The 72,089-nt window shown below is 37.6% G+C and overlaps 4 protein-coding genes and 1 pseudogene across 4 annotated transcripts in view; 2 read left to right on the forward strand and 3 right to left on the reverse strand.

Moving 5' to 3' along the window:
- Positions 1–33,940: 33,940 nt before the first annotated feature.
- On the reverse strand, positions 33,941–34,949 carry SGR9 (RING/U-box superfamily protein). Its single transcript, XM_078961527.1, has one exon. It carries the CDS (start codon positions 34,877–34,879, stop codon positions 34,040–34,042), a length of 840 nt encoding a protein of 279 aa, XP_078817653.1. The 5' UTR covers positions 34,880–34,949; the 3' UTR covers positions 33,941–34,039.
- A 2,082-nt stretch (positions 34,950–37,031) lies between these two features.
- Positions 37,032–39,148, reverse strand: LOC145003462 (pentatricopeptide repeat-containing protein At2g37310-like). The gene has a single exon (XM_078962593.1). It carries the CDS (start codon positions 39,105–39,107, stop codon positions 37,104–37,106), a length of 2,004 nt encoding a protein of 667 aa, XP_078818719.1. The 5' UTR covers positions 39,108–39,148; the 3' UTR covers positions 37,032–37,103.
- A 4,840-nt stretch (positions 39,149–43,988) lies between these two features.
- Positions 43,989–45,872, reverse strand: LOC145002426 (pentatricopeptide repeat-containing protein At2g37310 pseudogene; annotated as a pseudogene).
- Positions 45,873–46,962: 1,090 nt separating this feature from the next.
- LOC145002427 (uncharacterized) lies at positions 46,963–47,791 on the forward strand. Its single transcript, XM_078961705.1, has 2 exons — positions 46,963–47,554; positions 47,619–47,791. The coding sequence occupies exons 1-2, from the start codon at positions 46,963–46,965 to the stop codon at positions 47,789–47,791; spliced, it is 765 nt and encodes a 254-aa protein (XP_078817831.1).
- Positions 47,792–72,004: 24,213 nt separating this feature from the next.
- Positions 72,005–72,089, forward strand: part of TAFII15 (TBP-associated factor II 15) — a 1,978-nt gene continuing 1,893 nt past the window's right edge. Inside the window, exon 1 of the mRNA XM_078960545.1 lies at positions 72,005–72,089. This exon is cut by the window's right edge and continues 45 nt beyond it. The gene's annotated coding sequence lies outside the window, so the exon portion shown is untranslated.

Consider the following 72,089-nt stretch of genomic DNA (forward strand, 5'->3'; position numbering starts at 1 on the left):
CATTTACAAGAGAAAGACTTTTGTCAAATTTGAAAACAAAAGCTTATGAACTCACCAACCTTTGTGTTGACACTTTTTCAAACAACTTGTATTCTCACGATATCACTAAACAGGTACCAAAGTGCATTTTGAGGATGGGACGTTAAGGCGTCAACATATCTTGTTTTTGTTAACATATTGTAATTGATTTGGAAACATGTAACTCATACACTGATGTAACTGTTTCAATTATATATATATATATATATATATATATATATATATATATATATATATATATATATATATATATATATATATGTTGGTTGTGTTTGCTTAAACTACTATTGCAATTGTGGTTATGATACTATACATGAAGTTCTCCACCCCCGGACGTTTCCGCTATCCTTGGTTTGGGGGTGTGACAGATTGGTATCAAAGCACGGTTTATAGTTAATTAAGTATGTCAAACCACATAAGATATACAAACTATAAACACATTTGGGACTAAAAGACTCTGATTCTTAAAACATTTTAACGGGTTATACTTTTAGAAAATGAATAGTTTCTTATTTAAAAGTATACCTACATGCATTATATACTCGTGTAGTGTCATAAGTAACGAGAACATAAAGTGAAAGAGGAGGAGTTGAGCACTAAGAGTATGCCTTAGCATGTGTAATTAGTTATGGGAAGGATATAGCCTGATCAACTATATCCGTCCGAGAAGTGACTTACGCATACTGGGCGATAGTCGTAATGGGCGACAAATCTAATAACCTAACTTCACTCTACAAAGAATACTCTAAGAACCAAATATAAACATTTAAAATACTATAGGAGTATTCGTATATTGCTATAGCGCAATGTTATTATTATTATCCGATATGTGCTTCTTACCCCCCATTTCTTGTGCAGACGACATGGAAGGATTTCACATACCCGGGGACCTGTACTTTCCTAATCAGGGAAATGCTTGATGGATCAAGGAAGAGCCCGAGCAACAAATCGAAGAGGATCCTGAGGAGGAATCCGAGGAAGAACAAGAAGAAGAGGAGGAAGAAGAAGAAGAAGAAGAGGAAGACGATGATATAGTCATGGTTGAGAATGAAATTGAAGAAGAACCAGAAGTATTCAACCCTCCTTACATCGCAAGGGTACCCGCACACCGCTTTGGATACAACGGACCTGAGCCCCGTTGGGTAACGACGATCGAAAGGTGGAGCCGACAACAACGCCAGCGGTCACCATATGGCGACCAACGAGGTTATTATGACCTCATCCATAGTGGACCGACTGATAGAGCCCTCCCCGTCATGACTCAGCGGATAGCAAGTATGGATGATCGTGGTAGGACGACGACCGATCAGGTCAGGGAGCTGAGTGCCATTGTAGAGTCTACCACTGCTCGCACCAGAGATCTGGAACGAGACTCCCACTATAGAGACCAACTCATTCAGGACCTTCTCGCTGCTCAAGCAGAAGCAAGGGAGTACCGGGAAAGATACATGGCACTCGAAGAGAGAATGGTCGCAGCCAAACGGAGATTGGCAGAACTACAGGGCGCATCGACATCATCCCAGGTTCCATCAGGGAAGGATCTTCGTGATTAGAACTCATTACTATTCTCACATCTTTGTAGTAAAAGTTTATGAGTACGCGTTGGTGCTACTCTTTTGTATGTAGGTTGACCCTGCGACTAAGTGATTACACTATTCAAATGGCTTTTGTGCTGTCAAAACTATCTTTTGCATTGATGTAATGTAGACCCTTACGAGGTCAAATTTTCCCCAAAAAGTTATGTACTAAAAGTTTATCAATGAATTTGGCATGCATTTTATTTTATTGAATGTTTGGCACTGGACTTCATAAAATGATCACACAAATAGTTTACAAATAATAAACTCGTGATAAAATACAAATGAGATGAAACAAGTAACACTCGACTCGTTATTACTATTGAAGTCTTACCGACTGATCATTTTTTAAAAATTTTGACAGAACCATGCCACCAAGGAAAAGACCAAGTCATTTTTTTTAATTATGACAGAACCATGCCACCAAGGAAAAGACCAAGACCTTCCGGCAACACAACGCCTCCCCCTCCGCCACCACATCCGCAGTTTGATCTTGCGATGTTTCAGGCTGCAGTGACGCAGCCGTGGTGGTAGCAATGTCGCAAATGGGTACAAATGGTTCTGGCGGTTCTAGATCCGGAGCTACCAATTCAATTCATGGGGATAACACGGGGCGTACAAAGGAGTGCTCTTACAAAGACTTCATGAATGGCAAACCCGACCCCTTCAATGGAAGCGGGGGCGTCATCACACTGGTGCAATGGTTCGAAAGGACCGAGGCAGTCTTCAAAATCTGTGCTTGTCCCAAAGCGAGCAAGGTCAAGTATGTGGCATTCACTTTCACCGAAAAAGCTCTTACTTGGTGGAATGGCCGAGTTAAGTCACTTACTCTTGCAGTGGCTAACTCTATAAGTTGGGAGGATTTAAAAGCTTTGATGCTAAAGGAGTACTGCCCGAGGGGTGAAATACAAATACTCGAAGAAGAACTCTGGAACCTCAGAATGTCAGGCACAGATCTTGAAACTTATACTGCCCGCTTCAATGACCTAGCACTCCTCTGTCCAACAATGGTCACTCCAGAGGAGAAAAAGGTGGAGCGATACCTCTGGGGGTTGTCATCCCAGATCCACGATAGTGTATTGGCCTCGAAACCTACTACCTTTGGGAGTGCCAAGGAATTGGCACAACAACTTATCGATCACAGGGCTAGCCGTGGTACCGTGATAGCCACCACTGACCAAACAAAAGGGGGGAACAACAAGAGGAAGTTCTAGAACAATAAAAAGAAACAACCAGCGCAGGACCCCACCAAGAAGCAACAAACTGTTGCTATCCGTGCTGCCACCATTTCTACCTCTCCGACACCACCAAAGTAATATGCAGGGAGTCTCCCTAAGTGCAACAAGTTCCACTTCCACCACAATGGTGCTTGTCAGGAAATGCACTACAAAAACAGTGACAGAAAAGGGCACACTGCTCGTTTCTGTAAAGCGCCAGCACGACCGATCAACCAAGTTGCCAATGCAGGGGCAAGCTAAACCTGCTATGGATGTGGTGAAGCGGGGCACTTCAGGAGGAACTGCCCCAAGGCACAAGCCCCTAATCCTGGGGGTATAGGAAGAGTCCTAACTTTAGGGCATGGAGAAGCAGTCAAGGACCCCTCGGTGGTTACTGGTACGTTCCTCCTCAATAACTCTTATGCATGCGTACTTTTCGATAGTGGGGCAGAAAGAAGTTTCGTAAGTCACCAATTCAAACATATACTTAAGCAAAATTCCCAGTCATTAAAAGATTCTTACGTTGTAGAAATGGCAAACGGAAAGGTTGAGCGCGCTAACGATATTTACATAGAGTGTACTCTCACTCTAGACAACCATTCATTCAAAATTGATCTAATGTCAGTCACCATAAAAAGTTTCGACATAATCATTGATATGGATTGGTTAAGCTCTCATCGTGCCGACATCCTATGTTACGAAAGGGCCGTCCGCCTTAATCTGCCAAACGGTGAAACCCTTCTCATCTATGGAGATAAACCCAGTGCAAATTTGCAAATCATCTCTTGCGTCAAAGCCCAAAAGTACCTCCGAAAGGAATACCACGCATTCTTAGCCCACGTCGCAGACAAGAAACAAGAGGTGAAGGACATCAAAGAAATTCCAGAAGTATGCAACTTCCTTGACGTATTCCCAGACGACCTGCCAGGTGTAGCACTCGCACGACAAGTCGAATTCCGAATCGACTTAATTCCTGGAGCTACCCTCGTTGCCAAAGCTCCATACCGCCTAGCACCGGCAGAGATGCAAGAACTGTCCAGCCAGTTGAATGAACTGTTGAGCAAAGGGTTCATTAGACCGAGATTTTCACCCTGGGGTGCACCAGTCCTTTTTGTGAAAAAGAAGGATGGATCATTTCGCATGTGCATCGACTATCGGGAATTAAACAAACTTACCATCAAGAACCGATATCCCTTGCCCCGAATCGACGACCTTTTTGATCAACTTCAGGGAGCAAGTTATTTTTCAAAAATCGACTTGAGGTCGGGCTATCATCAGCTGCGAGTTCAAGAAGAAGATGTCCTTAAGACAACATTCATAATTCGCTATGGGCACTACGAGCTTGTAGTGATGCCATTCGGATTAACCAATGCGCCTGCGGTGTTCTTGGATTTGATGAACCGAGTGTGCCGACCCTTCCTAGATAAATTCGTGATTGTGTTCATCGACGATATCTTGGTCTATTCGAGAAGCGAAGAAGAGCACAGGCAACACCTACAACAAGTTTTGAAGACCCTAAGAGCTGAGAAGCTTTACGCTAAGTTTTCAAAGTGCAAATTCTAGCTCCGAGAAGTGGGATTCCTTGGCCACGTGGTAAGCAAGGAAGGAATACACGTGGACCCCTCAAAGATCAAGGCGATTGAAAATTGGTCAGCACCTACAACGCCAACAGAAATCCGACAATTTTTGGGACTCAGAGGCTACTCCCGAAGATTCATACAGAACTTCTCCAAGATTGCTAAGCCCCTCACCACCCTAACTCAGAAAGGTGTGGTGTTCAAATGGGAAGATAAAAAAGAAGCCGCCTTCCAGACACTAAAGCAAGCCCTATGCAGTGCACCAATCTTGTCTCTTCCAGAAGGAACTGATGATTTTGTGGTGTATTGCGATGCTTCGAATCAAGGTCTCGGTTGTGTGCTCATGCAAAGGGGGAAGGCTATCGCCTACGCATCAAGGCAACTTAAGACCCACGAAGTTAACTATAACACCCACGACCTCGAATTAGGAGCGATAGTGTTCACCTTGAAGATTTGGAGACACTACCTCTACGGCACAAAGTGCACCATCTTCACCGATCACAAAAGTCTTCAGTATATCCTCAACCAAAAAGAGCTCAACATGCAACAAAGAAGATGGGTAGAGCTACTAAACGATTATGAGTGCGAAATCCGTTATCATCCGGGCAAGGCTAATGTTGTAGCCGATGCCCTAAGCAGAAAAGAATACTCGGGTTGCCGAATGAAGTCACTAACGATGACGATCCATTCGCACCAGTTCACACAAATCAAGGAAGCTCAACGTGAAGCCTTGAAACTAGAAAACGTGACGGGTGAGGCATTAAGAGGGATGGATAAAAACCTAGAAGTCAAGGAGGATGGAGCTCGCTACCTCATGAACCGGATCTGGACACCGAAGTTCGGTGGGTTCCGAGACGTTGTCATGAACGAAGCACACAAGACACGATATTCCATCCATCCAGGTTCAGATAAGATGTATCTAGACCTCAAGAAGTTGTACTGGTGGCTGAACATGAAAGCTGAGATTGCTACCTATGTGGGCAAGTGTCTGACTTGCGCCAAGGTCAAGGTAGAATACCAGAAGCCATCAAGACTATTACAACAGCCGGATATACCCGAGTGGAAGTGGGAGCGGATAACCATGGATTTCATAGCCAAGCTACCTAAGACATTGAGTGGGCTTGACACCATATGGGTAATCGTAGACAGATTGACCAAGTCTGCGCACTTCCTACCAATAAAGGAAACCGACAAGATGGAGAAGTTAACCAGGACATACATCAAGGAGATTGTGTGATTGCATGGTGTACCAATATCCATTATCTCTGACCGAAATAGTAGATTCACCTCGCGATTTTGGCAGTCCTTACAGAAATCTCTGGGAACTAGGCTAGATATGAGTACGGCCTACCATCTGCAAACCGACGGGCAGAGCGAGCGCACCATACAGACGTTAGAAGACATGTTAAGAGCCTGTGTGATAGACTTTGGTAAGGCGTGGGATACTCATTTACCGCTTATCGAATTTTCCTATAATAACAACTATCACACTAGCATTGGAGTCGCTCCATTCGAAGCTCTCTACGGCCGAAGTGGGGGATACTCAGCTAGCTAGGGGGCAAGTCCCTGATAGCACCCTTATCGGGCCTGAAATCATAAGGGAGACCACATAAAATATTGTTCAAATTCGGGAAAGATAGAAGGCATCTCGTGATCGACAAAAGAGTTACGCAGACACGCGACGCAAACCCTTGGAATTCCAAGTCGGATATCGGGTACTATTAAAAGTTTCCCCTTGGAAAGGAATGATACGCTTCGGTAAGCGTGGGAAAATAAACCCGAGGTGCATCGGGTCATTTCAAATCCTTGCCAGGATTGGTCCTGTGGCGTACAAACTCCGATTACCACAAGAACTTAGTAACGTACACCCTACCTTCCACGTATCAAGCTTGCAAAAGTGCCTATCGGACGAGACACTTGTAATACCTCTCGATGAAATCAAAATTAATGAAAATCTCCACTTCGTGGAAGAACCAGTCGAAGTCATGGATCGAGAGATCAAGCGAAAAAAACAGAGTTGTATTCCCATTGTAAAGGTCAGCTGGAACGCTAAACGAGGACCTGAGTTCACCTGGGAACACGAAGATAAAATGAAACAAAAATACCCACATCTTTTTCCTAATTCTTGAAGTCCCAGTCAAAACGTAAATTTTGGAACGAAATTTCCTCTAACGGGGGGATGATGTGACAATAGTCAAATTCAGGTCAAGTTAAAGTCAAACAAAGTCAATAAGTCAAACCGGACGACTCAATTAGCTCTTGTGTATTAGGGTTTACGTTGTGTATTTACTAAACAATCCGTTATTTTAATGAGAAAGCAATCATTTGAAAAATCCATGTGATTGAATTTTTCCTAAGCCTTAAATGCGGTAAACAATGAACCAAAGCGATAAAACACAAATGCACACTCATCGGGAGTGTGTAAGACATTAAAACATGGCTTAATGGGGTTTACGGACCTTGCATTGCGAAGCCGGACACTCAAAAAGGGCACAAACGAAGCCTCTATCAATCATTTTCACTCTATCTCTTTCTATTTGAAATCTCTCCCAAATCTCTATCAATGGTTCTCGTAACTTTTTGAAGTCATTCGGGTCATTCCGATCCTTAACCGAGTCAAAATCGCTTAAAATGGAGTTAAAACGGGTAAAATACCCTAAAAGACCCGAAACTCTTTATATAGGGCCGAAGTCTCTTAGGGCCGAGAGTCCTCTAGGGGACCAAAACCAAGAGGACTGAAGACCTCTACTAAACCAAAATCCTTCTCGGAACCAAAACCCCTCTCTCAGGACCGAACCTCGTAGACCAAACCCCCCTTTCGCGCCCGAACCTCGCACAAGCCCGAACCCGAAGTTCCTGTTCAATTCGATCTATTTCGCTTCTGACGCTTTCGGACCGAACTGCTTCGCTTCTTGCTGTTTCACCTCTTGCTGTTTCGCTTCATTTCACCTCTCGCCCAGCCTCAGGAGGACCGAACCTCCGGCTAGGACCGAGAGGTCTCGCTGGAAGATCAATTATTTCCGGTTTTCGACTACGACTTCATTTTAGCTTCGTTTTTCATCATTTTAACGCGAGATTTTCACCCAAAACTTTATTTTAACATATAAGACCCCTTAATTAATGATTAATCACGTTTTTAAGGATAAAACCTTATCCAAGAAGAGTGGGTGAAGTACAAAGGTTGAGTGTTGACTTTTCTTTGTATTATGACGCAAACAATCACCATATCCACTCCATGACTAACCCACACTCATCCCCACCATACCTTGTCACTTCCTTGTCCTTTTTACCTCTCTCACAAGTCATTCCCACGTTTTTAGAGCTGGATATTCATCCTCTCTCCTTATATTCTTTCACTTGCTTTTATTTCACCAAAAATACAACACAACTTTTCTCTCAAACTTTTTCTCTCTATTTCAAGACTCCAAGGCTGATCTTCAAGCTTTATTCTTATCTTGGTAAGTATAATTCATCCTCCTTGTGATTATTGCACTTCATTATACTCAAATCATTGATTGCTTACACAAACTCCAACACTTTGATGTTAGATTCTCGAAAATCTTCAAGGCATCTTCAAGTGTTCTTGAGTTGATCACTTCCATTTTTCAACAATCATCTACTGAAACCACATAAGCTGAGTTCATACCCCTACATTTTCATATTTTCCTATGTTTTAAGGGGGGGAATGCAAGTTAAATCATCAAGAACACAACTAAATATTTCTAACAGTTTACATCAGAAAAGTTGGACTCCATTCACGGACTGTTTTGGGCAACTAAAACATTTTTGTTCTCAAAACTGTACAAGGTGAAAGTAATTCAAGTTCTTAGCTTTAAAATGGATACTTGCACATCTCCATACGATGTTTCTACAATTTATGGTGATTTTTGCAAAACTTCCTATCATTTCAAGGACCAAACCGGACCAGTCTATGTTTATGGACGTTTTCACCTAAGTTGGAGGTCACTAAAAATCGTGGAAATATTTATGAACAAACTAAACTCATTAACCAAACTCTCAAAATTTACGGATTCTGATTTGGATCTTTTATGAAGTTTTTATAAATTTTCTAATAAAAGTGATCGAAGTTGTTCCCAACAGAAAAATGCTAACATATTATTATCACCTTGTATCATGTTGAGCAAGGTGTATAACTGTATATCCTTATGTGAATGTATGTTATTACAAAAGAACGATATGTTATCTTGGTATATGAACATGCAACAGTTAATAAATGGATTTTGATATAGATATACATAAGAAATATAAAGGATAACACGGTTGTTATAATCAAAGTACATCCATTTTACTCAAACAATTGAACAAACTACGTTGAATATAGATTACGTACGTTACCATTACTACCCTTGTTTTTGATAAACTATAATAGGTATGGTTTATGATACACTACATAAAACACTCATAGAAAGATTGTACATTTATACAATAAGGGATTTTCATTACGTTACATGTAAATTCGTTAAAGACTTTGTGAGACATTCGCTTCACACTTACCATTAAGTCCTGTATTGTAACCAGAGTCTCCTGGAGGGAGAGCGTGATAGTTGTATATAGATCTATATTGGGTTTGACACACCCACACCTTAACTGCATGCAACAGTTAGACCGGCAGGTCTGGGGTGACAGATGTCATAAACATTTCCGACGCCTGAAGAACGTCGTTTCAGGCCAACTAGGTCATAGCATGGTTATAATAAACTCACAGAAAGTATTAACAAACATAAGAATTTACGGGAATTTCATGTAATTCAAACGCGTTTATGTCGATTTAAACACATATCATTTTCTATTAGTAAGAGAGGTTACTTATACATTTTGGTCTTCAGTTATAAGACTACATTACACAAATGTTAAGAAAAATATCGGATTTTTCTGAAATAAACGTGACATTTACAAGAGAAAGACTTTTATCAAGTTTGAAAACAAAAGCTTATGAACTCACCAACCTTTGTGTTGACACTTGTTGGGCTTTGTAGATTGCGTCTTTTGGGCTCGACTGATTATGCTATTTTGTATTCCGGTTTGGGCCTGTCCAACCGTGAACCTTTTATGTTTTGTATATAAGTTTACGCTTGCATGCATATTAGGTTAAGGTTTTTAGAGATCTGGGTATCGCGATACATCTAGACAACAACAGGTTTCTTTGATCGTTCTTGTAACCTTCCAATCCTCTACAGTTGATGTTCTTAATCGAGCTCTTCTAAGGATTTTGTTTAATCATTCGACACATTTGATTCCATCTTGTCGTGTTCTTATTTTTGTGTTTATATCGTCGTTGTTTACTTACTTGTTCAAGATCTAATCGATCTTTATAGATTAAAAGATTGTTTAATCACATCAATTGGTATCAGAGCGGGAGGCTGTGTAATTGATACACATCTTTTCTGTGAAAAAGATTTCCATTAGGGTTTTTCCGCAATCATCAATATTTATTGAGCCGTCATCTCTTTATTGACGTATCTTGATATTTATTATTTTGCCCTAATCTGCTTTATTACAAGTCTGATCTTTGAACAGGTTTTTACGATCATAATGGACGCGACACAATCAAACCTTATTAATATTTCCAACAACATTGGTTCGACGACAAAGATTCCGATCTTATATACCCATGACTATGAAGTATGGGCACATCACTTCGAAGACTACGTTATTGGATCGGAGGATAATGGGTATCTCATTTGGGAAGCCATCACCAATGGACCGTTTTCTCATTCTGCAACGTCAAGAATCATCAAGACACAAAAAGAGTACAATGATCTGCTAAAGGACGTGAAAGATATTGCACAAGATGAAAAGGATAAGTTCCAGTGCAATATCAAGGCATTAAGGTTGATCAGGTTCGCCCTTCAGTCCGATACATTCAGATTGGTTAGCTCATGCACGACGGTAAAGGATGTTTGGGATAGACTTCGCGAACTGTATTCTACAGACGAGGATCTTGAACATTCTATTCAAACTTTGCTCCTATCTGAGTTTGGAGAATTCAGGCAAGGGGTTGAAGAAACTGTGACCCAGACGTTCGATCGCTTCAATCATCTTCTTAGCAAGATGATCAAACACGATATTGAAAGGAAGCTTATCGAACAGAAGGTTACTTTCCTGAATGGTCTGAGGTCTGAATGGAGAGCAGTGGTTTCCACAGTTAAAGCCCATGAGCAGTTTAAATCATATTCTTTGGCGAAACTGGTGGGTATTCTCAAGTCCCAAGAGAAGATTGTGCTGCAAGAAAAGAACGTCGTTTCCAATCTCGGTTCGTTGGCCCTCCTGTCAAAAAGTAAAGTTGTTATGGAGGATGAAGACCTCAACCTAGAGGAATATGATCTCACATCAGAGGATTATGCCATGATGGTGTCCAATCCCAAGAGGTTCATAAAGAAGAGATTCCCCAGCAACAAAAACCGAAACTGGCAGGGGAGTTACAGCTCTGAAAAAGTGATTAATGAACCGAAAGCTGAGGAGCACAAGAAGGAACCGAAGGTGGATGGTGATTCTGGAGTAAGCTGTTTCTACTGTGGTGGGAAAAATCATTATGCTAAGGACTGTGTCCATAAGAAAATGGCTGAAAAAGATGATGGGAACGACGAGGAAGCCGTGTTGCAGAAAAGACTGGACGAGTTGAGAAAGAAGAAGTCTACCGCTAACCCTCCTGTTAATACTCTTATTGTGCAGGGTTCGGTTCAAGGTGATGAGTTCGGTAGCACGGAAGTTTGGTCTACTGACTCAGAAGACGAAGAAGTGAGGCAGCCTACCCATGGAAAGGCCTACATGTCTAGGGAAGAAAGCAGTGGTGGAAGATGCTTCATGGTAACTGACGTATCTCATATGAGGGGATACAACACCGATGGAGGCAGTGATGGACCGAAGGCAAAGGAGGACATGTGCTTTACGGCCAAACCGCTCAGCCAGCAGTTCAATGAGCTCGATGAACTGATAAAGAAGGTACAATCTGTTTTTATTTCATGCAAAGTACCATCATACTCTTATGAGAAAGAACTAAAAAATGTCAATACAAGAATTTCTCATCTAGATAGTAGCTTAACTCAAACTCGAGTCACAAATTCTAACCTAACTGATCAATTGAGCAGGGCGACGTCGAAGAGTGAGGAGCGGAGAATGTGGACAGAATTAAAGGAGTCAGAATTAGTCAAAGTTAAAGATGAAAACATTTATTTGCAAAGAGACAATTTAAAATTGTTAAAACAACGAAATGTTTTTTGTTTAATTGCTAAACGTCTGTATTCTAATATTACTCAGCTTCATTTGGATTGTGAAATAGGCCAAAAGATCCACCGCATGATCTTGCCCTTCCTAGAGTTTAAGGAAGATGAAATCGATGTTGAAGCCTATAATTGTGAGAGTGTGATATCGTCTGATGATGTCAATCCAACCTACATGTATGGACTGGACAAAATTGAGTCCTTCATTAAATCCAAAGACCACAAGAACATGCTTAAAAATCTTTTGGATGAAAATGACAGACTTAAACTGAGAACCGAAACCATGCAAAAATTTGACTCTTTAAACGCCAACGTAAGCTCAGAAAACAAAATTGATGTTGAAAATGCATCTGAGGTTAATGAGGACGATAACATGAGCGAAATTTCTGTAGAGGACGCGGTTGACTGCTCAGAATTTATTAAAACCGAACCTGAAAACCACAAGAATCTTATATCTGAAAATTCTGTGGAGTTCGCTCGGTTGTCCCATCAAAAGTCCCCAAAATTAGTTGAGAAAGCTGTTGTGTATCAAAAGGTCAGGACCACTCCAAATCAAGTATACAAGGTAACAGGAGTAACCGAACATCAAACAGCTGAACTTGTAGCCATTGTAAACGAAGACAATGCTGATGGCTGTGATGAGTACTTCTGGGAAGCTCCAATTGATAATGTAGACAAAACCATTGGTTTATCTGAAAGAACTTCCTGGAAGAGCAAAGGAAGATACATACCTGAACCCTTGAATAAGCCGAACAACTTCGATGAGCCGAGCACCAGTGGTACAAAAGATATCCCTTAGAAGAATGATCACTCTGCAAAAGAAGACATTTCCTCGGCTCCTTCGGCTCAAAGTAAAACTACTGCAGTTCAAAAGGAACCAGCCAAGGAGTCACCAAAAACGAAAGCAAATGTTCATCATCAACCTTCTTAGATGAGGAATAGGAAAATAGAAAGGAACAATAGATACAGGAAGAACCTTTCTGAAAGGAAACAATTCTGGCATTCCCAGAATGCATATTTCTCTCATCAAGACAAGAATCTGAAGCATGAAAACAATCCTGTAGGAAAGCCTGAAAGTCACAAAAACCAAAAGCCAAGATTCGGTTCACAAGAAGATATCAACCGAAAACCAAGGTTCGGTTCACAAGAAGATTTCAACCGAAAGCCAAGGTTCGGTTCACAAGAAAAGGACTTCAACCGAAACCAAAGGTTCGGTTCCAAAGACAGTTCCAACCGAACGCAAAGGTTCGGTTCTGAAGTCAAAAGAGAACAAAACTCTAAGGTCATTCCCTCCAATGATCAAAAGCAAAAGGGTCACCTAGAGTCTCAAGCTCGGAACTTCTCTCAATCCAAACCCTCTTGTTCAAATTCTTCTCGTTCTTCTAATTCCTCTTCACGGTCTCCTAATTCTTCTACTCCCACCGATTCGTCTCCGTCTTACTCTAAAGCTGATTTCTCTTGCTTTCAAAAATCTCATTCGTCAACTGAGCAAAAGTGGAAGAAAAAGGTCAATGAATCCCAACCAGAATCCAAACCTAACTCACCCAATCCTAACAAAATAAAAGTTTTTACCATTAAAAGGAAAGATGCAACAACTCTTATAAAAAGAAATTATCTTGTTGATGTCTCTCTTATTGTTCCCGTTCCCATGCAAAGCTCACGTGGGCCCAAGAAATTTTGGGTTCCTAAATCTGTCTAATTTTTGCAGGTTATAAGTGACGAGCAGTTCGACGAAGAATGGTACATCGATAGTGGCTGCTCACGTCACATGACAGGGAGGAAAGAGGAGCTTAGGGAATACAGATCTCTTGCAAATGGTAGCAACGTCAAGTTTGGAAATAATTCTTTCGGCACTATAATGGGATACGAGATGATAACAAATGGGGACTTTACTATAAGGAAGGTGGCTTATGTGGAAGGACTCCAACACAACCTAATTAGTGTATCTCAGCTTGTTGGATGTACAGGTCTCAAAGTCTCGTTCGATGATGAAGGTTCTGAAATCATAGAGAAAAAGTCAAAGAAAGTGATTCTCAAGTCAGAGCGAAAGGGTGAAATGTTTCCCTTAAACCTTAAACCCATCAAAGGAAACCCAGCTATATGCTTGTTGTCAAAAGCTCAATCTGACGAAAGCTGGTTGTGGCACCGAAGATTATCTCATGTTAATTTTAAAGATATCAACCGTCTTGTTACTGGAGGTCATGTTAGGGGCCTTCCATTGCTCAAGTTCGACAGGGATCATCTGTGTGCTGCATGCGAAATGGGGAAGCAGAGTCGTCAAAGTCACCCATCTATAATCAACACAAAAGTTGTTGAACCACTCGAATTACTTCATATCGATTTGTGTGGTCCTTCATCTATCGAAAACATCGGTGGTAGTAAGTATATTCTTGTTATTGTTGATGACTTTTCACGATTTACATGGGTGTTCTTTCTAAAGCTCAAATCTGAAGCGACTCAAAAGCTGAAAGTGTTTATCAAGCAAATTGAAGTACAACTCAAGGAGGTTGTTCGCAACATCAGAAGCGATAATGGTCTCGAATTCAAGAATAGGGATTTTGAAGAGTTTCTTGCAGAAAAGGGAATAAGTCACAATTTCTCAGCTCCCTACACACCGCAACAGAACGGAATAGTCGAAAGACAAAACCGATCTTTGTGTGAAGCTGCCCGAACCATGCTAAGTTTCGCTTCCTTACCTCTTTATTTTTGGGCTGACGCTATTTCGGCTGCTTGTTTTACACAGAACAGGTCCTATCTCAACAAGAGGTTCAAGCTCACTCCATATGAGATACTGAACAACAGAAAGCCAAATGTGAAATTTTTCCATGTGTTCGGCTCAAGGTGTTTCATCTTTAATTCTAAAGAACACCGCAACAAGTTTGATGTCAAAGCCGACGAGGGAATTTTTCTGGGTTACTCTCTCACATCCAAGGCATACAGGGTCCTAAACAAGCGTTCGAGAAAGATTGAAGAGACATACTATGTGACCTTTGACGACAACTATGTCAAGAAGCTACAGGCTAAAGAAGACACCGCTGGGGAAATCTTTCCTCTAACTGGCCAGGTCACAGTCTCGGTCGCCAACTTATATGACACATTTCTGGAGCTCTTTGACGAACTGGAGAATGCTTAACTCTCTGAAGCAGGTGCAGCAGACAACAAAGTTGATCACATGAAGCAGATTGTCGAAGCTGCTGCAAGAAGAATGCATGAAGAAACATCAACCTCTAACGACTCTCCTTCCAACAACGCTCAAGTCGAGGGGGAGCCAAGAGCTCAAGTCCAGGGGGAGCCAAATTCTACAACTTCAACCGAAGAGGTCTCAACACCAGGAAGCTCAGAACCACAAGAAACACCTGAACCTCATATCTTACAAAGCTCATCAACTGAGGGGGAACATAATGATATGACACTCGGTTACAATAGCCAATCTGAGCTAGATGAAATAATTAATGCTGAACTAGACCCAACCATTGATCCAAATTACCCTCCTCTTATCAAATGGACCAGAGATCATCCCGTCTCTCAAGTACTTGGAGATGTCTCTGAAAAGGTTTTGACCCGATCACAACTGAAGGCAAAACAGACTTCCTTATTTTCAAAGGTTGAGTTTTGTATGTTCAACTCCTTCGTATCAAAAGTTGAACCGAAGACAGTTAATACTGCCCTCGATCACTCTGATTGGGTTCAAGCAATGCAAGACGAGCTGAACGAATTTGAAAGGAACAAAGTCTGGCGCCTAATTCCAACTCCTCCTGATGCTTCGGTTGTTGGTCTCAAATGGGTATTTAGGAACAAAATGGACAAGGAAGGTAATGTTATACGAAACAAGGCTCGACTGGTGGTAAAGGGATACTGTCAGGAGGAAGGAATAGACTATGAAGAGACTTTCGCTCCAGTAGCTCGGCTAGAATCTGTTAGAATATTTCTGGCTTATGCTGCTCACAAGAACTTTGAGGTTTTCCAAATGGACGTCAAGTGTGCATTTCTCAATGGAGAACTCGAAGAAACGGTGTATGTGGAGCAACCTCCTGGGTTCGTGAACGAAAGGCATCCAAATCATTGTTATATTCTGGATAAAGCTGTGTACGGCCTTAAGCAAGCTCCGAGAGCCTGGTATGAAACGCTTACAAAATTTTTAAAGATGTCTAAATTCAAACAAGGTTCGGTTGACCCAACCTTCTTTCGCAAAAAGGAAGGTAACCACCTTATGATAGTTCAAATTTATGTCGATGACATCATCTTTGGCTCCACGAATCCTAGCTTAACAGCTGAATTCAGAAAGCTGATGGAGACTAAGTTTGAAATGAGCTCAATGGGTCCTATTAATTTTTTCCTTGGTTTAAACATAAGACAGGGACCCGAAGGCATCTTTATTAATCAGGAAGCTTACACAAAGACTCTCCTAGCAAAGTTTGGAATGATGGGAGACTTAAAAGTCAAAGTCCCAATGGCATTCGGCACCAAGCTTACCCCATCCCTAGACAAACCGGCTGTCGATATCACGCTCTATCGTCAAATGATTGGCTCATTAATGTATCTTACTGCTAGCAGACCAGATATCATGTTTTCTGTGTTTTATTGTGCTCGATTTCAGGCAAACCCACGTGAACCTCATATGCTTGCAGTGAAGAACATCTTACGATATCTCAAGCGAACCACTTCCTTCGGTCTATGGTATCTATCCAACTCAGGCTTCTTTGTTCAAGCCTATTCTGATGCTGACCTCGGAGGATGTGGACTCGACCGTAAAAGCACAACTGGTGGTTGTCAATTTCTTGACGGGAAGTTAGTCAGCTGGCAATCCAAGAAACAAACGTGCGTGTCGTTGTCTACCGCCGAAGCGGAATATATTGCAGCTGCATCCTGTACATCACAAGTGATTTGGATCCAAAGTCAACTTCGAGACTACGGACTCAATATGAAGAAGATCCCACTATATTGTGACTCTGAAAGTGCAATTAGGATCTGTCATAACCCAGTGCAACACTCCAAAACCAAACACATAGCACTGAGGTATCACTTCATCAAAGATCACGTGGAAGAAGGAAACGTCGAAGTTCACTTCGTAAGAACCACTGATCAACTGGCTGACGTTTGTAAGCTCTTCCTGAAGCATCATTCAATAAAATATTGCAAGGCTTAGGAATGATGGTTGCAGAATCGGTCCCAAATCCTCAAGTCTCTATTTAAAATTTAAAGGAACCGAAGCGACCAGACCGCTCGGTCACTCTATGCTCTGGTAAAATAAAGGCACCGAAACAACCAGACCGCTCGGTCACTCTCTGCTCTGGTAAAATAAAGGCACCGAAACAACCAGACCGCTCGGTCACTCTCTGCTCTGGTAAAATAAAGGCACCGAAACAACCAGACCGCTCGGTCACTCTCTGCTCTGGTAAAATAAAGGCACCGAAACAACCAGACCGCTCGGTCACTCTCTGCTCTGGTAAAATAAAGGCACCGAAACAACCAGACCGCTCGGTCACTCTCTGCTCTGGTAAAATAAAGGAACCGAAACAACCAGACCGCTCGGTCCCTCTCTGTTCCAGTAATTTAAAGGCGCTCAAGCAAACAGCACACTCGGTCTCTCTCTGTTCTAAAAGATTTACACAGACCGCTCGGTTCTTCTCGATTTTGATACTATCATCGAAATACACAGATCGATCGGTCTATCTCTGCTTCTTATTTTATATATATTTTATCTTTCTGTTTTATTTACTTTTCAGAAAATTCCAAAATAACAAAAATATTTTATCTTTCTGTTTTTATTTATTTTTCAGAAAATTCCAAAATAACAAAAATATTTTATCTTTCTGTTTTATTTTTTTTCAGAAAATTCTAAAATTACAAAAATATTTTGTCTTTCAGTTTTATTTTTATATCTCTCAGAAAATTCCAAAATTACAAAAATATTTTGTCTTTCAGTTTTATTTTTATATCTCTCAGTAAATTCCAAAATTACAAAAACATTTTATCTTTCTAGTAGGTGTACGTTTTGCACAGGTGAATACTAGCATCTCCTTCTATATTGTTCACCCAGGTTTGTTTTATCTTTATCAGACTAGTTAGACGTCCCTAGAAGCATGCTGCTGTATGTTGTCGCAAGCCTCTATGACCTCGAGCATGCCTTAATGATTCAATCAATACCTATTGTTTCTTCCCAATCAGGCTATTCTCTCATACTCGGTCTAGAGCTACCTTCTTTTACTCATATGAAACATGAGTTGCTCTGCTTTGTCCCATTTCTGTAGTAGAAGGTACGTTCGGTCTCTTAACTCTCTCTTCATCTTCTTCATTTGCCTTCGATTCCCCAAAGTAACCCTTGATGCTCTCGGTCTTTACCATTGAGGCTTATGGTTGCACAACATCTGTGTTTATGATCTTAGATTCGTTTACCACGTTCTAAGTGAAACCCAAAATCCAACACCTAAAATGAATTGACGGTGAGTTATTAACTCAAGCTATTACTTGGAAATCTCTTTTTCCTTGTGCGTGATCTTTTATGACATTGTCTCGTCCTAAGACATTTCTTCCCAAAGAGGTCCAGTTTTTTTTTTTTTTGATATTTCTGTATATATCATTATGGTCACGAAATACTTCCCACCTACCTGTTCAACAGATCTCATCGGTCTCACAGGTAACTCTACCAACACTCAGTTTTATGTCAAGACTTAATGCTTGGTTTGAGTTCAGCCACCCTTCAGCCATTATCAAAAGATGCCGTTCATTGTTTCTTTAAAGACAACTGATCGTATTTCTCGGGAAACCACACAAGCACTTCAGGTCTCTCTTGGCTTTGAAGGAAGCGATTCTTGCCCGGAATCTTCCGCTTTCTGTCTTCTTTCTAGACAACACCCACTTCCATACACATTTGATTTATTTCTTTGTCTTTCACACTCTTATGCACGAATTTTTTTTTCATTCTGATTGCTGTTTGGTACATAGTTCTCAGTTTTAGTTGTAACCAAACAAGTGCACAAGGAATTTCAAACGGTACGAAAAAGATTTAGGCGCGTGCAAATGATTCGTTTCAAACCCACGTGTGCTGACGTATTCATGGGATACACCATAACTTTCAATCGCGCTTTTTTAGGCGACGTTTTGGTTTCTTCATCATCACGATTTTCTCTCTCCTGTGAACGGTATATATAAGACGTGATCGTGTTCTTTGGCAGTTACCTCTCAAGCATTCTCTCTCTGAAAAAGTTACCACTGTTCATCTTCTTCCACAACTCAACAATGGCGACTTCTTCTTCCGCTCAAGATCAATCTGCATCTTCTTCTTTGCTCTCAATCAAACCAAATTAGAATTTGATCATAGAGATGTCCCCATTCCTCTATGACTCATACATGCTATACGTGGTGGAATGCCTCAAATATTCCCCACTGTTGTTGGCACTTACGCAAGTGGAGGCCGTTCCCATGTCCCTGCTCTCCCAAGTCTACACCACGGCCAGCTACGACAAACATAAAGACCGCATCTTCTTCACCATTCACGACAAGAAGACTTCAGTGTCCAAAACACGGTTTTGCTCTCTTCTAGGGCTTGCCGTCGACTCCTCTGTCATCTCACCGGACTTCATCACCACCGCACAACTATTTACGATGATGTATGAGATGGGGTATACAGATGTTCTTACCTCCATTGCCAAAGTCAAGAAATCCTGTCTTCCATCTCAATGGAACGGATTGCTTACCCTTCTGATTAAGGGTTTAGCGGAGAGATGTGGTGGTTCCGACACCACAAGCAAAGGGTTTCTAACAATCATGTACGGTCTTTACAATGGCATTAATCTTGATTATGGGTCCATCATCTGGGCTCAAGTTGTTCAGAGTCTCAACACTACTGCCAGGCACTCCGAGATTTCCTGCGGCAGGTTTTGGACCCTTATCACCAGAAGGGCTATTATTTCTCTTGACATCCCGATAATGAAGGATGTTCTTACGGCTTCAATTTCCACTTACCACACCAAGAAGATCATAGTATCCGATCCAACTAAGTTTTTTCACTATGGACTAATCCCTGAGTCCATGTATAGGTGCGTCACGCCCCACAGCACGATCATGGCGGAATACAGCACCAGAACCCCCTTGCCTCCTAGGGTTCTTTCTGAGGAACAACGTGCTGCTCTTGAGGCCTTGGATCAGCCTGCCATCCGAGGCAAGAGGGTGAGCAAAAAGGAGAAGGCGGAGAAGAAAGAAACCGCACCACAAAAGGAGAGAAAGAGAAGGTCCTCCAAACGCAAATCCAAGGCAGAGGCAACTTCTCAGTCTAAATTGAAAAAGGTAAAGAAGATGGCTAAAAGAGCCAAAGGGTCTACTTCTTCTGAATCAGAACCGAATGCACCATCAGAAACAGAAGCTGCTGATCCTCAAACCGAAACTACACCCGTTCAGTCTCCACAACAACCATCCTCACCAGTATCTCCTCATATTCCCAAATCACCCTCCCCACTTAAATCTCCCCAAATTACCAAATCACCTTCTCCTCCTAATTCCCCAAAACTTCCAACCCAAACCCAATCGCCTAAACAGAAGGTCACACTTTCTGTTCCAATATCTATCCCCCAAACCACAACAGAACCTAATATTCCCTTCTCTGTTTCTCAACCTTCATCCTCTATCTCTACGCCCATTATCACCGAATCTGTTATCATCACCACTTCCCAACCACCAGTAATGGTTAATGTATCTGATACGGGGGCTGCTACTATGGTTGAAACCCCGGTCATCAACCTTCCCTCATCTCCTTCTCCATCCTCCAACTCCGGTGCTACCTTAGGGGTGATGATGAAGACTTCGATTCCATCTATTATAGCCCATACCGGATTCCTACAGACACCAATGCAGATACCCCTGTGTCAAATCAGCAGCTTCAGGAAATTCACGCCAAACTTGACAGTCTGCTAGCTGATAGTAAAGCTTATGGGGGTGATGTGCTGAAAGCTTTCATAGAGTCTGCGATCCAGACTTACACTGAAGCCTTGGATCGTTCAACTGACGCCGTAAATAATTCAGCAGCTTCATGCTCCAAAGCCACTCAGGAAGTTTCTAAGGCTGTTCATACAACTCAGATCTTTCTTGATTCCCTCAAGGCTCATGCTGACACTAATGCGTCCAAATTTCAAGCGTCAGTAGACTCTTTTTCAGCTACCCTTCAGGGAGAAACCACCAAATTTGAGGCTCTGCGTGCTGACCTCAAAACTAAATCCACCTCATTCCTCAAATCTTTGGATTCACGTTTTGCCTCTCTGGCAGCCGAGAGCACCCTGAAGGAAGATCTTGTAAAACACCAGGCAACCATTGACTTACAAAAGATCCAACTGGCCCAGGCACAACAGGAAATAACTTTGCTACAAACTCAGCGGGCAGTTCTTCAAAGTTGCGCTGGTGACGTTAAGAATATGTTAACAAGTGTTCTTGACACCCATGATCCCTTCCTGACCCTCACTATTCATCAGCATCTCCAGGCAAAACTCCTTCCTGCAATTAATATCTTAAGTGAAATGAAGGGTGTCTCGGAGAAACTTGTTCTTCCGAGACAAGGGGGAGAGGAAGGTGTGTCCAAGACAGAACCGAAGGGTAATGTAGCTTCGGGTTCTGGTAAACAAGTCCTAGTTGAGAGTGAATCAGAATCAGACGAAACTATCACTGAAGCTCTTCAACGCAAGAAAAGGGACAAAGAGCTTGATGAAACTTTAAGGATAGCTCGTGAGGCCGAGGCCAAGGAAAGAAAAATCAGGGAGGATGAGGAGGCCATTCAAGCCAAAAAGACTCTGTTCCCAGATTGGGACAGAGACACACTCATCACTCAAGCGATTGAGTTTCCTTCTATTTATTGGTTGGAACCGATTGCATCTTTTGAATGTGAAAATTCAAAAGACTCGCAGTTCGACATGCCCATAACACGCAAAGCTTTCACATTTCATTGCTTTGATGTCACTGCCAATGTCCCTCATCCGAACCTGAAGGTTGACAGAGAGCTCATCGATTTCTATCTGAAATACGGTCAACCGCAGTACTTGACATGGAGTGCTCAGAAAATTGTTAAAGTCAAGGTACTGAAACCGACACAGACTGGGAAATTTGTAAACGTTCATTTCAAAATCAACAGAGGAACGGCCAACACCGAACATCTTATTTCTCTGGCAGATCTTCCCAGTCTGAACCCGCATGATTGGATTTTGCTATACAACATTCTTCTCTCCAACCAGAGAGAATATGAACCAATTCTTTCACATCTTAAAAGAATGTTGGCTTCCTACGTCCATGAGCTCGCCACTATGGATCAGGAAATAGCAAAAGTAATGAACAAGAAACCGACTGTCAAGCCCACTTCCAAGACCGGAGATGTTCATAAAATGAAGTTAGGGCAAATTGATTCTTCCAATCTGACGGTTATGTTCACCAGGGGCGACAAGCATAAGTTTCTGTTTGCTTTGGTAGACAAGCATCTGTTTTCTACAGAGTGTCTGGAGTATATCATCAATATCATTCACCGATGCAAACAGAACTCAACGGCAGACAAGAAGAACTTTACTGACATGCTTCGTTGGTATATTACCTTCAAGCATCATATTCTGGCTTTAATACCAAATATTTTTGAAACGGTAAAGAAGCCCTCTGCTGTGAAAAGAGAGTGAAGGTCTCGCTCCAAATTGACGCAAAGGGGGAGATTGTTGGGCTTTGTAGATTGCGTCTTTTGGGCTTGACTGATTATGCTATTTTGTATTCCGGTTTGGGCCTGTCCAACCGAGAACCTTTTATGTTTTGTATATAAGTTTACGCTTGCATGCATATTAGGTTAAGGTTTTTAGAGATCTGGGTATCGCGATACATCTAGACAACAACAGGTTTCTTTGATCGTTCTTGTAACCTTCCAATCCTCTACAGTTGATGTTCTTAATCGAGCTCTTCTGAGGATTTTGTTTAATCATTCGACACATTTGATTCCATCTTGTCTTGTTCTTATTATTGTGTTTATATCGTCGTTGTTTACTTACTTGTTCAAGATCTAATTGATCTTTATAGATTAAAAGATTGTTTAATCACATCAACACTTTTTCAAACAACTTGTATTCTCAGGAAATCACTAAACAGGTACCAAAGTGCATTTTGAGGATGGGATGTTAAGGCGTCAACATATCATGTTTTTGTTAACATATTGTAATTGATTTGGAAACATGTAACTCATACATTGATGTAACTCTTTCAATTATATATATGTTGGTTGTGTTTGCTTAAATTACTATTGCAATTGTGGTTATGATACTATACATGAAGTCCTCCACCCCGGACATTTCCGCTATCCTTGGTTTGGGGGTGTGACAGATTGGTATCAGAGCACGGTTTATAGTTAATTAAGTATGTCAAACCACATAAGATATACAAACTATAAACACATTTGGGACTAAAAGACTCTGATTCCTAAAACATTTTAACGGGTTATACTTTTAGAAAATGAATAGTTTCTTATTTAAAAGTATACCTACATGCATTATATATTCGCGTAGTGTCATAACTAAGGAGAACATAAAGTGAAAGAGGAGGAGTTGAGCACTACAAGTATGCCTTAGCATGTGTAATCAGTTATGGGAAGGATATAGCCTGATCAACGAGTATGCCCTAGTATAGTTGTATATGTTCTCATAGTAATATGTAATGTCTCATGAATGAACTGACTCTTGTATGCTTCATTGGACTAGAAGTAGTAAGTAGTATAACCCTAAACTATACCTATTATAGCTTATTAGTAGACTTGTTTGTATGAATGAATGTACTCAACTGAGATAAAAGTCTTTATGTCTATACATATATACATAATATATAACTAAGGATTCTACGACACTCGGACAAACAACCGGGTACTTTAAGACCACAACCAAACAAGGACAGGAAGTAAAGTGGGTTATCTCTCCTAACTCCTTCAAACCTTATTTATATAACTATATATGTAGTAGACATGGTTTTAACAATATATAAGTTTGAAAACTGTAAAAGAAAGGTTTAGTATACAAAAGTAAATTTGATAAAGAGTTTGACATGTAAAATAGTTTGATAAACAGTTTGAAGTCATTTGTTTGGTAAAATAGTTTAAAGTATGATACATACATTTGTATGATAGTTATTAATCACATGTGATTGATCTAATAACTAACATGATTCAACTTGTATCCCCCCTATAAAGCATTTAAAAGCATTTCAAAGGTTAATTAAGGGGTATGAACTCACCTGTCGATGAATAAGTCAAATGTAATATCGATATAGGAAGTTGAGTGTCAATTGAAGACTTGAGCACAAACGAATCCTATTAACCATATAATGACATGTATATATATATATATATATATATATATATATATATATACAATTAGTGTATGAAATAACCAATTATTGATTTGGAACCACCTTAAGGACTAGTAAACACTTATTATGAAGTGTTACCACCATATAAGATTGTATATGAGTGGTATGTGACTATACAAGGGAGTGTATGGTCAAAATGCACAACAAATGTGTGTGTGCGGCCGCACACTCCTTATGGAATGTGTCAAAACGTGATTTTAAGCTATAAGGGACATCTAGGAAGGCTTCATTCTTCATGCCTTAGCCTTAAATGAAGTTTGTTGCCATTTTGGGACCTAAAAAGGGTGTGTGCGGCCGTACACAATTGAAGATCATACGAAAAGATGTTTTCATGTATAATTTCAAGTGTTCGTAGCATATAACTAGTTGTGATAAGTGTATACACGTTATAGAGGCTTAAAAGGTGTGATTATGGTCCAAAACTTAGTGTGCATTCTTGGTGTTCTTAATGATTTAACACCAAAATGTGTTTTTCATGGATCATAGTAGGGAAGAAGACTAGATAATTTAAAGTATCCACTATTCAAAGGAAGAATTACTTACTTTTATGAAGATCAAGATGAAGATGTGGATGGTACTTGAGAGAATCTCGAGTTCTAGCCTTAAAGGAGTGGAAAAGTGATCAAAATTGGCTAAGTGTTCTATTTATATGAATGAGCGTGGCTGAAATGGGTGTGTGGCCGCACACTCATGTGTGTGGCGGCACACTCCATATGTTGGAGTGTTTGGCCCGATTTTGATTGATATGCATCGAGTTAACCCATTTCTAAGCTCCTACTTTGATTGTATTACGTTTAGAACACTCCAATAGACCCTAATTAGTGCTACAAGATAGCAAAATGAGTCTAACTTTGATAGAACTGATATATTGAACATGAAAATTCCGGGTTGTTACAAAGGACTAGGATATTGAGTTCACAATGTTGTGCACTGGTGAAGTCCACCATAAATAACAATAACATTATTCATCATGATTTACTAAAAGTCTAGTAAATGTGGTTATACTTACAAGATTAAGTGTAATTCTGAATCATTGAAAAGTTTCAATGAATGACAGAACGAATAAGTAGAATCAATGAAGGCAGAAAGATAAAAAGTTTCTCTAATCTAAGAAGAAGGGATAATACTTTTATATTGTGTTTTATGATCGTCTTGGTAATCATAGAAACCATATTACAATTCATCCTCTAAGGACACCTTAGTGTACTAGTTTGGCTAAGAAGAGGAATCGAGAATTGTTGTAGTGGTTAAGTCAATAAGATGTATCGTACTTCGTTCCAAAATCAAGTCTTAGAGTCATACTCCAAGATTCTGACTTGAGTGACATAATCTTAATTAGGAATGTTCTTACACTTACACATTTTGGTAAGTTGTGATGTCTTGAATAAGACAAAGACCAACTAGTACCAAATTGCGTGTAGGTTTTGTCATGATATAGACACACACTAACTCTTGAATATTTGTTTTCTCAAGAAATGTTTCTTGATAAGAGAAGCTAATAGGTCAAGAGGTTAGCGGGAGTCTAAATATCTTGAAAAGTTTCAAGAACTAATCAAGAGTAAATCTGTTATTAATTACTAGCACACGACTTGAGGTTTCTAACCTATCGTGTTGACATATTCTTGTTTCTGTGCCATTCTAGTTTGGTCAACTATGTATGTGAGTTCTATGAGTTCTCAATAGGTTGCATAGGGGCAAGGCATCTTAATCAATGGAAAGTACATTGAAAGGTAGGGGTGAGTTGCTCAATAACTTGGAAGCAATGGTAGGACCCTTGATGGCAAGAAATTAAGAATGGACAAGTTCGATCCATAAGAGTTTGGATTTGTCACAATTATTGTCTTATGATTATGGTTATGATAAATTCACATGGATAGGAACACATACGCCATAAATCTGAGTGTCATAAGGTTTTCCTCCTTCATGAAAATGATTGTGAGGAAACGCTTTCACTAAGAGAGATTTTGAAGATAGCATTATGAAATTTGCATTTCTCAAATTCGATTATGATTACGACATCCCTCTTTATAGTTCGAATTGTGGGAAATGGAAAATGGGTCTGAAAATTTTAGACTTATTGTTATAAGTTCAAAAATAGTTTTAAAACACATATAGGTTATCTAAGGAAATGTGTATGAATTTGAGAAGCTTAGATAAAGGCTTATCGAAGCGCCTCGGTTTCAGAAATTTGAATTTTTGTAAATAAAGTCAATAAGTATTGGTTTAAAAGTCCAACTAATTTTTGAATACGTGTCAAAGCTAGTGGGAGAATAGGTGTTATGCTTGGAAAATATATAATCATCATGTGAGTGGGAGCATGATAATTATGGTAAGTATTACTAGATAGCAATATTAGTTATAGAAAACAAAAGGTTTAATTTGCAAAGTTGCAAGGGTTGAAAAGTTGTTTTGCTATAATTAAAGGAGAGAATTTTATACTTTATTTTAGTTCTAAAAGCTTGGATTGTTTTTTTTATCTAGTTTAGTCATATAAAATTAAGATTGTGTTCTTAAATTCGATTATGATTACGACATCCCTCTTCATAGTTCGAATTGTGAGAACATAGCAAATAGAGATATTGTAGCAAAAGACTGGTCAAGTATCACATCTTTATGTAAAACATTATGAATTGTATCCCATATTCTTTGGGCATAGGATCGATTGCATATGCTATAATATTCGTGTGGTCTAAAATTTTCCAAATGCCTAAGGCATTAAGAGGGAAAAGGATTGGAACCAGATATGACTAAAGGCGATTAATCAACTGTCAAGAGGACAATCTAATGTTCGCTAAGGGATTGGTTGCTTATGAGCAGTTGGAAGTATTGTAATGGAAAGACCATACTGATGTTATTATTATTATATATGATTCTATTAATAATGAGTTGTCATATGGTAAATATGGAATTGTTTCCATATTGGGAGTTGGGCTTTAAGAATCTCTATGTAGATTAGAAACTTTAATGCAAGAAGGATGTTCAAAGATATGTACTTTGAATGTGAGACTTCATGTCTATGGAATTGTCTTATAACAATCTCCAATAGATGACTTTGTAATTTCTTTAGCAAAGTCTTTGTGACTTTGGAGCTATGACATTACGAAAGAATCGTTGCATAAAATGTTAAAATCTAATATATTCTATAAGTGGCAAGAATTTGGCATTCTCACACTTATGGTAAGGATTGGGAATTGTGAAATGAGTGTGATTGAAAATGTTATTCAATTATACTATTTCACAAAGTAAGGACCATAGGTAAACATAGTGTGCATGCTAAGAGCATGGGACAATTGTTGTTATAATTCAAGTAATAAGTTGATTACCCGAAACATTATACAATGAATAATGTGTAATCAATTTGGTGATTAAATAAAAGGGGTTTTATTTATACTCAAAATTTTGGGCCATATTGGATTCGATTATTCTTGTGTTTCACTTTGCATGTTTTGACTTCCTGAATAATAAGATTATTCGAATGTCCCACAGTCGATCATACTTTGGGAGTAGGTATGAAAGAAGATTGTCATGAATTGGTTTGTAGATTGCCTAAAGTGTATTAGATATAGCACGCAGCCCTGCAACGTTCATGAGTGCTTATGAATATGATTTGAGCATTGGATTAAACCCACGCTCACTTGGATCGCTTCATGGATTTTATCACGAGTGATTGGTGAGATGATAATATCTTGTCTTCTTGAAATCGAGATGTGTGAGTTGTATCTTGTGAGTCGGTTACACATTGATAATATGTAAACACACCAGTAACTTGGTGTTATAAAACATATTATTGTGTTTGATCCAGTGAGTGGGTACAAGCGAGCATTGAGTCGAATTTTATCCATTCCTTTTACCCAAAATGGTATAAAAGCGATATATGTGGGCCCCTCGATGATTTAGTGATGACACCTAAGCGCTTGGCCAAGCCGAGACTAAGTTGATGTGTTCAATTGTAGTCTGTTGTCAGTCGTTATAAATCGGAAATCAGGAAACAACACATGAACAGAGAGTATGACTTAAATCCATGTCTCAATTCATAGGATATCTAGAATGGAGGAATATATGATCCCTTATCTGAAGGACACACTTTTGATAAGATCAGAGTTGACAGCGGCTTTTGAAAGCTATAATTGATGATCAGGTTTGAAGTCATACACAGAATAGTTGTTAGACTTATCCAAGTGAGAGACTGTTGAATTAGTGTCTAAGTCCATAACTATTTTGGTATGTACTTGACCCGATTGTGAGCATGGTCCTTTTAGGTTGCCTTCACCAAAGCAACTTGATAGGAATAATTTGTGGAGAAAGAGATTAATTATGATTTATTAATATATTATATGAATAATATGTTAAAAGATAAATCATATTGTTTAATTAATATTAGTCAAGAATTAATAAGAATTAATTTTGTGCTTAAAGACATTAATTAAATAAAGGGGGTTAGAACTGTCAATTGTGTGATAGTTAGATATTGGGCTAATGGACTCCATAGAGGTTGGAGTGGACGAAATCTATGGGGAAACCCATCAGAATTCATCCAAGGCCTCTAAGGAGGGAGTCCATGGGCTGCTTAGGGCCTAAGCAGTCATATTAGGGTTTCCTAGTTCAAAACCCTAATAGTCTCACTATATAAAGATCCCTAGGGCACCCAAAAACGTGGCTAAGCATTCCTAGGAGTTTCTTGGACGTTTTTGGTGCCTTATTCTCCTATCCTAAGTCATCCTCTTGCTCTTGGTGTTTGTGAGCCATTAGAGGTGTGACACTTATGACACTAAGCTTTCCGAAGCCAATTACATGAAGAAATAGATTGTTATTTCTACATAACAATCAAAGGTAAGATCTAAACCCTATATTATGATAATATTGGTTATTGTATGCTAGATCTAGGGTTTATGGCTTTGGATGATTATTGCATGTTTATTAGACAAACTAGATCCAAAGCTTTAGGGTTTGCATGTACACCATAGGAATGATGTAGTGCTCAAAACCCATCAGAATTCACCTTATGTAGGTGATTCAGTTAAAGATTCGTGTAAGGATGAGATTTCCACGAATGAATTCTCGAGACACGAACGAGTCCTAAATGACATATAATGGCATATATAGGCATGTAATTAGTATTTAAAACAACTAACATGCAAGGAAACAACCTTAGGGACTAGGAAACACTCGAAATGAAGTGTTACAATCACATGTGATTGTATGAAAGGGAGTTTACGGCCACACACTTGATTTTATGACCTCAAGAAGTGTTTACAAGTGTAAACACTTGAATATGATGCATTTTGGATCTTGATTCATGCTTATAGGGTGTTTTTCTTATGAGGATACAAGAGATTCTAATGGATAACAAGATGATATTGGATCTTGATTCACAGCCCAAGAACAAGTGGATGTTCTTGGTGTTCTTGGTGCTATTGGTGAGAAGGTTGGTGATTTGAAGATCTAACCTAAAAGAGTTGAATTCATGGATGAAATCAAAGGGTTTTACAAGATCAAGAAGGATATTAAGAAACAATGGAAGAATCACTTACAAAAATGAAGATAAATCGGAGTTTTCTTGATGATACTTGAGAGAGAATGACTTTTCTTGACTTGAATATGTGAGAAATGAAGAACAAATGAAGGAAATCTACACTTATCATAGAGATTTCACGGCCACCAAGAGTTTACGGTCGTAAACTCTAGTTTGCAGTCGTAAACTCCTTGTGATGGAGATTTCGGCTCTTTTGCAACCCAATGAACTTAAGCTGACGCACCCATACACACAATCCTTAAGTGTACTAGGCTTAGAACACTCAAACAGACCCTTAACAATGCTAAAAGATAGCATAAACAAGTCTAACATTTGATTGGATTGATTGGCTTTATCGAATAGAAATTTTCAGGTTGTCACAATAACTTAGGCAATAGTATATTTCATATTGATTCGTCTAATGGTGTACACAAAGCATGTTTGTGGCATTGTTGATTTAGGCACATTAACAAGAAATGCATCACCCAACTCCCAAAGGATGGAGTGTTGTTATCAATTGACTTAAGGACAGATGATGAATGTGAGACTTGTCTTTTGGGTAAGATGACAAAATCACCATTCAATAGAACATGTGAAAGTGGTGAAGGATTGTTGGATCTTATGCATATTGATGTATGTGGACCCTTCAAATCTACTACAAGGGATGCAAATCGATACTACATGACGTTTAAGAATGATTATAGTAGATATGGATATATCTACTCTACTTGATCTATCATAAATCTGAAACCTTTGAAAAGTTCAAAGAGTTTAGACACGAGGTTAAGAATCAATTGGGGAGGAAGATAAAGATGCTCCTATCTAATGGAGGCTGAGAGTATCTTAGTATTGATTTCCACGACTACCTCAAGGAATGTGGAATAGTTTCATAATTGACTCCTCCTAGGAAACCACAACTTAATGGTGTGGCTAAGAGGAGAAATCGAACCTTGTTAGACATGGTTCGTTCCATGACAAGTCGAGCTTCACTTCCTATTTCTTTATAGGGGTATGCCTTAGATACAATCGCCCATATCCTAAGTCTTTTTCCTACTAAGAAGGTTTCCAAAACTCCTCACGAGGTGTGAATACGAAAAATTCCCTCGTTGGCACATATCAAGGTCTGGAGTTGTGAGGCTCTCGTGACACGAGAAACTCATGAGAAAATAGAACCCATAGCCGATACATGTATTTTCATTTGCTACCCATAGAAGTCTCTTGGATACTTATTCAACAGACCTAGTGAGAACGTGGTCTTTGTAGCTCGAAGGGGAGTCCTTAGCGCAATAGAGAGCTCATATTCAAAGAGAACATTGGGAGTTCAATTGAACTTGAAGATATTTAAGAGCCAACCAATAAAAGGAACCATAAAAGATACGAGCTCTCAACTAGAGGATGAGACTCCTGTTGAGCCCATTGACAATTCATTACCTCTTCTTTGATCCAGCAGGGTTAACATGCCACCTTCATTATATGGTTTCCATATAACATTAGATGGTCACATGTTTATCAGTGATGACACACTAATAAATTTAGATGAGCCAACCAAATACAAGGAAGTGATGGCGAGACCTAAGGCTGCCAAGTGGATAAAGGCAATGGATAGAGAGATCCAACCTATATATGATAACCAATTTTGGAAGTTGGTTGATCACGTACCAGGTCGAAAGATAGTAAGGTGCAAATAGTTCTTTAAGAAGAAGACCATAATGGATGGAAATGTGCACACATTCAAGGCACGACTGGTTGTAATGGGATTTACTCAAACCCATGGGTTTGGTTATGATGAGACCTTCTCACCAGTGGCTAAGATAAAGTCTATCAGGATTATGCTAGCAATAACAACGTTTCATGATTATGAAATATGGAAAATGGATGTTAAGACCACTATCCTAATTCCTAAATGAGAATTTCACTGAGGATGTTTACATGAGTCAGCCATAGGGTTTTGTACATGACAAGTTTCCTGAAAAAGTGTGTAAGTTTGAGAAATCCATTTATGGATTGAAACAAGCATCTCGCAGCTGGAATATTTCATGAGAATGTTAAAGAGTTTGGTTTTTCTAGTAGTAACGATGACTCATGTGTGTATGTCAAGGCTAGTGGGACAATAGTGACTTTCTTGGTGTTGTATCTTGATGACATACTTCCATGAGAAAGTCACAACGTCGCACCCAAAACCCTATGATCGTTATTGATATATATATATATATATATATATATATATATATATATATATATATATATATATATATATATGATTGCTTATGAGAGGGTGAGGCATCAGTTTTCATAAGGGTTGTGATTGTTTACATAGTTGTCAAATAACCCCGAAATCTCATATTTAAATATAAAAATAATAGTATTTTAATTTGATTCAAATATAGTTTCCTTATTTGATTCCGGAGACTTCCGAAATCCTTCTGGACACTCCTTAAAACCGTCCAGGCAAGGAAGGATCTACAATTGCATTTCTTGCTCAACTATTGAATAATTGCAATTCACCCATTGCACATTTTAATCAGTTCTACTTAACCTAAAATTATTTCTAATTAATTCGGATTAATTTTTAGTTAATTATTAACTATTTCTAATTAATATGTTAATCATATAATATATTAATAAATTATTTATCTCTCTTTTAATTAATATATCAAGGTATTTCCTGGTTATGAGGGCAACCCAACTAAAAATGACTTTATTTTATTCACTAAAACTATATTAATTTAGTTAAGACATTAGACAGTTAATCTAACAGCTTTTAGAGTGACACATGTTTCGAAAAACTACCGTTTAGAAAAGAAACTTTGATGCCATATAAGATTATGGTTTCCTCGTCAATTATATCTTCATGTTAATTAGGTATAAATACAAAATGAATGGATAGATTGTTGTGGATAAAGATCTAAAAAAATGGTAAATCGCTTAATATAAAACCCTCCTCACTTGCCATCACGTGGGGATAAATCGCACAACACCAATAATATTTAGGTATTCAAGTTTTGAACTTTGAACCTCCTATATGAAATTTTGCACCACAACCGCAAGACTCTTAATTATCATGATTCATGACGACAATATCATGATATGTGGTCTCATTTAAGTGGTTAATTTCAATGAGAAAATCTAGTTAAACAATTTTTAGAGTGGCATATGCAAGTTGAATCATGAACATTGAGTTCATTGAAGTCACAACCTTTGCATGCTTATCGGGGTCTATGATGGACATGGTGGACCAAATACATCAAGAAAAATTGTTCCAAACACCTTAAGAGTAAACTTCCATGATGGGTTCAAGGACTTGATTTAGTTATGATCTCATAAAGTATTTAATGTACGTTGATTTTGATCATTTTGTTATAATCTATTAAAGTAATTAATGTAAGTTGATTTTGATCATTTTGTATCCAATGTTCTTAAACTCAAATCAATGAGCATGAAACTTCTTGTCTAAATATAATCATAGATTCATAGTATATTTTATATGCTTATATGGAACCAAGTCATGTTAACTAACGATTTCAAACCTAAAATATACACATATTTCAATTAGTTTCAACAAAAACAATAACACTAGCTATTCGTAGTAGAAATTAGACATAAAATATGAAGTAAAAAAAATAATAATTTGAAATATGATTTATAAATGGTTTGAAGCTCCAAAACAAAAGAGACTTGCCATTCTATGTATTTTACCCGTTTAAGTGCATAAAAATGCCTACCACATGATACTCTCTACACACAAGCCGCTAACAGCCAAACGCTCATCCATTGGTGTGCTATATGCCATGTAATATAAACAAGATATGTCAACATTTTAGTGTCACCACGTAGACTATGTTCTGGTTTTGTGTACGACTTTTTAAGCATAACGTACAATTTGCTAATCACATCATTGTATTTAATATAAGATGTAACATTCCAATCAACATACTCGATCACCATTGTGCATTAAAATCTCTACAAGTACCACATATATGTTGATAATGATATTCAATAATCACCCATCCCCTACCTTTTAAGTTATACAAAATTTGTGGATATTAAAGAATAATAAGACCCTTCTTAGAATGTTGTTTTTCTCTTTTTCCATATTAATTTTAATTTGACGTCGGCATGGATAAACTCTTATCTGTATAAAGTTTCCTTAAATATTTCACAAAAAAAAGTCAGATGACAATTTTATACTAAATTTTAATTGTTTTCACACAATACTAACAGTCTAACACCGATCATCAATTTTAACGTTAAGAAGAAAAATATGGTTGACGTCTTAATACATGTTTTTTTGACTTAATCTATTAAGTCAACATGTCCATATTAAATAGAAAGAAAAGTAAGAAACACATTACAGTTGTTCAGACTAAATACTTAACTCATTAAGCTCTTAAATATTAAAAAAAACAAGCAATTAACAAAATCAACGAGTAGTATTATGCTTAACATGCAACACATTGTTAGATGTCTAAGGAAGAAAAATTATAATTCTTAATTTTCATATAAAAAAAATCTAATAATAACCATCACTTATTTTCACAAGAACCGCCCACTGCCGCTCAAGCTCGCCGTACACATCATCAGTCGGCAGCTGATGGCGGCAGCAAGGACACGTGTTCCTCTTAATCAACCATGGCAATATACACATCCAATGAAACCGATGTTCACAAGGCAATTCACACACATCTCTCCCTTCCCTCATCTCTTCTTTACACACAACACACTCTTTTCCTCCTTGCTCCACCTCCACCGACGGCAGTGCCACCACCGCCGCCACAGACGCCGCCACCTCTCTCCCTTCCTTCCCATCTCCACCACCACCCATCACCTCCACAAACTTCCGGCACCTTGTCACCACTTCAACATATTTCCTCAACGTTTCACTGTCGGAGAACCCAATGCCGGAGAGAGTCAACATGGTGGTGGAGACATAACCGGAAAGCGACTCCCGCCACTTTTCCGGCGACAATGTCTTGAGTGATTCCGGATCATGTTGATGGAGTTCACATAGAAGGAGTAACAGGAGAACAGAGTCAAGGTCACGGTGGTTGACGTTGACCATGGTGGTGTTGTTTGGTGGTGATCCGGCGGTTTTGGGGTGGAGGAAGTGGGAGAGGTGGGAGAGGATTGATAAGAGGTGGCGGGCAATGAGGAGGGATTTTTGGTTGAGGGAGAGGGTGTGGAGGTGGTGGAGGGAGAGGGAGAAGAGGGTGTGGGAGGAGAGGAGGGAGGAGAGACGACGGTGGTGGAGGTGGAAGAGGGCGGAGATGGTGGTGGTCAGGGAGGAGATTTGTGGCGGGGTGAGGGTGGAGAGTGCTGCCATGATTGTACTTCCGGTGGTCTTCTCTTCCATTACGGGATCATGTGCCAAAAGAAGAAAAAGAGATAAGGGGTTTTATTCAAGTAGTTACGTGTGTGGGGAAGAGTGTTTGTTAAATTTATGGTGGGCTCTAATTGATTAGTTCTATAAAAAAAAAATCTAGAATTTTAGGGAATTAGGATCATTTGTTGTCTTGCATTACAAACTTGTGTTCTACGCATTAAAACATGTACTATACTACCTTGTTTTTTAGAGCAACTAATGTAAATATATGTAATGATCTGTCATTGGATACCATTTTGCATTAAAAGTAAGGTTTCATTATTTGTGAAAAGTAAAAGAGGTGAAATAATAATATGTACTGATATAGTACACCAATATGCTTTTGAGAATGTAGTGGGAGGACTATATGTGGTCATAAATTCATAAATTTACTCCATGTTCATGTGAAAGTTTTGCATCAAACTGTTAAAATGAAATTTTGATTTATATGTATATGAAATGTTATTCTCGGAGGAATTTTCGAATTTCGTATAAAATCATTAATTGAACGATCACATAAAGGTAATTATGTGCTCAAGATGTGAAGTCGTGAGATTTGAATAGTTTTAACATTGGAACGATTTCTTGTTGAAGATTTTCTAAAAAATAGAGTAAATTATATTTTTTGTCCCTGAATATAGTTGATTTTCTCAGTTTTGGTGCTAAAAGTTTTTTTTAAGGGTCTTTTTTTTTTTTTTTTTTTTTTTTTTTTTTTTTTTTTTGGAAATTTTGGTCTTATTTGAGGTTGTGTAACATTTTTACTCCATAATCTAAGTAATAACTATATATTTTGGACCAAATTGAAAAAGTAGGACAAAATAATCCTTTTACAGGACCAAAAGTTTTACGATAATCTCAATTGAAAACTCAGCAAAAATATAATTTACTCTAAAAATAATAATAATATATTTAAGAGTAAATAACATATTGGTTCTAAGTATAGCCGATTTTTTTTTTTTTCAATTTTAGTCTCAATTTTTTAATTTTATTTTATTATTTTTTTTAATTTTTGAGGTTGTGTAACATTTTTACTCCAGTAATAACTATGTATTTTGGACCAAATTGAAAAAATGAGTTATACTCGGGGACAAAATAATCTTTTACAGGATCAAAAGTGTTACAATAACCTCAATTGATATTCAAGTAGCAAAAATATAAATTACTCTAATAATAATAATAACATATTTAAGAGAAAATAAAATTTTGGTTCTAAGTATAGCCTATTTTTTAAATTTTGGTCTCAAATATATATATATATATATATATATATATATATATATATATATATATATATATATATATATATATATATATATATATATATATATATATCATTTTGATCATTGTTTGAGGTTTTTGTAACTTTTGATCTCCATTCCAAATAAAATGAGTATTTTTTGCACCAAAAATAGCAATAAATAGTGACCAAAACCGTTACAAAAACCTCCAATAAGGACTAAAATTGCAAAACAAAAAAAACAAAAATGGGATTCAATTTGCAAAAATCAGAAATACTCAGAACCGAATTTGTAATTTACTACATACATCGATACATATATGTTTGTGTGTGTGTGTGTAAAGGAAGACTTTTGAGAGTGTGAAGTGATGGAGTAGAATGGAAGGGAGTGGCTGGAAATGTTGAAATTTTGTCGACAAGTGTTTGTCTAAAAGTAGCATGTTTGGCAATTGGCAATGTATGTTCTTTTCATTCTCTTATTTTACTAATAAAACAATCACAAGTGAATAAAATACAATTTGGCCCATGCATACATCCTATTGTCCCTACATTAAAAGCATTAATAATGGATAAATGTTGTAAACTAGTGACAACTTATATGGGAATATGTGTGATTGTTAGTTGAAAAATTACTAAATTACGCATCGGTATTTGCAGCCTACACATCCCAAAAAATCATGTGTGATTCTAAATTTTAATATTTTGGGTTGCAAAATCAATAATTACAACTAAATGTAAGAAATAACAATCCATTTTTTATTTTATTTTTCCTTTGTTATAACGTTGTACGTTTATTTTTTCTTGCTTTTCAAATAATTTTTATAGCAATAAGTAACCTCTTGATAATGATTTGAATTATGATGACATGTCACTTTCCACATACATGCGATTTTTATGATGACAAGATCATGATATAACTTAACTCCACAAGGTAACATATTATATATATATAATAGCAAAAATATAAAAACTTTATCTCTATACTATGATCAAATGATTTGATTCCAAACAACAATCACTTCCCTCATAAAAATCTTCACTTTCTTCTTTCATCAAGTTAAATAATCCATCCAAAATCACATACATTTCATCACTTCTTTCATTCGATAAATCTTTAGCTATAAAACTTTGCATGCCACCTGGCGTTTCAATCCAACTACAACCCGCAATCTTTTTCAACCCAAATTTATTCAACATCACCCTAACATTTTCAGCCTCTTCAAATCTCCCAGCTTGTGAATATAAATTTGCCATTATTACATAATTTCCTGTATTTTCAGGCTCAATTTCAAACAAATGATCAAAAGCAAGTTTCCCAATTTCAACATCACCACAAACCGAAGCCCCATGAAGCAATGCACCCCAAACTTTTTCACTACCTTCAAAAGGCATTTTCTTTATGAACTCCACAGCTTCATGTAGCTTCAAAGCCCTAGTTAAAACACCTACTATACATGCATAATGCTCCATGGATGGATGAATATTGTATTTAGGTAACATGCTTTCAAATACCCTAAAAGCTTCATTTACATATCCAGAATGAGCACAAGCTGATAATACAGATGTGAATGTCACAGGATCTGGATATATGCCTTCTTTTATCATTTGATTGAATAGATCAAGTGTTGAGTTTACATCACCATGTGAAGAATATGCTGAGATTATTGATGTCCAGATGATTACACTTCTCTTTTCTGATTGGTTAAAAGCTATGTGGGCCCCATTGAGAAAACCTAATTTAGCATAGGTGTCGATAATCCCTGTTGCTACATAGATGTTTGTGTCATAACTGTTTCTGATTGCGTATGCGTGTGTTTCTTTTGATCCTTTTAGATTTGATAAATGTGAAAGTGTAGGAAAAATGTTTGAGAGTGTTACAGTGTTTGGTTTGAATCTGTTTTCTTGCATCTCATGGAGTAAATCGATTACCTTTTCATACTGATTGTTCTGAAAATGACCTGAGATTACAGCATTCCATGTACTCAAACCTGGTGTTTTCATTTCCCTGAAAAGCTTCATGGCTTTGTCTACAAAGCCATGTAGCATGTACCCTGATATTATAGAGCCATAGCTAATCTCATCTTTCTCAGACATTTCATCGAACAGTTGGTGAGCGTAGTCCAAACTGCCACATTTGGCAAACATTGTGATGAACGCATTGCAAACTGGAAGATCTGTTTGGATTTGATTGTCTATCACAAATTTATGAACTTTCATACCTAAATTTAGATCGTTCGACTGTGCACATGCTTGGAGGATGCTGATTACTGTGAACTCATTTGGTGTTATGTCTTCCAAGCTTAAAATCTTTGAATATAATTCTTTGCATTTTTCGTAGAATCCTCCTTGTGAATACCCTGCCATCATTGAATTCCAGGAGACGAGATCTTTATCAGGTGTAAGATCAAACAACGTTCTTGCTGTATCAATCTCATCACACCTACAGTAGAAAGTTATCAAAGCATTTACCACAAAGATATCGGAATCTAACCCGTTCCGGATGATATAACAGTGAAATGTTTTAGCGAAGCTTGATTCATAACCCAACGAGGACAAAGCTTTTAACACACATGTAACAGTGTAATTATCTGGTTTTACAGACATCGAAGAGGCAGATAAGAAACTCCGGAAAAGCTTCAGTGTATCTGGGTGCTTGTTGTTCATTGAGTAGCCCATGAGCAATGCGTTCCAAGAGAAAGTGTTCTTGTTGAGAATTTGGTCGAACACCTTGTGGGCTTCGAAAAGGTTGTTGGTTTTAGAGTAAAAAGTGATGAGTTTTGAAGCCAAGAAGTTATCGAGGGTGACGGAGGAGAGAATGAGTTTGCCATGGAGGAGCTTAGCTTGGCGGATGAGACGGTGGTTGGTGCAGTGTTGGATGAGGCGGCCGTATGCGGCGTAGTTGAGTCCATTCGGGAGGTGGTGGTGAATGGTTTGCGCAGTGGCGGGTGGAATTTGAATTTGCAGAAATTTTGTGAATCTCATTAGTTTGGGCCTATGCTCCCATCAAGTTTCTGAAAATATAATGATACTGCTAGTTAGAAGAGTAATGTTAAGTCATGGTAAATTATTTTATTCTTATTTTGACCTTCATTTTTTTCGTTATCTTTTTTATTAGAACTGTTTTTTTAAAATATTTTCTCATTACGCGTCTAAAATGATTGCGCACGACCACCTAAGACAGTCGTCCACCACCACAACCAACTAAAAATGCCAACACCACCACCGCATTCAAATATCTATCTTAAAATCAAAAACCAAATTGAAATTACTAACTTTAATCTAGGGCTGTGCAAAAAACCGCATAAACCGCACAAACCGCTCGCACCGCACCAAACCGCACCGCATAATGCGGTTTAGAATTTCGTGGTGCGGTTTGCGGTTCATCATTTTATCAAACCGCACTATGCGGTGTATTTTGCGGTTTGTATTTATAAAACTGCGGTTCAAACCGCACCGCATGTTATATATATATATATATATATATATATATATATATATATATATATATATATATATATATATATATATATATATACATACTTTTTTTTCTTTACTTTTTTATAACTTCAAATCACGATTTAGAAATTATGTATATATTTTTCTTACAATAATCAAATATCTATAATATAACATTAAATCACTATTAGATTAAGATCTCATGTTTACAAGAATATAGCAACTATAACGGCAATATAAAACAATAACAATGATACATACAAAACTATAGTAGCATGAGTCACAATTTATTAAAAACGATTTAACTCGAAAATTGTATTTGTTTTTATAAAATGAAAGCAATCAATTTTTTTAACCCGGTCGGGTTTTTGGTTTTTTGATAGATATAATGTTGAACAACTCATCAAACCGCACAAACCGCAACTAAACCGCATAAACCGCCCGCATCAAACCGCACCGCATCACACGGTTTTGAACATCTGTGGTGCGGTTTGCGGTTTCTAAAATATTCAAACCGCATATGCGGTGCGGTTTGCGGTTTTGACTCGAAACCGCACCAAACCGCACTGCGCACACCCCTACTTTAATCTAACAATTTTTGAGAATTAATTCCCACCGATTAAATTCATGCTTCATAATTAGTTTACAAAAATGCTAAGGTTGGACGGGCGTGGTCTTAACCGCATCACGCAGTTTGGCGAATCTTGTCCACGAATACCACATTCTAGGTGTGGTTTAAGGTAAAAGAAAATGGAGTGTAGGCATCTTATCCCGTTCTCTCTCTTGTTTCTATTAGTCCATGGCGGTTTTTGTAATTTTTTTTTCTAGTTTTTATTAAATTATATATATATATATATATATATATATATATATATATATATATATATATATATAAAATTAGAAAATTACAAAAGAAAAAGTATATTAAAATTTATGGTTTTTAATTGCCTGAAAAAAAGTATAATATTAGTATAAAAATATATATTTTTTTAAAAATAAAAAGGTGAAAGGAAGTGAAAAATGAATGGGTTTTGAAGATCGAAGGGATACACGAGGGAAAATGAGGTGGCGATAATGTACGCAAAAAAAAGTGAAAGGTGAAAGTGTATGTACATCTTGGGTCTAAGGGGCAAGAATGAACTCCATAATCGATCTTCATTTCAAATTCTTGGTACCAAAGTCGGTTGAAATTTTTAGCACAATATTGATGCCGATCTTAATTTCAGACTGTAATCCAACACATTAATGACGAAATAAGACAGTGGAAGTGAAGGAGGGCCAAATATGACGAAGAAAGAGGAGGGAAGTCGTAGTCGGTCTTGAAGCGACATGAGAGGAAGAAGTAGATGAAGGAGATGGGGGTGACGATGCTATTATGGGTGCGAGCATGACCACCAACATCATCATTGGAGTTTCATGTTAAAGGAAAAGGGGTTGGGGATTCGCGTATCTACATCCACATGAGAGAGAGAGAGAGAGAGGTGCTTGGGTGAGATGGTGGCGACGTCATAGTGTAATGGTAGATGTGAGGCAATAGTGGTGGCTCATGTGTAGTGACACCAGTGGTGGAGGCAGCCACTTCAAGTGGGGTGCATGGCCCCACTTGGAGGTGGGTCCCACCACATTTAGTACTATAAAACCCTTTAAAAAAATCTGATTTTTACTAAAAAGCTCCTCTTAGGTCCCCACTTTTACATCAAATACCCCTATTGATATTTTTTTTATGAAAATAACCCAATTTTTTAAAATTTTTCACAATTTTATACTGGTATGTATTTTTTTTAATCAATAATGGACCGCAGTTAGATTTCGTTCTGGATCCGCCACTGAATGAATATCAGGGAACCAATAGGTGGGGGCAAAGAGGTGGCGGTAATGGAAGAGAAAGAGAAGAAGACGAAGGGAGTCGAGGTGGTGGCATATGATGGAGGTGAGGGTAATGATGGTAAGAGAGGCACCAAAGGTGGGTGGCATTAGAGTTATCAGAAGCGGATGAGGACATTGTCTAAGGCGTTGGGGAGAAAATGCTCCTTGAAGTATATAAGTTTTATTAAATTTGGTCCAAGGACAAAAATGTTTTTTTACATTAGGAGTAAATAGAAAATTCTAATGATGTAAGACAAAAGGACCAACCATGATGCATTTTGAAACTATGAGGACCATTCATATTTCATATCAATTTCTTAAAACTTTAAACCAAAAATGCAAATGAGTGCCAACCGTGGGGACCAAAATTGTGATTAACTCTTTTATTTGGAACGACAAACTTACATACATTCCATGGAATGCACCACCCTTAAAGTTAAACTATTCGTTTTGTTGCAACAAGGCTTGAACGCTTAATATTTTTTAAGACTTTTCCACCGACACTACAAGTTTTTTGGGAAAATGATTTATTAAGGTAATTAATTTTTTGATATGTTCACATATAGGTAGTTATTTTATTTTTTATTTTTACATATCTAGGTAACAAACTTGTTGGAAGTGTTCACATATGATCATTATGATCTGCTATAGCAGGTTAAATCCTAGATATGAACACTTTCAACAAGTTCGTTACCTATACGTGTACAAAAAAATAGTTAGCCAAATATGAAAAAAACGAAAAGTAAAAGTAAATTACACGAATGGTCCCTGTGGTTTGGGGCAATTTATGTTTTTTGTCTCTAATTTATTTTTTAACTTGGATGGCCCTTAGTGTTTATTTTTATTGCGTGTTTAGTCCCTATTTTATCTAAAAAGACTATTGTGTCCTTATTAATTTATTTTTTAATTAATTTTCTTATTTCTGTATTTATTTTTTACATGTTAAAAAAAATAATAGACCCCACATATTTGTATCTCCTCGGATGATCTTTACTGTTTATTTTTTAATTAATGTATTTTTTAACTCGGAGGATCCCTACTGTTTAATTTTGTTACGAGTTTGATCCTTGTCTTACCTAAAAAGACTATTGTGCCTTTATTATTATTATTATTATTTTTAATTATGTATGTATACTTTATATATTAAAAAAAAATAATAGACCCCACATATCTGTATCTCCTTACAATCTTATCTCTCATCATCCTCAACTTCTATTTATTTTCCATCTTTAGTGATATCAACGTCTTCACCATTCCTTCTTTTTTCGGTCCTTCAACTCCATCGAATCACCACAACCACTAAAGATGAAGAAACAGTAGGTTATGGTGTTGGTTCGCAAGAGTTGAAGTACCAAAAAAAGAAGGATGGTGAAGACGTCGATGTCACTAAAGATGGAAAATAAATAAAAGTTAGGGAGGATGAGAGATGGGATGGTGACCGGTAAGACCCAAATTAAATTTCTCAAACGTGGTTTCAGATTTATAGTGAGGAGATACAGATATGTGGAGTCTGTTAATTTTTTTTAAATAAATCAAAAATAAATACATAAATAAGAAAATTAATTAAAAAAATAAATTAGTAAGGGCAAAATGGTATTTTTAGGTAAGACAAGGACCAAACGCGCAACAAAAAAACAGTAGGGATCATCTGAATTAAATTTCTCAAAAATGGTTTGAGGTTTATGGTGAGGAAATACAGATATGTGGGGTCTGTTAATTTTTTTAAATATAAAAAAAATAAATACATAAATAAGAAAATTAATTAAAAAATAAATTAATAAGGGCAAAATAGTCTTTTTAGGTAAGCAGGGACCAAACGCGCAACAAAAATAAACAGTAAGGACCATCCGAATTAAAAAAATAACCACAGGGACCATTCATGTAATTTATTTTTACTTTTCGTTTTATTCATATTTGGGTAACTATTTATTTTGTACACATCTAGGTAACGAACTTGTTGAAAGTGTTCATATCTAGGATTTAACCTGCTATAGCAGGTCATAATGGTCATATGTGAACACTTCCAACAAATTTGTTATCTAGATATATACAAAAAAAAAAAAAAAAAAAAAAAAAGATAGTTGCCTATATGTGAACATACCGAAAATTTAATTACCTTGGTAAGTCATTTTCCCTATAATTAACTCTTTTTTACAACCAATTATAAAAAATGGAGTAATTACACAAATCATCCCGCAAATCCAAAATAAAAAAGATTTAATCCACGAGATTCAATACTTGGAGACATGAGCACTATTTCAAAGCTTTGTATTCGTTTGGTCCCTTGCCTCAACAACGGTTACACTTACACACCCATTAAAAGAAATAAATTAACTAGCTAAACACTTAAAAGATTTGAAGTTTAAAATATAATTAGGGAAATAAGATGCAAGAGGAGAATTAATTATATAAACACCCCCACCCCTAAAAACATTTAGTAAATTAAAATATAACCATGGTTGATAAAATTAAAGAATATTGTTTGTATTGTTATGAAAAAGTAATATTCACTGTCTGTAATTCGCCGGAAAAAAAAACGGATTAAACGGTTAAGATCTTACAAAATTTAAGACCATCCGCCATCCACATTATAACCCCTACAACCTGGCCCCTAACTAACCCCAATCCCCAATTCAGTATTCTCTTTATAAGATCACCATCACTCGATAAATTCAACATTTTTTGATAAAGTTCTGTATCGAAAATATTAAATTTAATCAAATGATCAAAAGCAAATCTCCCAATTTCAACATCACCACAATCTCAAGCCTCTTTAAACAATGCATCCCACCTTTCTCCAGTAGGCTGAAAAGGCATTTCCTCTATCAACTTCACAACTTCATATAGCTTCGAAGCCTTGATCAAAATACTTACCATACAATCATAATCCTCCATTGAAGGCTGAATACCATATTTAGGCCTTATACATTTAAATATACTCAAAGCTTCATTTACATATCCAGAATGATCAGCACAAGCTGATAATACAGATGTGACGATCATAGGATCTGGATATATTCCTTCTTTAGTCAATTGATTGAATAGATCAAGAGTTGTATTTACATCTCCATGTGATGAATATGCTGAAATTATCGATCTCCATATGATTACACTTTTCTTTTCTGATCGGTCAAAAACTATGCGGGCTCTATCGAGAAAACCTAACTTAGTGTAGGTGTCAATAATCCTAGATGTGAAATGCTACATCAATGTTTGTGTCATAACTGTTTCTGATTGCATACGCATGTGTCTCTTTTGATCCTTTTAGATTTGATAAATGTGAAAGTGTAGGAAAAATGTTTGAAAGTGTTACAGTGTTTGGTTTGAATTTGTTTTCTTGCATCTCATCTAGTAAATTGATTACCTTTTCATACTGATATATTGTTCTGAAAATGACCTGAGATCACAGCATTCCATATACTCAAACATGGTTTTTTCATTGCCCTGAAAAGATTCATGGCTTCCATTACAAAACCATGTAGCATGTACCTAGAAATCATAGAGCCATAGCTAATCTCATCTTTCTTAGTCATTTCTACAAACAGTTGATGTGCATTGTACCTAATTCTATCACATTTTGCATACATCTTGATAAACAACCGGGAGATCTGTTTTGATATCGTTATCTATAACAAATCTATGAACTTTCATTCCTAAATCAAGATCGTTTGACTGTGCACATGCTTCCAGGATGCTGATTATTGTGAATTCATTCGGTCTTATGTCTTCCAAGTCCAACATTTTAAAATATAATTCCTTGCATTCATTATATAACTCTCTTTGTGAATACCCTGCCATCATGAAATTCCAAGACACGAGATCTTTCTCAGTTGCATGATCAAACTAGCTTCTTGCTTTAACCATATCTTTACACCTACAATAGAATTTTATCAAAGCGTTTACAAAGAAGATATCGAAGTCTAACCTGTTTCGGATAATAAAACAATGGATTGTTTTAGTGAAGTTCGACTTATGATAACCCAACGAAGAAAAAGCCTTTAACACACATGTAACAGTGTAATAATATGGTTTTATAGACATGGAGGAAGCAGATAAGAAACACCGAAAAAGCATCAGTGTATCAGTGTGATGCTTGTTCATGGAGTAGCCCCTGAACAATACGTTCCATGAGAAAGTGTTCTTATTGGGAAGTTGTTCGAACACCTGTTGGGCTTCGAAAAGCTTGCTGGTTTTAGAGTAAAAAGTGATCAATTTTGAAGCCAAGAAGTTGTTGAGGGTAACGGAGGAGAGGATGAGTTTAGCATGGAGGAGCTTGCCTTGGCGGATGAGACGGTGGTTGGTGCAGTGTTGGATGAGGCGGCCGTATGCGGCGTAGCTGAGTCCATTGGGGATGTGGTGGTGGTGGTGTACGGTTTGTGCAGTGGAAGGTGGAATTTGAATTTTCACAAGTTTCATGAATTTCATTTGGTCTGAAGCTTACGTCAAAGTTTCAAGTTACGAGAACTTTATGCCTTCACTCTTCCATTGATTATGAGTGTATATACATTCAATACGGCAACCCTAGCTTGGTGTCCAAGGAAACCTAGGGTGCATGCAACTTATGCTAATTATCTAAATACAAGATAATGACATCTAATAATAGTAACTTGTAAATATTAAATTATTCGTTGTAAAGCATTACATTGATCTATACGGGTATCATGCATGTGAAAGCATACTTGTTGGGCGACACATGTAATGTTAAGGTGTGTAACCATTAGATATAGAAGAGATCCGATGGGAATTCTAAAGTAGGAGTGATCGGAAAATGGGTGGACCACCATTTTGAGCCTAGTTTCGAGCTAGTGGCAACTACAATTTGTGATGGTTTGCATGGTGACATGTTGTTCGCACAATGATATCATTAACATAGATTGCTTGATTAAGAAAGAGAATATGAGGCGCTCTTCTGACAAAGATGCCTAAAAAAAACTAAAAGGGCCTAGATTCTCATTGCGAATTTGGATGCAAGATGAGCCATTAAGGCTTATCGGAGTGTGCGTGATGGTGTGTTTTTGGTTTAGAGATACTAGAAAACTTCAACTGTGTATGGTTCGAATGGATCTAAGAACTGGTTTGACTATGAATTTAAAAAGTTGAACTATGAAGTATGAACTGTAGATAAACACTAATTTCAATATAATTATAATTGCATTTGTGTGATGATTGTAAAACACTTTCATTGGTTGTGAAAATGAGTACTTACACCGAAAGAAGCTTTTCTCAGCTACCAATATTCTTGCATAATCTTCAAAGAACAAATCCTAATACCTTCACAGCCATTAAGAAAACAGATACCAACCACTTTCAATTCTGTTTTGTGGCTTTAGGTTGCGTGGTATAACATATTTGTGTTTCTTGAGTTATATAATATTTCATGATAATGTATCTCGTTTACTTTTTACTTATCACTAATATATGTTTGTTTTTGATGCAGATTCATACCTTCCTTAGGTGCATGATACCGTTAATATATGTGGGTTATTTACCCCTAATTGGCAACTATCTAACAACAATGTACTTCGCAGTGGCTTTGGATGGAAACCATGAACCCCTACTCTTAGCAATTGGTTTGGGGACCTTAGAGTGTGAAGAATCGTGGAGATGGTTCATGATGAAGTTAAAAGAGTGTTTAGGTGAGGATACAGAGGTTGGTTTCATAAGAAACCTATGTGATAAAATAGAATTTGTTGTCCATAGTGTCTACCCAGATTCATATCATGGATATTGTCCTAAAGATATAGCCAGAAAAATACAAGATTTTGTCGGACATAATGATACGGAAGTCGAAATGTTGTTTTGGAAGTCATGCAATGCATATAGTGTTCATGATTTTTATTTGTGTTTGGAAAGGTTGCAAAATGTCGGTAGGGAACCACCTTTTTGCACCTTGCTTAGGAGTCCAGTTTTCTGTCTTGACGATATAGCAATTTCAAAATGGACACGAGCATTTTTCCCAAAAGTACGTTACAATGTTAAATCGATTGATGTCCTGGAAATGTTGAAAATTATATCCACATCCACACGAGAGTTTCCTATAACAACGATAATTGAGTTAATTAATACGTTGATACAAACAACGTATGTTGAACGGGCTGAAGTGGCAGGTAACTTTATACTAATATTTGGTTTTTCCTTGTATCATTATTTTAAAATTAACAAATATTGCAGAGAGGTTGTTTGATGGGGTGAACCCTTATGTTGAGATTAAGGTTCAAAAGCGGATAAACAAGTCTTATAATTGGGTGGCAAAATGTTTGTATGCGGATACATTTGAAGTTGATAACAATTTTGGCACCAACAAAGTACAATTTGAACGTAGGATATGTAGTTGTGGGAAATAGCAAAAAAGCGGTATACCATGTGGTCACACTATAGCATGTCTAAGAACCCGTACGTCTGAATCCATTCACGAAATGGTTGATTATAAGTCTTCTGCTGTCATGTACCATGTTGCATTTGAATATGAGTCGGTGAATTTTGTACCATCACATGTGCACTGTGAAATTCCAAATGAAAGGGTGGTTCTGTTACCTCCCTAAAAGAAGTAGTTATTCATGTACCCTGTTTGCATTTTATGTACAATGTTGCATTTTATGTTATGTTATGTATTAGTTATGGGTTAATGTTTTAATGAATTGATTATGGACGTGTAATCTTAATTCTTTTTTAACTGTCATTGAGGAAACAACATACATTAAAAGTAAGGGAGATTTATTAAGTACTGAGAAAACACACATACAAAAACAAGCAACGAAACTAATGAAAAACACACAACTTAACCAACATGCATATTAAAAGTGAGGGAAATTCTTTAAAAGATTCCATACATCTCCATGGGTAAACTCTCTACCATCAGATTCGAAACGATATAGTTCCAAAGCCACCTGTATGAGAATGTCTTCATCCATATTCTCATGTTCATTATCCAGCTCGTTATAAATACGTTGAAAATGCTTGACCTTTTTTTTTTTCAAATCCAAAAACTCCGCTTTGACATCTCTTCTTCTTCGATATTGAGTACGCCCCATTTGATGGTGAAATAAATGACAGACACGAGACCAAAATGATCCAGCGCGAACTTCTGGAGGACCTGGTGGAGAATCGTCCTCTACAGTTACAATCCAAGCTTGAACTAAAGCAATCTCCTCTTCATTGCTCCATCTAAGTGGTACGGGTGAGTCCATAGTTGCAAGGGAAAAAATTAATCTGATACAATTAAAAAGGGTATGAACAATTATTTATAGCGACTCGTTATTTTCCCAGCACTATGGCTTGTCAACTCAAGTAGCGGTGTATTGTGTTGTTATTCGATGCAATGGTTTGTCAACTCAAGAAGCAGTATATTGTGCTGTCATCCAGATGCAATTGCTTGTCAAATTGAACAGTGATCTGTTATGTTCTCAATTAGTACACTACGTTCTTCAGTTAACTTGGACTATGAATTGCAGACATAATAAGAAGATTGGACTGCGATATTGTGTATAAACTACTATAAATAGAATTTTAGTTAAAACAACATTTTAATAACCGATGTTACAATTATTCGTATATTATTTTTGAATATTTACTCTCTTTATTTCACTAAATATGATTTCAATACCATGGAGCAATGAGGAGTTCTTGGTTCTTACACATGCATATATTCATGTGTACGAGACCAATAAGTTGAACAATCCAATGTTTTGGACTCGTTTAACCAATATCTTCAATGCTAAAAACCGAATGACTACAGCAAACGACCGTGACGAACTGGACATCTTAGCAAGATGGTATGAAATGAAAACTGAAGTTCTATTATTCAATGATCTTTATACCAAAATTGACGACGCTCGTTTAAATGTTTCTGAGGACGTCATCTTTGAAGCTGCTAAGGAGGAGTACAAGTCATTAAGTGACGGATCCGAATTCCAGTTTTAAGCCCCTTGGAATATTTTGAAATATGTCCCATTTGTTTAATATGTATTTCTATTTAATAGGTGTGTACTAGGTTATTTTCGTGTATTACGTTTGTATTGTAAGTACCTCCTCTGTTTAATTTTAATAAATAAATGTTGTTGCATTAGTGTTAACGACAATATACAATACATTACTAACAACATATCCATGAACCATTAAACTTTAAACATTACAAATATTCAAACTCTACACCTTAAACTTAAAACATGAAACTAATAACCATTAGACGAAACATTAAACTTAAAACATTACTACAAACAAAGCATTTAAATAAAAAATAGGTCCATGGGTTATTTATAATGTAAAATAGAGCACACTACATGAAATACTGATTATTTTTAACAACCTTCCAAACGTCTTCATATTCAAAGTCTCTACCTTCACGCTCCAAGATGTAAAAATCATTAACAACTTCCAAGAAATCTTCCTCATCTCGACAACGAACTCTAGTACTTTTCGCATAATTACACGCTCGACTGAACCATATGACTTCTTCCTTTACATCCATCCATTTACTAACAACATCTGATTGTTGTCGTTGTTGTCCTTCTCCCATCTCATGGTTGAACAAAGCTGTTATGTGGGTCCATTCATCACCTACTAGGCAATGCGGTGGAGCAAGTAACGGTATACCCTCCTTAACACTTAGCCAGCATCGTGTTAGAACCAACACCTCGTTTGTCGTCCACGGTCGTTCAGAGTTGGAACGAGGTACTTCATTCGAAGAAGTTGATGCATTCGACGACATTTCTTATAATAATAAATACAGGACTATGATTTGGTTAGTATAGCTTAAACATCTATTTATAATAATAAATACAAGGCTATAATTTGGAGGTTACTGCAGTGACTTATCATGTCAAACAATCATTTATGTCTTGTCATTTAAGAGTTTGACTACGATTTGCATGTTACTACAGTGACTTGTCTTTAATGTGTAGTCATTTCAAAGTTTGACTATGAATTACAACTTTGACTACGAAATGGTTGCATTTAGACTATGATTTGCGGATGGAATAGTATATATAAATACCACTTATAGCACCACTTTATTATAATCGCGACTTTATTATGAGGTCCCCAAAAAATTTCGAAATTTGCTCATGCAACGAAGTAGATTGTTACTACTGTGATTCAGTCGACCCTTTTTTACACCGTCTTCATCAGGCCCATATACGTCTGATGAAATATTTGAAGAATTGAAAAAGCTTGAAGAACAACAAGAATAGGACAAAGAGTCATCCCGACTTCTCACTCAACGTGATAATGAAATTGCATGGGAATGCAAACAAGCTCAAGAATGGATAGACCTAAAAAAATCAAAGAGCATGAAGAATGGATAAAAAAAACTAAGAAGACAATCAAAACGACCGAAAAATGGATTGCTAAGAAGGACGAGCAGATCATACACCTTATGGTGCAAAAGGATCGTTTGGAAGATAAAATTAGAATTAGGGATGACTATATAACAAACGAGAAAGAGAAGTATCCATTGCAGTTCCCTGAGTTTAATAATTAGTTACAAAAATGTTGTAACATTATCATGACTTCAGTTCAGTTTGTTGTTTTTTTTTAAATAACATTTCTTGTTATAATCCGCAAACTAAATATTATAATATAAATGCTTAATTCATTGTTATAATCTACAAACTAAACTAAAATATGAAAACATAACAATGTCTTGTAAGATTTAATAAAAAAAATTACAACACAAAAAAGTTAACAACTTTTCATTTCAAGGTTGTTTTATATCAAAATCAGCTTCATAGGTTTGTGAGCAACTCGCTGAACCACTAATATTAAATGCCATTTCTGTAGTAGAAATTGTCGTGCGATGTGCTCCACTACCGGACACTCTTCCAGTACAATTGTTTCTCGTGTGTCCTACTTGACCACATGTAGAACACTCTTTTTCTAATTGGACCCTCGCCTTGGGATGAAATGCAGTTTGTGTTTCTTGGCCTGCATGGCTGACGTTTATCCATTATAGGTGCTTAACAATCATCAAATCATCGGGGATCTCCCATTCGGATGGCTTTGGCATAGGGTTTAGTGATTCCTCATATGTTTTCCTCAGGGTTTCGGTAAAGTAAGCATTTAATGCATACCTCGAGCAGTCTTGGTAATTGTTGACTATTAAACATCTTATGATATGATCACAAGGTATTCCATCAAGTTGCCAATACCTACATGTACATGTCATTTGTTGGAAATCAATTATCACATTTTGTGCCCCCTTTTTGACCTCGCATTTCGTATTTGAGATCATGCGAACATCCCACTTACTAAATGTTTTTTTTGTTTTCTTTAACAATTTCATCGGCTCAAAGGGTAAATGTTGTTATTGCTCCCGCTTAAAAAAAATACAAAATAAAGAAGTTAAGATCAATAAGATTTATTAAAACATCAATATTAAAAATTAAAATTTAATTTAATATCTGCAAAGTTACGTCTTTGAAACCATCACCGTAGCATTGTTGCACGAAAAAAATCGATCAACATAAGTATCGGCACCTTACGTAAGTGTCTAGATAATGCATTTATAGACTTTGCACTGTTGGACGACATAAGATTGTATCGATTCCCTCTAAAATGTGCCCTAGACCAAGTTTATGGATTTATACTTCTTAAGTACTCCCATACTGGTTGTTTTGTCTTTCTCATAACTTCCATGGCAACATCAAAATCATCAACTGTGTACGCCCTACAAGCCTCCCAAAAAATCCCTTTAACTGTGTTACTCTTCCCGAATCTAGATACTATGTTGAAATACAAATGGACACCACATATTCCGTGATGAGTGTGAGGAAAAATGTTGGCAACGGATGTTGCTATAGATGGAAACCTATCAGATATAATTGTAAGCTCCTGCATATTGCCTATGCAATCACGTAGATTTTGAAAAAACCATGTCGAAGAATCCGTACACTCATTTTTGCAGATACCATATGCAACCGGTAATATTTGGTTTTGTCCGTCCTTAGTAACTGCAAGTAACATGGTTCCTTTGAACTCACCCTTTAGGTGGGCTCCATCTACTACAAGGGTCGGTTTACAAAAATTGACAAAAGCGCGTACCTACAATACATTGTATATCTATTAAAATACAATAAAAATATCTGGAAAAAATAATAAAATATTAAAATACTAACCGAACAACTAAGTGCGATATACAAAAACTCAAAACGATTATCACCATCTGTTTTAATATGTGTCACAGTACTCAGATTATGTTTGGCCAAGTTGTGGAAATAAGCTGGAAGTTTGGTAAAAGAATCCTCTTTAGTACCCATTAACGACAACAATGCATATTATTTCGTACGCCATATATATATATATATATATATATATATATATATATATATATATATATATATATATATATATATTAAGAATCAAATACATGTATAATATACAGCTTATTACTAAGTACATATACTTACACATGAATACATAATCTTCAAAATACCATTGATATCTTCTAAAAAATCCTTATAAAGTCTTCAATTTAAACACATGTCAAAATATAGTGAAGCAATAACGGTTAGCCAAATAAGATAAACCAAATTCCAATAATTCAACACCTCAAAATGGGATAATCGGTTATCTATTACAAACCCCCTGACCGACTTATTAAAAAATGATGCATAATGCATTTGAGTGGTCGGAAGCGACAACAAGAGCATTTGATTTGCTCAAAGAGGCCTTGCATTAATCTATTATGGTTAAGAGTCAATCCAGAGAACTAATCATGGAAATGAGAATCTGTCAAAGTGTATTTAGCTATTTTAATTGGTGTAATTCCTTTTTTAGTCAACACCTAGAGTCAATGGTTTGTTTCTCCTATTTAATGGGTGTAATGCCATGATCAAAGCACCGAATTTGAAATTAATTTGCTTCTCTCCAAATGTGGTGAACATTCTCGAATTTTATCATTCAAAACCTAGTAATTTGGACCTTGTGTTTGCATGTGTATCAGAAAAAGTAAACTTTGTTCTTATTTCCTACAATTTGTCAAAATATAATAGCAAAAATATGAAACTTTTTTACATCTCTAGTAATTAAGGATCAAAAAGAAAAAATGGGCAAGTTTGTTGTGCATAGTACATGGCGATGCCTCCACAGTTCACATACATCTTGATCAACGCATTGCAAACTGGGAGATCTTTTTTAATTTCGTTATCTATAACAAATCTATGAACTTTCATTCCTAAATCAAGATCTTTTGACTGTTCACATGCTTGCAGGATGCTGATTACTGTGAATCATTCGGTGTTATGTCTTGCAAGCCCAACATCTTAAAATATAATTCCTTGTGAATACCCTGTCATCATGAAATTCCAGGACACGAGATCTTTCTCAGGTGCATGATCAAACAAGCGTCTTGCTCTAACCATATCTTTATACCTACAATAGAGTATTATCAAAGCGTTTACAAAGAAGATATTGGAGTCCAACCTGTTTCGGATGATAAAACAATGGATTGTTTTAGTGAAGTTCGATTTGTAATAACCCAAAGAGGGTAAAGCTTTTAACAAACATGTAACGGTGTAATAATCTGGTTTTACAGACATGGAAGAGGCAGATAAGAAACTCCGCAAAAGCTTCGGTGTATCATCAGTGTTCTTGTTGGGAACTTCGTCGAACTCGTTGTGGGCTTCGAAATGGTTGTAGGCTTTAGAGTAATAAGTGCTGAGTTTTGAAGCCAAGAAGTTGTCAAGAGTGACGGTGGAGAGGATGAGTTTGGCATGGAGGAGCTTGACTTAGCGGATGAGACGGTGGTTGGTGCAGTGTTCAATGAGGCTGAGTCCATTGGGGATGTGGTGGTGGTGTATGGTTTGCGCAGTGGCGAGTGGAATTTGAATATTCAAAAGTTTTGTGAATCTCATTCGTTTGGACCCATGCTTACATCAAGTTTAAAGAGGCCTCTCACACCCAAAGTGAGAGAACATTATGGCTTTTCTCTTCCATTAGTTATGAGGATGTGTGGTATTTTTAAAAAATATTTACCATACTATTGTACTTTTGATAATATTTACGGAAACATTGCAAAATCAGTTTTGAATGCAAGTCTCGTCTCTTTTACAAGAATAAAAATAAAAATAAAAAGTTTATTTAACGTTTTCTCCCCGGTAATTGCACCCAGTAGTATGTTGGTATAATCCAGAAAGTTTGGGGACCATTTATGTTTGTTTTTCATTTATGTCTATTTCCAGTATTCACTGTTGAACACAACTCTTTTATATGGGAAACAACAAGACTTTTATTAAGACACTTAAGGAGAACTTACACTTTGTGAGACTACTACACACTTTGCTTTCTTTGAGGCTTTCTTGGATGGTTTGGAGCAAATGAGCTCCATACCTATTTATAGGCCTCTTAGGAAGGTTCTAGATACTAGTATACACTTACTACATACTAGATAACTCTAGAACTATCTAACATACTCTATATGCTTCCATATGTTTCTAGAATATTCTACCATGTTCTGGAGAGGTCTAGGTTGCTCCAGTGTCTTCTAGAATGATCCATATCCTTCCAGGGTCTTCCATGTCGTTCTAGAGTATTCTAGACTCTTCCGGTATATTCCAGAGTCTTCCATAGTCTTCCATAGTCTTCCATAATGTTCTAGAATCTTCTAGAGCATTCTAGAACAAGCTAAAGTCTTCTAAATAATATTTGTTTTATTGGGCTAGTGATGATCTTTAACACTCCCCCTCAACACTAGCCCTCATTCTTCGTACCATGTTAAGCTGACAGCGAAAACCTTCACATTTTCCAGTACTCAGCCCTTTGGTGAACAAGTCTGCTATTTGATTATCGGTCTTGATCTGCCGCATCTCAATTTCTTCCATCAAGACTTTCTCTCTGATAAAGTGATAATGCACTTCCACATGCTTTGTTCTAGCATGAAATACTGGATTTTCTGCCAGCCGAATTGCAGACTGGTTGTCACAGTGAAGTGGTACTGCATAGTCAACTTTTTGATGTAAGTCCTCCATTAGGAGTACCAACCATGTACTTTCTTGAGCTGCTACGGCCGCTGCTTTGTACTCCACTTCCGTGGTTGACAATGATACTATTGGTTGTCTTTTACTACACCATGATATTGGTCCCGACCCAAGCTTGAACACATACCCAGTGGTTGATCTTCGGGTATCATGGTCTCCTGCATAGTCAGCATCACAATATCCAACCAACTTGCAGTCTTCTCCTCTTTTATACAAGAGACCATAGTCAATCGTACCTTTGACAAATCTCAAGATCCGTCGGGCAGCATCCAAATGAGGTTTCTTCGGACTTTGCATGTATCGACTCATAACTCCAACTGCATAAGCAATGTCAGGCCGAGATAAAGTTAGGTAGATAAGACTACCTACTAGTTGTCGATACATCGTTCCATCGTCCAACTCTTTTCCTTCATGAGCACATATCTTGGCATTTGGCTCTATTGGTGTTGATATTGGCTTACACTCCAACATGCCAAACTTTTGAAATATATCTCTTGTATACTTTTGTTGGCAGAGAAACAACCCTTTTTTTGTACGATCAACTTCTAACCCCAAGAAGTGTTTAAGCTCCCCCAGCTCTTTCATTTGGAATCGTACCAATAGATTTTCTCTTGTTTGATGGATTTCTCTTTCGTCATCCCCGGTGATGATCAAGTCATCCACATAAACCAACACAATTGCCAACTTCCCTTCTTTTTCTTTGATGAACAGGCTTGAGTCTGCATGTGCAACTGAATAACCACTTCGGGTAAGAAATTCAGCAATCTTACCATACCAGGCTCTTGGTGCTTGCTTCAATCCGTAAAGAGCTTTTCTCAGCTTGCACACATGAGTGGGATTAACTGCATCCTCAAATCCCTTTGGTTGGTTCATGTAGATCTCCCGATCTAATTCTCCATGCAAGAAAGCATTCTTCACATCCATCTGCCATAATTTCCAGTCTTTACTAGCCGCAAGAGCTAGCAGCACCCGTACAGTAGTTATCTTCGCCACTGGACTAAATGTTTCATCATAGTCCAATCCATACTGTTGTGAGAACCCTCGAGCCACCAGACGAGCCTTGTATCTCTCAATTGATCCATCTGGGCGACGCTTTATTTTATAAACCCACTTGCAGGAAATGGGTTTTAAATCTCTTGGTCTTGGTACTAGTTCCCAAGTTTGATTCTGCTCTAAGGCTGTAACTTCTTCTTCCATCGCCTTCTGCCAAGCTTTATTCTTAATTGCTTCTTCATATGTCTCCGGCTCTTTAACACCGTCTTCTAAAATGGCCGCATTAGCATACTTGGGATTAGGCTTTCGGATTCTTTCCGTCCTTCGAAGTTGTGGAGGCGGCGGCTCCCTTTCACCGGCATCACTTGTTTGAGAGACTTCTTGCTCAATGACATCAGTGTCGCTCGGATCATCAGGTGTATCAACACTTGACCAAATATGTGCAGTTTGCTCCCCCATCTTTTGTTTTAAAACTTCTTCAATATTTTCCGAGTCTGTTAGTACTTTCTTCTCTGAGGACCACCATGAAGATGCTTCATCGAACACCACATCTCTTGAAGTGTAGCATCTTCCACTTGTTGGATCACAACACCTCCACCCTTTTCTTTGATTGTCGTATCCAACAAATATACACCTGACTGCTTTCTTGTCAAACTTGCTACGTAAATGACTAGGCACAAATACGTAGCAAACGCAGCCAAATACTCGGAAGTAGCTAACAGTAGGTTTCATGTTCCATAGTGTCTCAAATGGTGAGATGAAACCTAACCTTGGTTGGGGAAGTTTATTGATCACATGGGCAGCAGTTTGCATTGCTTCAGCCCAAAATCTTCCTGGGACATTCTTCGCGTGTAGCATGCTTCGACAAATTTCTGCAAGATGCCGATTCTTTCTCTCAGCTACACCATTTTGTTGAGGTGTGTTGGCACATGTGAATTGATGACGTATACCACATTCTTGCAGATAGCGATTAAATTCTTCCGAGGTGTATTCTCCTCCATTGTCTGAGCGTAGACACCGAATCTTCTTTCTCACTTCTCCCTCGACCGTTGTCTTGAATTCTAGAAACTTTGAGAATGTTTCGGACTTTTCTTTCATGAAGAAAACCCACACATATCTCGAATAATCATCAATGAACGTCACCATGTACCGCATCCCGCTAACTGATGTCTGCTTGACTGGACCGAACACATCTGAGTGAATTAACTCTAGTGGCTTCTTTGCTCTAAAATTTGACTCCTTGTATGATAATTGATGAGCTTTACCATACTGACATCCAGCACAAACAACATCTGTTTTAACTTCAAGTTGAGGTAAGCCATTGAGCATGGATTTCTCCATTATTACCTTCAACTTGTGATAACCAACATGTCCCAGCCGAGCATGCCATAGATCTGTTGTCTCATTCTTACGAGTCTTATCTACATAGGCAGACTCTGCGGAGAGCACATAAACAGACTCCACTCTTCGTCCTTCCATTGTTGGCGTTTCTGATATTTTAAGATCTCGATAGACCTTCACATCTTGTGGGCCAAACAAGACGTAGTTGCCTGACGATGTTAGTTGCGATACCGACAACAAGTTCTTCTTCATACCTGGCACGTGATACACATTATATAGTGACACCATGTCAGATTTATTACCAGGCATGATCGTCGTTTTTCCAATCTGAGCAATTGGAAGTCGTGCATTGTTGGCTGTAAGTACCATGCGACCCCCTTTGTACTCCTTCACGTCTTGTAGTTTGTTCTGATCGCCAGTCATGTGATTGGAGCATCCTGAATCAATGATCCAGTCATTTTCATAGTTGATACGCTCTCCCATCATTGTCATGAGTGCCAACTCGTTTTCTTCAATGGCACATAATGCCTCAGCATCCCATTCATCCTCTATTTCCTTTTTGGAAGTTACTACATTGCTTTCCACAGACCTTTTCTTTGACCAACAATCCTTGGACATGTGACCCCACTTTCCACAGTTGTTGCAGTTGCCTTCGAACCTCCTCCCCCGAGAACTCTTATTGTCGGTCTTTTGAGATCTCCATGGTTTTGAGGTTCCTTGCTGACTCTTCCCTTTGTCAGCATTTTTGTATCCTTCTTTAGAAGGTGGCTTGAAATTCCTCCGACTTTTACTTGTGTAGAGTGCTTCTTCTTCACTCTTCAGCGTGATGCCTCCCATTTGCTTAGCCATAGCTTCTTGGCTGGCCAACAAATTCTCAAACTCTACAAGTGATGGTTGAGCGGGCCATCCTTGTACAGCAGTAACAAAGCTTCTATATTCCGGCCTCAGTCCGTGGATAATGATTCTCTTCATTCGAGCTTCTACAATGATGGATTGCGGATCTAGTTCAGTAATCTCCCGACATATCGACTTGACCTTGTGGAAATATTGAGCAATCGTCATGTCACGTTGTGAGATTGATAATAGCTCGTTCTCCAAAAGTTGTAGTCTCGTATCATTCTTCTTTGAGAAAAGCGTCACAAACGTGTCCCAAGCTTCTTTCGGGGTGTTCTCATCCCGAATATGCTCCAACATCTCTTCTTCAATTGTGGTCTTCAAGGCAAACATTGCTTTGCCTGCTTTGATTTTCCATTTGCGTAAAGCACCATTAACGTCTTCCTCTGGTGGCGTAGTTTCGCTTCCACCAACGACCTCCCATAGATCTTGTCCTTGTAAGTAGGACTTCATACATGTTTCCCACGTTTTGTAGTTGTTGTTGTTGAGTTTCTTGATCCCTCCGATGACTTGGAGATCACCCATCGTGTTGGCAGTACCTCGGTAATACCAAACAAGCTAGTTTTGATACTAAACTTGCAGAGTCACAAACTACTCACGATACAATGAGAATCACTCGTTCTCACTATCAAGAAACCTTGCTTTGATACCAGATTGTTGAACACAACTCTTTTATATGGGAAACAACAAGACTTTTATTAAGACACTTAAGGAGAACTTACACTTTGTGAGACTACTACACACTTTGCTTTCTTTGAGGCTTTCTTGGATGGTTTGGAGCAAATGAGCTCCATACCTATTTATAGGCCTCTTAGGAAGGTTCTAGATACTAGTATACACTTACTACATACTAGATAACTCTAGAACTATCTAACATACTCTATATGCTTCCATATGTTTCTAGAATATTCTACCATGTTCTGGAGAGGTCTAGGTTGCTCCAGTGTCTTCTAGAATGATCCATATCCTTCCAGGGTCTTCCATGTCGTTCTAGAGTATTCTAGACTCTTCCGGTATATTCCAGAGTCTTCCATAGTCTTCCATAGTCTTCCATAATGTTCTAGAATCTTCTAGAGCATTCTAGAACAAGCTAAAGTCTTCTAAATAATATTTGTTTTATTGGGCTAGTGATGATCTTTAACATTCACGTAAGAAGCTGTCAAAGGCCATGTTGGTCATTTTCCCTTTTCTTTAGGAACTAGCAATTAAGTGGTTTAGTGGTTCCACATTTCTAGCTTATTGATAGGATAAATAGATTGTAACGTCTTTGTTTTTGATGCAGTGAGAAAACCCAGAAAATTGCTCCATCTCGTCTTGTACTTTGCTTTCTCTAATCCTCTCCATTTTCTGCTCTGTTTTAGCTGTGTGGAACAGGGCCTGCAACAATACTTGGTATCAGAGCACAAATATGGTATATGCCCAAGTATCAACCACGAGTGACAGAGATGACGGGAAACAACAATGACAAAGATGGATCTATCACCTTACACTACCCCATGCTCTCAAGAAGTAATTACGCTGCTTGGGCAATCAAAATGAAAGTGTTCATGCAGGCCCAAGGTGTTTGGGAGGCAGTAGAACCAAGAACAGCCAATACAATTGTTGAAGTCTGGAAAGACAAGATGGCATTGGTGGCTATCTACCAGGGTATTCCAGAGGATATGCTCCTATCATTGGCAGAGAAGCAAACAACAAAGGAGGCATGGGAAACTCTGAAAACAATGTATCTAGGGGTTGATCGGGTGAAGACGGCTAGGGTTCAGACGTTGAAGACTGAACTTGAAATGATGAGCATGAAGGATTCAGAAACAGTAGACGAGTTTGCTGCCAAAGTCACGAACATAGTCAGCAATGTTCGTGCCTTAGGAGAGACAATAGGAGAGGCATATGTGGTCAAGAAGTTGCTTCGGGTAGTACCTAACAAGTTTGTGCAAATCGCATCCACCATAGAACAATTTGTTGATCTAGAAACTATGACAGTTGAAGAAGTCATAGGGAGACTAAAAGCACATGAGGAACGGGTGCGAGGTCAAAGCGACTCCAATGAAGGAAAGTTACTCTTGACACATCAGGAGTGGCTTGATAAAACAAAGAAAAAGAAGGATGAAAGCCAGAAATCATCACAGCGGGACTCCAGGCAACACAATCCCGGTTCACGTGGTCGTGGGAGAGGCCGGGGGAGAGGAAACTCAAACCATGGGGGTCACCGTGGTGGAGGTTCACAGTCGAGTCGCGATGGAGGACGGAACACAACAAGCCGAGACAAAAGTACATTGGTGTGCTACAACTGCCAAGAACAAGGCCACTATGCATCTGAGTGCAAAAACCCTCGCAAGGAGAGATACCAAGAAGCCAATCTGATGCAGGGAAACGATGATCAAGAACCCGCTTTATTGTTATCTGCATATAGTAAGGGTGAAGTGCATGAGGAGGTGTATTTGAATGAAAAGCGGGTGACTCCAAAACTGAGAACAAATGGTGATGAAGCTGCAGAATCCAAGATATGGTACTTAGATAATGGGGCCAACAATCACATGACAGGAGAAGAAGGAAAATTCCGTGAGATAAACAAGTTGATAAAGGGATACGCTCGTTTTGGAGATGGCTCAATGGTAAGGATCGAAGGTAAAGGGTCGATTCTCTTCCAATGCAAGAATGGAGAACAAAGGTTACTGAGTGAAGTATACTATATCCCCAAGCCTATGCAACAATATCATAAGCTTGGGTCAACTGGCGGAAATCGGTGACAGAATAGTGATGCTTGGGTCATTCTTATGGATCCATGATCGTACTGGTAGATTACTCATGAAAGTAAAGAGATCAGAAAAAAGGTTATACAAGATTGCATTGGAAGAAGTAAAGGCAACATGCTTGTTAGGAGAAGGAAGGGAGCAAGATTGGTTATGGCATGGGAGACTAGGGCATGTAAACTTCAATGCTCTTAAACTAATGTTAGAGAATGGTGTGGTCCATGGGTTGCCCCAAATCATCAATCCATCTCGTCCGTGCGAATGGTGCTTGGCTGGAAAACAAGCACGGACGCCATACCCCCTGCAAGCCTCGTACAAAGCAAGCAAGAAACTCGAGCTGGTTCACGGAGATCTCTGTGGCTCCATCATACCTGCAACGCCATCAGGGAATAGGTATTTTCTGCTTCTTGTCGACGACTTTAGTCGTGTGATGTGGATATACCTGATGAAGACCAAAGGATGAAACCTTTGATATTTTCAAGAAATTTTGGGCCCTAGTCGAGAATGAATCAGGTGAAAGAATAAAAACATTCAGAACTGATCGTGGTGGTGAGTTCACGTTTAAAGACTTTACCACTTATTGTGAGGCAACTGGTCTAAAGAGACACCTCACAGCTCCGTTCTCCCCACAACAGAACGGGGTGGTAGAGAGAAGAAACAGGACGGTGGTTGAAATGGCAAGAACAATGCTGAAACACATGAGAGTTCCTGAAACCTTGTGGGGGGAAGCCGTGAGGCACGCGGTCTATGTATTGAACCGTGTGACAACCAAAGCCTTGAAAGAGAAGACGCCATATGAAGCATGGGTTGGAAGAAAACCAAATCTGGAGCACTTACGGGTATTTGGTTGCACAGCTCACACAAAAGTCATAAAAGGGCATATGAGGAAACTTGAAGACAGAAGCAGGCCATTGGTGTATTTGGGAACGGAACTTAGGAGCAAAGCTTATCGTTTGCTTGACCCTGATACCGGAAAAATCTATGTAAGTCGAGATGTATGTTTCGAGGAAGATAGAGAATGGTCTTGGAATAACTCAGTTAAGTTCAAAGATAGTCTTGGCATCCGGTTTGTGATAGAAGGTTATGGAGATGAGGTTGCAAGCCAAGAAGAAAATCCAATACCTTTTAATGTCGATAACAGCAATAACTCAAGAGAAGTGACTTACGACAGCATTCCCCAAGATAGCCCAATTCAGCAGGCCCTGGGTGAGGAATATTATGATCCATTTGAGTTAGCCCAAGAAACACCCCACAATAGCCCATCACCATCATTCGAAGAAAACCCTATCACACCCATCAATTCAACCGGTTCGAACACGACATCGTCTGAATCAACCGGAGGCGGGGCTCCAAAAAGATATCGACGACTATCAGATATCTACAGACAGGAAGATGAATTGATGTTTGCACTTGACAATGAAGAATCGTAGTCGTACAGTCAAGCTAGTAAAGAAAAGGAATGGGTAAAGGCGATGGAAGTTGAGTTGTTTGCAATCGAAAGAAATAAAACATGGGAGCTAGTCAGACTGCCACCTGGCCGAAGATCCATCGGTCTCAAATGGGTATATAAGCTGAAACGAGATCCCAATGGTAATGTGTTGAAACATAAGGCCAGGTTAGTGGCCAACGGTTACGTTCAGAAGCAAGGGATCAACTTTGAAGATGTATTCGCTCCTGTGGCTCGGTTGGAAACGATGAGAATACTTCTGGCTTTAGAAGGGATTAATGGCTGGCACGTCCATCACCTGGACGTGAAATCAGCATTTTTACACGGCAAGTTGGAGGAAGAGGTATATGTAACACAACCTGAGGGATTCGTGCAGAAAAACAAATCTGGATTGGTGTACAAGCTGTCTAAAGCCTTGTATGGTCTTCGTCAAGCCCCCCGGGAATGGAATGCACGCCTTGATAAACATTTGAAGCTAATTGGGTTCGTAAGATGCGCCCATGAGTATGCAGTATACATAAGGAAAACCAACAGCAGCCTATTGATTGTAGGCACCTACGTTGATGACCTTATTGTTACTGGAACAAGCAAGAAGGAAATTGATTTGTTTAAGAAGGAAATGAATCAAGAGTTTGAAATGAGTGATATGGGGTTGCTGACATATTATTTGGGTATGAATTCTCACAAAAGGAGCATGGAATAACCTTGAAACAAACAGGTTATGCAAAGAAACTACTAGAAAAGACCTGTATGCTGGAATGCAATCCTACAGAGACCCCAATGGAGCACAATCTCGAACTCACCAAGGATGAAAGTGGAAAACCGGTGGATGCTACTGAATACCGAAGCATAGTAGGTGGGCTAAGATATCTATGCCACACACGGCCAGACATCTCGTATGCTGTTGGAGTTGTAAGCCGGTTCCTCGAGAGACCCACCGAACAACACAATCATGCTGTGAAAAGAATACTAAGGTATATAAAAGGAACTCTCAACCTTGGTCTGGTATACACACGAAGCAAAGAAAAAATGCAAATAGTAGCATACTCTGACAGCAATCATGCAAGAGACGTGAATAACAGGTGAAGCACAAGTGGCATGGTATTTTACTTAAACAAAAATGTGGTGACATGGAACTCTCAGAAGCAACAGTGTGTTGCACTCTCATCATGCGAGGCGGAATTCATGGCTGCAAACTTGGCAACATGCCAAGGCATATGGGTCCGAAGACTTGTTCAAGAAATTACAGGTGAAAAGTTGGGTCCAGTAACAATACTCATTGACAACAAGTCAACACTGGAATTAGTCAAGCATCCGGTTTTCCATGGACGCAGCAAGCACATAGATACTCGGTTTCATTTCATAAGAGAATGCATTAAACGAGGAGATGTCATTGTTAAGTTTGTTGCAAGTGTGGAGCAGCAGGCAGACATTCTCACTAAGCCACTCGCAAGGAACAAGTTCAAGGAAATGAGGAACATGCTTGGAATGAAGAGCATCTAGCATTCTGGATTAGGGGGAATTTGTTGGTATAATCCATAAAGTTTGGGGACCATTTATGTTTGTTTTTCATTTATGACTATATCAAGTATTCACGTAAGAAGCTGTCAAAGGCCATGTTGGTCATTTTCCCTTTTCTTTAAGAACTAGCAATTAAGTGGTTTAGTGGTTCCACATTTCTAGCTTATTGATAGGATAAATAGATTGTAACGTCTTTGTTTTTTATGCAGTGAGAAAACCCAGAAAATTGCTCCATCTCGTCTTGTACTTTGCTCTCTCTAATCCTCTCCATTTTCTGCTATGTTTTAGCTGTGTGGAACAGGGCCTGCAACAATATAGTACTCGTCGGAACTGAAACCTACGATTACTTTCTTGCCGGAACCTGAAACGAGCCAAAACTTTCTAGCAGGAAAGTGAAACAATAACTAAATCTCTGTAAAAACATTGGCATAGATTCCCTCTAATATTTAATTTGCTCATCAGAAAACAGTAATTGCCTACATGTGACTTTTATTTTATACAGATATCCATTGCAATACCATGGAAATTGTGGGTTTATGATCAAATTAAATATATTTGATCAGAAATACAAGGGTTGTTTTGGTTCAGTGGTTACAAATGTAAACGGATTTTCATGTCTGCACTTAGGTAATTCATTATCCATTGAGGGTTACGAAGATCTTTAACCCCCCAACCAACACCATCGTCTTTCTCGTTTCGGTCTTTATCTCACTGTCAAAATTCACTATTCTCGTTCCCTATCCTCTCCCCCTTCTCTTTCATCCTCTAAAGAAACACACAAAATAGATCTAGTTTTTTTTTTTTTTCTGGAAACCCAAAACAGAGAGCAGAAATCCATCGTTTTGAAATAGTGAGTTAAGAGGAGCAAAGTTGCCATTGAAGACTCATGGTCTATAGCTCTGATCTTGTGCTTTTTTATTGGCAATCAGGAGCTCCTATGCTCCCTCTCTGGTCATGCTAGTGTAAACCCATGGCTAAAGGCGACGATGGATCGCTAACACAAGGAGGACATTGGTGAAAAAACGAAGTATTTTCCGGTGTTTAGCTCCGACGGGCAATAAATGGTAAGGCGAATGGGGCATGACAGAGAAGGTAAGCGTGAAACCTGTAGGCGGGCCCAAATGATTTAAGTTAAATTTCAATATAAAAAAGTATTCCATCTAATAAGAATTTACGATATTTTGGTAAATAATTTAGAAATCACATCATTTTGGTAAATACTTTTTCCAATCACCACCATTTGGGAAAAAACTCTAGTTATGAGTACATATACATTTAATATGCGTGGTAACCCTAGCTTGGCATCCAAGGAAGCTTAGGATGCAACTTACGCTTGTCTAAATAATAGATAACGACAACTAATAATAAGGATAAAAATACTTGGTAAATACTATTACTTACGGTCCCCAGAGGTCATCTGATGTTAAGACCTTCCGTTATACTGAGCATGATGGTGTTCGTGGTCTAGATGGCCACGAGCCATGATAGCTTATTTTATATCCTTTTTTTTATTAGTTTATTTTAGATTTTTAGTTTTTTTTAATTAGTTTTGCATTGTATATTCTTTATTTTCTTTATTATGGATCATATCGGGTGTTTTTTATTTTGCATAAGGTATTTTGCAGGTTTTCGGCATTCGTTGCGGTTGCGGGTTGATTGGAGTCGGACTTAGTGGGCTCTCGAAGCATTATTGGGCTTGGCAGATCCATAAAAGAAGATTTGGGCCTTAAGAGTTAAGGATTTGGATATTTTGGGCTTTTGAAGATGGATCATAAACTTCTAGTTTTGGGCTTGGAGCATCAATATTTGAAGCTAAATGATGATTGGTTGGTTTAAATCACATGGATATGGAGGGTACCAAAGATTTGGTAGTGGAGGAATGAAGAGCCAATAGCATTACAGCAACACTTGCGCGGGTGGAATTTTCATCGCGCGGGTACCTGCGCAACTGCCCAATTTGGGCATTTTGGTCATTTGACACACCATAACCTTGGGGGATCAGATCCATCAGCCACATTCTCGATTTTTCACCAGTGGAGACCTGTAGGAGGTGATTTTGGAGCTTGAAGACTCATTTCTTTTCATCTTTCCTAGATATTGGTAGTTTCTTTATGCAATTAGACTTTTGTGATTGTTTTTCTATTGCTATGAGTGGCTAAACTCTCTATTTTGGTAGACCTTGGCTAAAACCTTTGAATGTTTGTGGGTTTTTGAAGGATTTATGCTTATTTATCACTTATCTTATGTCTATGATTCTAGTTCATAATTTCTATGCTTGTTTAGTGCTTTGATCATGAGCTTGGCATTGTAATAAGCAATTGTTGGTTTATTTCTTTGGTTTAGTATTGAATCATTGAATTTACTTAGAATAAGAGCTTTATGATGGTAGAAATCATCTCTAGTTTATGAATCATAACTCCTTTATGGATGTGTAAGCATTGATATCCTCTAGGAATTGAGAATTTCTTCATTCTTAAGGCTAATCAACTTATTGGGTTTAATTGCTTCAATTGGATCTTTGATTTTGATTAAGAAGGTGTGTTGTGGGCTTCTACAACCTCCATACTACCTATGAGAAATCTTAGCATATCATGCTTCATGATTGCTATAACCAATTTAGGATGAATGATAAGATTCATGTTAAATCCTAATGATAAACACACAAATGTTCATTGTGTTGAATTGTCTTGGTTTACCAATTCTCTCCAATATTTGAGCATCTCACTTTCTTGCTTAATTGCAAGTTTTTAGTTATTAAAGTCTTTTAGTTTTCAAGCAATCATAACACCCCCCCCTTTAGTTTAATTGTAGTTAGTTAGTTTATTTACAATAGTTCTTTTATATTACATTGGTGATTGAATACAACCATTTCCCCGAGGATCGATACCCATTTTTACCATTATATTACGTTTTATTTGCAAACAAAGGGTGTAATTTGCTTGGTGGACTTGACATCCCACTAAGCCATGACCGTGCACACCATCCCGATGCATCGTTGTGGGTCGTGGTCGTGGTGATTCGTGAATCTAACCATGAATTACAACGGAGGGTCTCTCTCTCTCTCTCTCTCTCTCTCTCTCTCTCTCTCTCCTTTTTTATCGTGATATCTACTCCAGAGTTGGTTCGTGGTGGCTAATCTAGAAGCTCTCCATGACTGTTGTCGTAGAGAGTATTATGGATGGTCTAAGGTAGTCTCTAATATTTTCATGTAATCTTAGTGTGAGGTGATCAGATGCTAAGGTTGTCTCTCAAATCTTAAACAGAACACCGATTAAACCTTTGGTTAAGATTTATATAATATGGAAGGCACACGAAGCACTCAAATGTCAAAAACTACTTTTTCCTCGACAAAAATGGATATTCATTTCAATTTGTTTCGCTGGTTGATGTTGAACTGATTGCCCAAGAGATATAAAGAGTCATATCGAATAGACAATGATTTAAAAGTCGCAACATCTTCAACTTAATACGAGTGTTTTGTATGCAATAGTTAAATGGGTCGGGAGAATGTTTGATCGCATGCCAATGTTTTTAATATATTTACATAAAATATCAAATAATGATTGACATAAAGTACATGGTAATTTAGTAATTAGGATAAAAGATTTAGAAAATTATAAATATATTATGTGATTTTCAATCTTTGGATAGTATTGTTTAACATATTTTGATAAAAATATAAATGAGTCCATTTTTGTTCAAATGAGTTGAAACCAAAGGTTTTATAGCTTATTATTATTGTTTGATGTTACAAATAATTAAAAGTTCAAATCAAACAATAAATACTGATATAATATAAAAATAGATTAGAAAGTCTAGGTTTTTTTTTTTTTTTTTTTTTTTTTTTTTTTTTTTTTTTTTTTTTCAAAATAGATCTTATATTTTCGGTTATATTTTATTTAAACAAAATATTTTACCTTTTTCCTAAAAAGACTATATTTTTTTAGGATCATTGTTATTTAGAAGGACGTATGCACATACTCCTTCTAATCCATAAGTCAATATTATAACCGGTTGATTAAGTCAATAGTCAACATCAAACCGTAATCAATAGGTACGAACCCAATTGTATCCTTCCAATCCATAAGGACGTATGCACATACTCCTTCCTTTTGCTAGGTTTCCATTCACTGTACTTCAAGATACACAAGTAGATATGCAAAACTAGGACATTTTTTTTAAATCGCTCAAGAAGAAAGTTATAGCATCCAATAGCGATCGTAAGAAGAAAACTAAGAAACACAAGAAAAAATACACTGATTATAAAGATCCTGAAGATGAGATTCTCATGTCAGACATGCCCATGGACCATGAGAGGGAAAAGGTAATAACTGTCTCCTTTCAATCTGTTAAATATCCTTTTCTTACTAAACTTTTTGAAGATGAATATGAGTTTTGGGTGAAAAAGATGAATTTGTAGACGATTTAGTTCATCTAGAATACAAAGAGAATGACATTGGTGGCTCCAATTATGTCCATGATCCCACCATAGATTGGAATCTCATGGAACCAAAGGTTGGAGAGGAAGATCAAAAAATTTCTCAATTGAAAATTTTTCTTATTAACTACGTTGTGTCCCATGGGTACCCCCTAAGGTTTGAGAAACTTGAAAGTACTAGGTTATTTGCTAGATGTAGTAGAGATACAGACAAAAAAAATGTGATTTTCATTTGTATGCATCACGGAAAGAACAGTCGAAGTAAAGTCAATGAAAAAGAAGCACTCATGTTCAAGAAACTTTACTTTTAGACACCTTGTATCCCCTTAGTGGATTGCTTCTCATATTATGAAGGAGATTATTTCAACCCATCTATTAAACCTAAAGAATTGAGGTAATTCATTAGGATAAAATTCAAGATCACCCTATCTATCAGTAAATAATATAACAGGGCTAAACATAAGGCAATGGTGATGATTGAAGGGAATGCTAGTGTTGGAGGGTATTTGAGGCAAGGTCAACCTATGAGTCTTACTGTGTAGATTTGTAGGCCTGATACTATTTATGTAGACTATGTGAATTATCAGGAATTCCTTGTGTTCATGCAATACCTGCAATGTTTTACAATCAACAAATCCAGAGGATTTCATCAGCCCTTGGTTTTCAAGTGAAAGATTCAAGTAGAGTTATGATACTTTTTTACAACCTATGAATGGTAGCAACCTATGGCCAACGACTCCTTATGAAAAACCTTTGCCACCTATGTCTAGGCGGATGCCTGGGAGGTTCACTGTAAATAGGAAGAAGCATGCTAGTGAGAAAAGGAGACTACAAATTTAGGAAAATAACTGTTAAGTGTAACAACTGTCAAGAGTTTGGGCATAATAAAAAGTCATGTAAGAATCCTACAAAAGAGCTTGAGCCTAAACCAAAAAAAGAAAATAAGAAGGCCAAGTGTGGAGAAGATTGAAGGTACTTCAAAAAGACCAATAAAAAAAAATCTAAAGTTCCAAGTGCATATTCACAAGCAGTTGTTGATTTGAAGTAGTCTGGATACATTTCCCAAGAAACTGTAAAGCTAATGGGTACAATTGATGATGTTACCCAAAAAATTGTGAAACTACCAACAATGGATGATGTCATTTTTGTCCCTGAAACTATAGCGGTAACAACAACGGATGATGTCATACTTGAAGTAGAAGGCATTGAAGAAACACCAATAGCTGAAGTAACTTTTGTACCTTAAACTATTGCACCTGGTTCGACCCTAATAGAACCAATGGATTTGGACTAGTACAGTTGAGGTGGTTATATTTTTGTAGAGGGGTGGGGGTATTTTTGTACAATACCATTAATATGGCTATTTTGGTAATTTTGTTGCAACTTATTATTTGGCCTTTTTGTAAGTGTTAATGATATATAAGTCCACACCAACATGTCATATAGAAACTGATCCACTTTAGATCAACATTCCCCTTTGTAAACTGCTGATGAAATGCAGTGTACTTTGTTTATGTTCTACGTTCATTTTTGTCTTTTTCTTATTAGGACATTCTATTAATTACCCATCTTTTTGGAATTAGTAGATTGAAAATCCAATTTATTTAAATGAAAGTAGGTTGCTGTTAATTGGAAATGCATTTATTTGGATGCACTGAATAACAATGTACTTTATTGGGTTGTTTTACTTTGTTAGGAAGGATTTAAATAGGTTTAAGCTTCAACTATCAAGGGTGTTTTTGTTTTTTCTCATTAGGACATTCTACTTTCAAATATCTACCAAATTATATCATATTAGTGTATAATAAACATATAAATGAAATTAGGTTGCTATTAAGTACCAATCTTTTTGGAATTAGTAGATTGAAAATGTAATTTGTTTATTAGAATGATCATATATATGAAAGTAGGTTGTTATTAATTACCAAAATTGCAAAATTTAAGAAGGAATGAATGTAACCTTTAAAAGGGTAAAATTGGAAATTGAAAATAGAATATATAGAAAAGTACATATAGAAACATACTTACACCATCTGTTTTAAGCAATATACTTTCATCATTGATAGGATAACTATATCATACAAAACATAACCAACTATCTTGACATACAAAACATAACCCTAACATATCTTAATTCATTAAAAGTAAGATGACTAATGTCAAGTCAACTACCAAGAGTGCCACAATCCTAACATACTTTACTCTTTGATCTTTACACTCTAAACATGCTTTTTTCTTCAACTTGAAGTTTAATTGCTTGATCTCATCTTCTATATCATTCATATCATGGTGCATATTGAAGAGTAGATCCTTGCACCTTTGAATTGTAAGTTCATCATCAATCCACATGATATACTTGCAATTCAAACTTTCATCCTGCAAAAGAAGCAACATTTACATACCTAGGGCAATGGTAATTCCAATGTGACAATCTTTTGGTAAAGTTTTCAGCAAATTACAGATATGTGCTTAATGAGAAAACAAATAGAAAAATAGATGGAGAACCGATTCATCAAATTAGCACACACATCTAAAAGATGGGATCGGAAGCTAAGAAGCCAAACAAAATCAGAAAACATGTTTTCCTAAAATGCACAAATTACAAACTCAGAAGTTTGTGTACTAAAAGGGGGAATTCGAAAACTGAACCTGGGGCCTGAAAAGACCAAAGCGTGAGATCGAGAAGACCAAACAAAATAGGAAGGCTATCGAGCTGAACAAAGCTTGAGATCGAGAAGACCAAGTCATTTTAGTGATTTTCTAGATGTCATAGCCTTCTTCGTGTGCAATTTTCGGAACTGAGAAGCGGCGAAGAAAAGCCCTAATTTTGCATATGTACTTGGATATCTTGAAGCTCACCTAGAAAAATGAAGGAAGAACCGATGCGTGGAGAAAAAAGAAATGTACGTATAATAATGGGTTACCGTTTGTACTTTGTACATTGAAACCGGCTATTGACTTAGTCAACCGGTTATACCTCTTGAATAACAAGAATCCTAAAAAATGTGTTATTTTTAGGGAAAAAGTAAAGCTTTTGGTTTAAATAGAAAAAAACTATAAATATAAGGTCTATTTTGAGAGAGAGAAAAAAAACCCAAAGTTATATGCAAATATTGAATAACTTCATAGATACGTGGCTATTTTATAAATTTTAAACATTGAAGGACGTTATATGTGAAAAGGAAGATGATCGTCACTCTCAAGTCTCATCGTCTCGTCTAACCGGAACCCTAATCCTGTCTGATTGATTGGGGTATCGACGACCGCTGTTAATTGCTCGGCGTTTCA

This window comes from Lactuca saligna, chromosome 6, assembly GCF_052625555.1.
Source record: "Lactuca saligna cultivar CGN05327 chromosome 6, ASM5262555v1, whole genome shotgun sequence".
Lineage (NCBI taxonomy): Eukaryota > Viridiplantae > Streptophyta > Magnoliopsida > Asterales > Asteraceae > Lactuca > Lactuca saligna.

Excerpts from the sequence above, each read along its gene's own strand:
- LOC145003462 (XM_078962593.1), bottom strand. The coding sequence starts at position 39,107 with ATGAGATTCACAAAATTTCTGCAAATTCAAATTCCACCCGCCACTGCG.
- LOC145002427 (XM_078961705.1), top strand. The coding sequence starts at position 46,963 with ATGTACTTCGCAGTGGCTTTGGATGGAAACCATGAACCCCTACTCTTA. Across the intron at positions 47,555-47,618 it reads TGAACGGGCTGAAGTGGCAG|AGAGGTTGTTTGATGGGGTG; the intron begins GTAACTTTATAC and ends CAAATATTGCAG.
- SGR9 (XM_078961527.1), bottom strand. The coding sequence starts at position 34,879 with ATGGAAGAGAAGACCACCGGAAGTACAATCATGGCAGCACTCTCCACC.